This window comes from Phaseolus vulgaris, chromosome 5, assembly GCF_051622355.1.
Source record: "Phaseolus vulgaris cultivar YP4 chromosome 5, ASM5162235v1, whole genome shotgun sequence".
Classification (NCBI taxonomy): domain Eukaryota; kingdom Viridiplantae; phylum Streptophyta; class Magnoliopsida; order Fabales; family Fabaceae; genus Phaseolus; species Phaseolus vulgaris.
Window position 1 is genome coordinate 24,067,434 of NC_143502.1, and position 72,089 is coordinate 24,139,522.

Below are 72,089 nucleotides of genomic sequence, written 5' to 3' on the forward strand. Positions count from 1 at the left end.
TAGAGACTCATCTATCAAATATATACAATAAATGCATGCAACTACCACAAAAAAACTAGTTTCAATTCTTTTCATGCTAATTTCTTGAAAACCAATGTCTATCACTACTGTAGAGAGTCATCTATGAAATATATCAATAAATTCATGCAACTACCAATAAAAAACTAGTTTCAACTCTTTTCTTCCTAATTACTTGAAAACCAATGTTTATCACTACTAGTGAGACTCATCTATCAAATTTATACAATAAATTCATGCAGCTACATAAAAAAAAACTAGTTTCGAGTCTTTTCATGGTAATTTCTTGTAAATCAATGTCTATCACTATTATAAACTATCTAAAGACACATGTGTCAAATATATACAATATATTCATGCAACTACCACAGAAAAACTAGTTTCAAGTCTTTTCTTCATGCTAATTTCTTGAAAACCAATATCTATTACTACTGTAGAGACTCATCTATCAAATATATACAATAAAGGCATGCAACTACCACAAAAAAACTAGTTTCAATTCTTTTCATGCTAATTTCTTGAAAACCAATGTCTATCACTACTGTAGAGAGTCATCTATGAAATATATCAATAAATTCATGCAACTACCACTAAAAAACTAGTTTCAACTCTTTTCTTCCTAATTACTTGAAAACTAATGTTTATCACATCACTACTAGTGAGACTCATCTATCAAATTTATACAACAAATTCATGCAGCTACATAAAAAAAAATTAGTTTCGAGTCTTTTCATGGTAATTTCTTGTAAATCAATGTCTATCACTATTATAAACTATCTAAAGACACATGTGTCAAATATATACAATATATTCATGCAACTACCACAGAAAAACTAGTTTCAAGTCTTTTCTTCATGCTAATTTCTTGAAAACCAATATCTATCACTACTGTAGAGACTCATCTATCAAATATATACAATAAATGCATGCAACTACCACAAAAAAACTAGTTTCAATTCTTTTCATGCTAATTTCTTGAAAACCAATGTCTATCACTACTGTAGAGAGTCATCTATGAAATATATCAATAAATTCATGCAACTACCAATAAAAAACTAGTTTCAACTCTTTTCTTCCTAATTACTTGAAAACCAATGTTTATCACTACTAGTGAGACTCATCTATCAAATTTATACAATAAATTCATGCAGCTACATAAAAAAAAACTAGTTTCGAGTCTTTTCATGGTAATTTCTTGTAAATCAATGTCTATCACTATTATAAACTATCTAAAGACACATGTGTCAAATATATACAATATATTCATGCAACTACCACAGAAAAACTAGTTTCAAGTCTTTTCTTCATGCTAATTTCTTGAAAACCAATATCTATCACTACTGTAGAGACTCATCTATCAAATATATACAATAAATGCATGCAACTACCACAAAAAAACTAGTTTCAATTCTTTTCATGCTAATTTCTTGAAAACCAATGTCTATCACTACTGTAGAGACTAATCTATCAAATATATACAATAAATGCATGCAACTACCAATAAAAAACTAGTTTCAACTCTTTTCTTCCTAATTACTTGAAAACCAATGTTTATCACATCACTACTAGTGAGACTCATCTATCAAATTTATACAACAAATTCATGCAGCTACATAAAAAAAAATTAGTTTCGAGTCTTTTCATGGTAATTTCTTGTAAATCAATGTCTATCACTATTATAAACTATCTAAAGACACATGTGTCAAATATATACAATATATTCATGCAACTACCACAGAAAAACTAGTTTCAAGTCTTTTCTTCATGCTAATTTCTTGAAAACCAATATCTATCACTACTGTAGAGACTCATCTATCAAATATATACAATAAATGCATGCAACTACCACAAAAAAACTAGTTTCAATTCTCCTCATGCTAATTTCTTGAAAACCAATGTCTATCACTACTGTAGAGAGTCATCTATTAAATATATCAATAAATTCATGCAACTACCAATAAAAAACTAGTTTCAACTCTTTTCTTCCTAATTACTTGAAAACCAATGTTTATCACATCACTACTAGTGAGACTCATCTATCAAATTTATACAACAAATTCATGCAGCTACATAAAAAAAAACTAGTTTCGAGTCTTTTCATGGTAATTTCTTGTAAATCAATGTCTATCACTATTATAAACTATCTAAAGACACATGTGTCAAATATATACAATATATTAATGCAACTACCACAGAAAAACTAGTTTCAAGTCTTTTCTTCATGCTAATTTCTTGAAAACCAATATCTATCACTACTGTAGAGACTCATCTATCAAATATATACAATAAATGCATGCAACTACCACAGAAAAACTAGTTTCAATTCTTTTCATGCTAATTTCTTGAAAACCAATGTCTATCACTACTGTAGAGAGTCATCTATGAAATATATCAATAAATTCATGCAACTACCAATAAAAAACTAGTTTCAACCCTTTTCTTCCTAATTACTTGAAAACCAATGTTTATCACTACTAGTGAGACTCATGTATCAAATTTATACAATAAATTCATGCACCTACATAAAAATAAACTAGTTTCGAGTCTTTTCATGGTAATTTCTTGTAAATCAATGTCTATCACTATTATAAACTATCTAAAGACACATGTGTCAAATATATACAATATATTCATGCAACTACCACAGAAAAACTAGTTTCAAGTCTTTTCTTCATGCTAATTTCTTGAAAACCAATATCTATCACTACTGTAGAGACTCATCTATCAACTATACAATAAATGCATGCAACTACCACAAAAAAACTAGTTTCAATTCTTTTCATGCTAATTTCTTGAAAACCAATGTCTATCACTATTGTAGAGAGTCATCTATGAAATATATCAATAAATTCATGCAACTACCAATAAAAAACTAGTTTCAACTCTTTTCTTCCTAATTACTTGAAAACCAATGTTTATCACATCACTACTAGTGAGACTCATCTATCAAATTTATACAACAAATTCATGCAGCTACATAAAAAAAAACTAGTTTCGAGTCTTTTCATGGTAATTTCTTGTAAATCAATGTCTATCACTATTATAAACTATCTAAAGACACATGTGTCAAATATATACAATATATTCATGCAACTACCACAGAAAAACTAGTTTCAAGTCTTTTCATCATGCTAATTTCTTGAAAACCAATATCTATCACTACTGTAGAGACTCATCTATCAAATATATACAATAAATGCATGCAACTACCACAAAAAAACTAGTTTCAATTCTTTTCATGCTAATTTCTTGAAAACCAATGTCTATCACTACTGTAGAGAGTCATCTATGAAATATATCAATAAATTCATGCAACTACCAATAAAAAACTAGTTTCAACTCTTTTCTTCCTAATTACTTGAAAACCAATGTTTATCACTACTAGTGAGACTCATCTATCAAATTTATACAATAAATTCATGCAGCTACATAAAAAAAAAACTAGTTTCGAGTCTTTTCATGGTAATTTCTTGTAAATCAATGTCTATCACTATTATAAACTATCTAAAGACACATGTGTCAAATATATACAATATATTCATGCAACTACCACAGAAAAACTAGTTTCAAGTCTTTTCTTCATGCTAATTTCTTGAAAACCAATATCTATCACTACTGTAGAGACTCATCTATCAAATATATACAATAAATGCATGCAACTACCACAAAAAAACTAGTTTCAATTCTTTTCATGCTAATTTCTTGAAAACCAATGTCTATCACTACTGTAGAGAGTCATCTATGAAATATATCAATAAATTCATGCAACTACCAATAAAAAACTAGTTTCAACTCTTTTCTTCCTAATTACTTGAAAACCAATGTTTATCACTACTAGTGAGACTCATCTATCAAATTTATACAATAAATTCATGCAGCTACATAAAAAAAAACTAGTTTCGAGTCTTTTCATGGTAATTTCTTGTAAATCAATGTCTATCACTATTATAAACTATCTAAAGACACATGTGTCAAATATATACAATATATTCATGCAACTACCACAGAAAAACTAGTTTCAAGTCTTTTCTTCATGCTAATTTCTTGAAAACCAATATCTATCACTACTGTAGAGACTCATCTATCAACTATATACAATAAATGCATGCAACTACCACAAAAAAACTAGTGTCAATTCTTTTCATGCTAATTTCTTGAAAACAAATGTCTATCACTACTGTAGAGAGTCATCTATGAAATATATCAATAAATTCATGCAACTACCAATAAAAAACTAGTTTCAACTCTTTTCTTCCTAATTACTTGAAAACCAATGTTTATCACATCACTACTAGTGAGACTCATCTATCAAATTTATACAACAAATTCATGCAGCTACATAAAAAAAAACTAGTTTCGAGTCTTTTCATGGTAATTTCTTGTAAATCAATGTCTATCACTATTATAAACTATCTAAAGACACATGTGTCAAATATATACAATATATTCATGCAACTACCACAGAAAAACTAGTTTCAAGTCTTTTCTTCATGCTAATTTCTTGAAAACCAATATCTAACACTACTGTAGAGACTCATCTATCAAATATATACAATAAATGCATGCAACTACCACAAAAAAACTAGTTTCAATTCTCTTCATGCTAATTTCTTGAAAACCAATGTCTATCACTACTGTAGAGAGTCATCTATTAAATATATCAATAAATTCATGCAACTACCAATAAAAAACTAGTTTCAACTCTTTTCTTCCTAATTACTTGAAAACCAATGTTTATCACATCACTACTAGTGAGACTCATCTATCAAATTTATACAACAAATTCATGCAGCTACATAAAAAAAAACTAGTTTCGAGTCTTTTCATGGTAATTTCTTGTAAATCAATGTCTATCACTATTATAAACTATCTAAAGACACATGTGTCAAATATATACAATATATTCATGCAACTACCACAGAAAAACTAGTTTCAAGTCTTTTCTTCATGCTAATTTCTTGAAAACCAATATCTATCACTACTGTAGAGACTCATCTATCAAATATATACAATAAATGCATGCAACTACCACAAAAAAACTAGTTTCAATTCTTTTCATGCTAATTTCTTGAAAACCAATGTCTATCACTACTGTAGAGAGTCATCTATGAAATATATCAATAAATTCATGCAACTACCAATAAAAAACTAGTTTCAACTCTTTTCTTCCTAATTACTTGAAAACCAATGTTTATCACTACTAGTGAGACTCATCTATCAAATTTATACAATAAATTCATGCAGCTACATAAAAAAAAACTAGTTTCGAGTCTTTTCATGGTAATTTCTTGTAAATCAATGTCTATCACTATTATAAACTATCTAAAGACACATGTGTCAAATATATACAATATATTCATGCAACTACCACAGAAAAACTAGTTTCAAGTCTTTTCTTCATGCTAATTTCTTGAAAACCAATATCTATCACTACTGTAGAGACTCATCTATCAAATATATACAATAAATGCATGCAACTACCACAAAAAAACTAGTTTCAATTCTTTTCATGCTAATTTCTTGAAAACCAATGTCTATCACTACTGTAGAGAGTCATCTACGAAATATATCAATAAATTCATGCAACTACCAATAAAAAACTAGTTTCAACTCTTTTCTTCCTAATTACTTGAAAACCAATGTTTATCACTACTAGTGAGACTCATCTATCAAATTTATACAATAAATTCATGCAGCTACATAAAAAAAAACTAGTTTCGAGTCTTTTCATGATAATTTCTTGTAAATCAATGTCTATCACTATTATAAACTATCTAAAGACACATGTGTCAAATATATACAATATATTCATGCAACTACCACAGAAAAACTAGTTTCAAGTCTTTTCTTCATGCTAATTTCTTGAAAACCAATATCTATCACTACTGTAGAGACTCATCTATCAACTATACAATAAATGCATGCAACTACCACAAAAAAACTAGTTTCAATTCTTTTCATGCTAATTTCTTGAAAACCAATGTCTATCACTACTGTAGAGAGTCATCTATGAAATATATCAATAAATTCATGCAACTACCAATAAAAAACTAGTTTCAACTCTTTTCTTCCTAATTACTTGAAAACCAATGTTTATCACATCACTACTAGTGAGACTCATCTATCAAATTTATACAACAAATTCATGCAGCTACATAAAAAAAAACTAGTTTCGAGTCTTTTCATGGTAAGTTCTTGTAAATCAATGTCTATCACTATTATAAACTATCTAAAGACACATGTGTCAAATATATACAATATATTCATGCAACTACCACAGAAAAACTAGTTTCAAGTCTTTTCTTCATGCTAATTTCTTGAAAACCAATATCTATCACTACTGTAGAGACTCATCTATCAAATATATACAATAAATGCATGCAACTACCACAAAAAAACTAGTTTCAATTCTTTTCATGCTAATTTCTTGAAAACCAATGTCTATCACTACTGTAGAGAGTCATCTATGAAATATATCAATAAATTCATGCAACTACCAATAAAAAACTAGTGTCAACTCTTTTCTTCCTAATTACTTGAAAACCAATGTTTATCACTACTAGTGAGACTCATCTATCAAATTTAAACAATAAATTCATGCAGCTACATAAAAAAAACTAGTTTCGAGTCTTTTGATGGTAATTTCTTGAAAACCAATGTCTATCACTACTGTAAAGAGTCATATATGAATTATATCAATAAATTCATGCAACTACCAATAAAAAACTAGTTTCAACTCTTTTCTTCCTAATTACTTGAAAACCAATGTTTATCACTACTAGTGAGACTCATCTATCAAATTTAAACAATAAATTCATGCAGCTACATAAAAAAAACTAGTTTCGAGTCTTTTCATGGTAATTTCTTGAAAACCAATGTCTATCACTATTGTAGAGAGTCATCTATGAAAAATATCAATAAATTCATGCAACTACCAATAAAAAACTAGTGTCAACTCTTTTCTTCCTAATTACTTGAAAACCAATGTTTATCACTACTAGTGAGACTCAACTATCAAATTTATACAATAAATTCATGCAGCTACATAAAAAAAAAACTAGTTTTGAGTCTTTTCATGGTAATTTCTTGTAAATCAATGTCTATCACTATTATAAACTATATAAAGACACATGTGTCAAATATATACAATATATTCATGCAACTACCACAGAAAAACTAGTTTCAAGTCTTTCCTTCATGCTAATTTCTTGAAAACCAATATCTATCACTACTGTAGAGACTCATCTATCAAATATATACAATAAATGCATGCAACTAGCACAAAAAAACTAGTTTCAATTCTTTTCATGCTAATTTCTTGAAAACCAATGTCTATCACTTCTGTAGAGAGTCATCTATGAAATATATCAATAAATTCATGCAACTACCAATAAAAAACTAGTTTCAACTCTTTTCTTCCTAATTACTTGAAAACCAATGTTTATCACTACTAGTGAGACTCATCTATCAAATTTATACAATAAATTCATGCAGCTATATAAAAAAAAACTAGTTTCGAGTCTTTTCATGGTAATTTCTTGTAAATCAATGTCTATCACTATTATAAACTATCTAAAGACACATGTGTCAAATATATACAATATATTCATGCAACTACCACAGAAAAACTAGTTTCAAGTCTTTTCGTCATGCTAATTTCTTGAAAACCAATATCTATCACTACTGTAGAGACTCATCTATCAAATATATACAATAAATGCATGCAACTACCACAAAAAAACTAGTTTCAATTCTTTTCATGCTAATTTCTTGAAAACCAATGTCTATCACTACTGTAGACAGTCATCTATGAAATATATCAATAAATTCATGCAACTACCAATAAAAAACTAGTTTCAACTCTTTTCTTCCTAATTACTTGAAAACCAATGTTTATCACATCACTACTAGTGAGACTCATCTATCAAATTTATACAACAAATTCATGCAGCTACATAAAAAAAAACTAGTTTCGAGTCTTTTCATGGTAATTTCTTGTAAATCAATGTCTATCACTATTATAAACTATCTAAAGACACATGTGTCAAATATATACAATATATTCATGCAACTACCACAGAAAAACTAGTTTCAAGTCTTTTCTTCATGCTAATTTCTTGAAAACCAATATCTATCACTACTGTAGAGACTCATCTATCAACTATATACAATAAATGCATGCAACTACCAGAAATAAACTAGTTTCAATTCTTTTCATGCTAATTTCTTGAAAACCAATGTCTATCACTACTGTAGAGAGTCATCTATGAAATATATCAATAAATTCATGCAACTACCAATAAAAAACTAGTTTCAACTCTTTTCTTCCTAATTACTTGAAAACCAATGTTTATCACATCACTACTAGTGAGACTCATCTATCAAATTTATACAACAAATTCATGCAGCTACATAAAAAAAAATTAGTTTCGAGTCTTTTCATGGTAATTTCTTGTAAATCAATGTCTATCACTATTATAAACTATTTAAAGACACACGTGTCAAATATATACAATATATTCATGCAACTACCACAGAAAAACTAGTTTCAAGTCTTTTCTTCATGCTAATTTCTTGAAAACCAATATCTATCACTACTGTAGAGACTCATCTATCAAATATATACAATAAATGCATGCAACTACCACAAAAAAACTAGTTTCAATTCTTTTCATGCTAATTTCTTGAAAACCAATGTCTATCACTACTGTAGAGAGTCATCTATGAAATATATCAATAAATTCATGCAACTACCAATAAAAAACTAGTTTCAACTCTTTTCTTCCTAATTACTTGAAAACCAATGTTTATCACATCACTACTAGTGAGACTCATCTATCAAATTTATACAACAAATTCATGCAGCTACATAAAAAAAAACTAGTTTCGAGTCTTTTCATGGTAATTTCTTGTAAATCAATGTCTATCACTATTATAAACTATCTAAAGACACATGTGTCAAATATATACAATATATTCATGCAACTACCACAGAAAAACTAGTTTCAAGTCTTTTCTTCATGCTAATTTCTTGAAAACCAATATCTAACACTACTGTAGAGACTCATCTATCAAATATATACAATAAATGCATGCAACTACCACAAAAAAACTAGTTTCAATTCTCTTCATGCTAATTTCTTGAAAACCAATGTCTATCACTACTGTAGAGAGTCATCTATTAAATATATCAATAAATTCATGCAACTACCAATAAAAAACTAGTTTCAACTCTTTTCTTCCTAATTACTTGAAAACCAATGTTTATCACATCACTACTAGTGAGACTCATCTATCAAATTTATACAACAAATTCATGCAGCTACATAAAAAAAAACTAGTTTCGAGTCTTTTCATGGTAATTTCTTGTAAATCAATGTCTATCACTATTATAAACTATCTAAAGACACATGTGTCAAATATATACAATATATTCATGCAACTACCACAGAAAAACTAGTTTCAAGTCTTTTCTTCATGCTAATTTCTTGAAAACCAATATCTATCACTACTGTAGAGACTCATCTATCAACTATATACAATAAATGCATGCAACTACCACAAAAAAACTAGTTTCAATTCTTTTCATGCTAATTTCTTGAAAACCAATGTCTATCACTACTGTAGAGAGTCATCTATGAAATATATCAATAAATTCATGCAACTACCAATAAAAAACTAGTTTCAACTCTTTTCTTCCTAATTACTTGAAAACCAATGTTTATCACATCACTACTAGTGAGACTCATCTATCAAATTTATACAACAAATTCATGCAGCTACATAAAAAAAAACTAGTTTCGAGTCTTTTCATGGTAAGTTCTTGTAAATCAATGTCTATCACTATTATAAACTATCTAAAGACACATGTGTCAAATATATACAATATATTCATGCAACTACCACAGAAAAACTAGTTTCAAGTCTTTTCTTCATGCTAATTTCTTGAAAACCAATATCTATCACTACTGTAGAGACTCATCTATCAAATATATACAATAAATGCATGCAACTACCACAAAAAAACTAGTTTCAATTCTTTTCATGCTAATTTCTTGAAAACCAATGTCTATCACTACTGTAGACAGTCATCTATGAAATATATCAATAAATTCATGCAACTACCAATAAAAAACTAGTTTCAACTCTTTTCTTCCTAATTACTTGAAAACCAATGTTTATCACATCACTACTAGTGAGACTCATCTATCAAATTTATACAACAAATTCATGCAGCTACATAAAAAAAAACTAGTTTCGAGTCTTTTCATGGTAATTTCTTGTAAATCAATGTCTATCACTATTATAAACTATCTAAAGACACATGTGTCAAATATATACAATATATTCATGCAACTACCACAGAAAAACTAGTTTCAAGTCTTTTCTTCATGCTAATTTCTTGAAAACCAATATCTAACACTACTGTAGAGACTCATCTATCAAATATATACAATAAATGCATGCAACTACCACAAAAAAACTAGTTTCAATTCTCTTCATGCTAATTTCTTGAAAACCAATGTCTATCACTACTGTAGAGAGTCATCTATTAAATATATCAATAAATTCATGCAACTACCAATAAAAAACTAGTTTCAACTCTTTTCTTCCTAATTACTTGAAAACCAATGTTTATCACATCACTACTAGTGAGACTCATCTATCAAATTTATACAACAAATTCATGCAGCTACATAAAAAAAAAACTAGTTTCGAGTCTTTTCATGGTAATTTCTTGTAAATCAATGTCTATCACTATTATAAACTATCTAAAGACACATGTGTCAAATATATACAATATATTCATGCAACTACCACAGAAAAACTAGTTTCAAGTCTTTTCTTCATGCTAATTTCTTGAAAACCAATATCTATCACTACTGTAGAGACTCATCTATCAAATATATACAATAAATGCATGCAACTACCACAAAAAAACTAGTTTCAATTCTTTTCATGCTAATTTCTTGAAAACCAATGTCTATCACTACTGTAGAGAGTCATCTATGAAATATATCAATAAATTCATGCAACTACCAATAAAAAACTAGTTTCAACTCTTTTCTTCCTAATTACTTGAAAACCAATGTTTATCACTACTAGTGAGACTCATCTATCAAATTTATACAATAAATTCATGCAGCTACATAAAAAAAAACTAGTTTCGAGTCTTTTCATGGTAATTTCTTGTAAATCAATGTCTATCACTATTATAAACTATCTAAAGACACATGTGTCAAATATATACAATATATTCATGCAACTACCACAGAAAAACTAGTTTCAAGTCTTTTCTTCATGCTAATTTCTTGAAAACCAATATCTATCACTACTGTAGAGACTCATCTATCAACTATATACAATAAATGCATGCAACTACCACAAAAAAACTAGTGTCAATTCTTTTCATGCTAATTTCTTGAAAACAAATGTCTATCACTACTGTAGAGAGTCATCTATGAAATATATCAATAAATTCATGCAACTACCAATAAAAAACTAGTTTCAACTCTTTTCTTCCTAATTACTTGAAAACCAATGTTTATCACATCACTACTAGTGAGACTCATCTATCAAATTTATACAACAAATTCATGCAGCTACATAAAAAAAAACTAGTTTCGAGTCTTTTCATGGTAATTTCTTGTAAATCAATGTCTATCACTATTATAAACTATCTAAAGACACATGTGTCAAATATATACAATATATTCATGCAACTACCACAGAAAAACTAGTTTCAAGTCTTTTCTTCATGCTAATTTCTTGAAAACCAATATCTAACACTACTGTAGAGACTCATCTATCAAATATATACAATAAATGCATGCAACTACCACAAAAAAACTAGTTTCAATTCTCTTCATGCTAATTTCTTGAAAACCAATGTCTATCACTACTGTAGAGAGTCATCTATTAAATATATCAATAAATTCATGCAACTACCAATAAAAAACTAGTTTCAACTCTTTTCTTCCTAATTACTTGAAAACCAATGTTTATCACATCACTACTAGTGAGACTCATCTATCAAATTTATACAACAAATTCATGCAGCTACATAAAAAAAAACTAGTTTCGAGTCTTTTCATGGTAATTTCTTGTAAATCAATGTCTATCACTATTATAAACTATCTAAAGACACATGTGTCAAATATATACAATATATTAATGCAACTACCACAGAAAAACTAGTTTCAAGTCTTTTCTTCATGCTAATTTCTTGAAAACCAATATCTATCACTACTGTAGAGACTCATCTATCAAATATATACAATAAATGCATGCAACTACCACAGAAAAACTAGTTTCAATTCTTTTCATGCTAATTTCTTGAAAACCAATGTCTATCACTACTGTAGAGAGTCATCTATGAAATATATCAATAAATTCATGCAACTACCAATAAAAAACTAGTTTCAACCCTTTTCTTCCTAATTACTTGAAAACCAATGTTTATCACTACTAGTGAGACTCATCTATCAAATTTATACAATAAATTCAAGCACCTACATAAAAAGAAACTAGTTTCGAGTCTTTTCATGGTAATTTCTTGTAAATCAATGTCTATCACTATTATAAACTATCTAAAGACACATGTGTCAAATATATACAATATATTCATGCAACTACCACAGAAAAACTAGTTTCAAGTCTTTTCTTCATGCTAATTTCTTGAAAACCAATATCTATCACTACTGTAGAGACTCATCTATCAACTATACAATAAATGCATGCAACTACCACAAAAAAACTAGTTTCAATTCTTTTCATGCTAATTTCTTGAAAACCAATGTCTATCACTATTGTAGAGAGTCATCTATGAAATATATCAATAAATTCATGCAACTACCAATAAAAAACTAGTTTCAACTCTTTTCTTCCTAATTACTTGAAAACCAATGTTTATCACATCACTACTAGTGAGACTCATCTATCAAATTTATACAACAAATTCATGCAGCTACATAAAAAAAAACTAGTTTCGAGTCTTTTCATGGTAATTTCTTGTAAATCAATGTCTATCACTATTATAAACTATCTAAAGACACATGTGTCAAATATATACAATATATTCATGCAACTACCACAGAAAAACTAGTTTCAAGTCTTTTCTTCATGCTAATTTCTTGAAAACCAATATCTATCACTACTGTAGAGACTCATCTATCAAATATATACAATAAATGCATGCAACTACCACAAAAAAACTAGTTTCAATTCTTTTCATGCTAATTTCTTGAAAACCAATGTCTATCACTACTGTAGAGAGTCATCTATGAAATATATCAATAAATTCATGCAACTACCAATAAAAAACTAGTTTCAACTCTTTTCTTCCTAATTACTTGAAAACCAATGTTTATCACTACTAGTGAGACTCATCTATCAAATTTATACAATAAATTCATGCAGCTACATAAAAAAAAACTAGTTTCGAGTCTTTTCATTATAATTTCTTGTAAATCAATGTCTATCACTATTATAAACTATCTAAAGACACATGTGTCAAATATATACAATATATTCATGCAACTACCACAGAAAAACTAGTTTCAAGTCTTTTCTTCATGCTAATTTCTTGAAAACCAATATCTATCACTACTGTAGAGACTCATCTATCAACTATACAATAAATGCATGCAACTACCACAAAAAAACTAGTTTCAATTCTTTTCATGCTAATTTCTTGAAAACCAATGTCTATCACTACTGTAGAGAGTCATCTATGAAATATATCAATAAATTCATGCAACTACCAATAAAAAACTAGTTTCAACTCTTTTCTTCCTAATTACTTGAAAACCAATGTTTATCACATCACTACTAGTGAGACTCATCTATCAAATTTATACAACAAATTCATGCAGCTACATAAAAAAAAACTAGTTTCGAGTCTTTTCATGGTAAGTTCTTGTAAATCAATGTCTATCACTATTATAAACTATCTAAAGACACATGTGTCAAATATATACAATATATTCATGCAACTACCACAGAAAAACTAGTTTCAAGTCTTTTCTTCATGCTAATTTCTTGAAAACCAATATCTATCACTACTGTAGAGACTCATCTATCAAATATATACAATAAATGCATGCAACTACCACAAAAAAACTAGTTTCAATTCTTTTCATGCTAATTTCTTGAAAACCAATGTCTATCACTACTGTAGAGAGTCATCTATGAAATATATCAATAAATTCATGCAACTACCAATAAAAAACTAGTTTCAACTCTTTTCTTCCTAATTACTTGAAAACCAATGTTTATCACATCACTACTAGTGAGACTCATCTATCAAATTTATACAACAAATTCATGCAGCTACATAAAAAAAAACTAGTTTCGAGTCTTTTCATGGTAATTTCTTGTAAATCAATGTCTATCACTATTATAAACTATCTAAAGACACATGTGTCAAATATATACAATATATTCATGCAACTACCACAGAAAAACTAGTTTCAAGTCTTTTCTTCATGCTAATTTCTTGAAAACCAATATCTATCACTACTGTAGAGACTCATCTATCAACTATATACAATAAATGCATGCAACTACCAGAAATAAACTAGTTTCAATTCTTTTCATGCTAATTTCTTGAAAACCAATGTCTATCACTACTGTAGAGAGTCATCTATGAAATATATCAATAAATTCATGCAACTACCAATAAAAAACTAGTTTCAACTCTTTTCTTCCTAATTACTTGAAAACCAATGTTTATCACATCACTACTAGTGAGACTCATCTATCAAATTTATACAACAAATTCATGCAGCTACATAAAAAAAAATTAGTTTCGAGTCTTTTCATGGTAATTTCTTGTAAATCAATGTCTATCACTATTATAAACTATCTAAAGACACACGTGTCAAATATATACAATATATTCATGCAACTACCACAGAAAAAATAGTTTCAAGTCTTTTCTTCATGCTAATTTCTTGAAAACCAATATCTATCACTACTGTAGAGACTCATCTATCAAATATATACAATAAATGCATGCAACTACCACAAAAAAACTAGTTTCAATTCTTTTCATGCTAATTTCTTGAAAACCAATGTCTATCACTACTGTAGAGAGTCATCTATGAAATATATCAATAAATTCATGCAACTACCAATAAAAAACTAGTTTCAACTCTTTTCTTCCTAATTACTTGAAAACCAATGTTTATCACATCACTACTAGTGAGACTCATCTATCAAATTTATACAACAAATTCATGCAGCTACATAAAAAAAAAACTAGTTTCGAGTCTTTTCATGGTAATTTCTTGTAAATCAATGTCTATCACTATTATAAACTATCTAAAGACACATGTGTCAAATATATACAATATATTCATGCAACTACCACAGAAAAACTAGTTTCAAGTCTTTTCTTCATGCTAATTTCTTGAAAACCAATATCTATCACTACTGTAGAGACTCATCTATCAAATATATACAATAAATGCATGCAACTACCACAAAAAAACTAGTTTCAATTCTTTTCATGCTAATTTCTTGAAAACCAATGTCTATCACTACTGTAGAGAGTCATCTATGAAATATATCAATAAATTCATGCAACTACCAATAAAAAACTAGTTTCAACTCTTTTCTTCCTAATTACTTGAAAACCAATGTTTATCACTACTAGTGAGACTCATCTATCAAATTTATACAATAAATTCATGCAGCTACATAAAAAAAAACTAGTTTCGAGTCTTTTCATGATAATTTCTTGTAAATCAATGTCTATCACTATTATAAACTATCTAAAGACACATGTGTCAAATATATACAATATATTCATGCAACTACCACAGAAAAACTAGTTTCAAGTCTTTTCTTCATGCTAATTTCTTGAAAACCAATATCTATCACTACTGTAGAGACTCATCTATCAACTATACAATAAATGCATGCAACTACCACAAAAAAACTAGTTTCAATTCTTTTCATGCTAATTTCTTGAAAACCAATGTCTATCACTACTGTAGAGAGTCATCTATGAAATATATCAATAAATTCATGCAACTACCAATAAAAAACTAGTTTCAACTCTTTTCTTCCTAATTACTTGAAAACCAATGTTTATCACATCACTACTAGTGAGACTCATCTATCAAATTTATACAACAAATTCATGCAGCTACATAAAAAAAAACTAGTTTCGAGTCTTTTCATGGTAAGTTCTTGTAAATCAATGTCTATCACTATTATAAACTATCTAAAGACACATGTGTCAAATATATACAATATATTCATGCAACTACCACAGAAAAACTAGTTTCAAGTCTTTTCTTCATGCTAATTTCTTGAAAACCAATATCTATCACTACTGTAGAGACTCATCTATCAAATATATACAATAAATGCATGCAACTACCACAAAAAAACTAGTTTCAATTCTTTTCATGCTAATTTCTTGAAAACCAATGTCTATCACTACTGTAGACAGTCATCTATGAAATATATCAATAAATTCATGCAACTACCAATAAAAAACTAGTTTCAACTCTTTTCTTCCTAATTACTTGAAAACCAATGTTTATCACATCACTACTAGTGAGACTCATCTATCAAATTTATACAACAAATTCATGCAGCTACATAAAAAAAAACTAGTTTCGAGTCTTTTCATGGTAATTTCTTGTAAATCAATGTCTATCACTATTATAAACTATCTAAAGACACATGTGTCAAATATATACAATATATTCATGCAACTACCACAGAAAAACTAGTTTCAAGTCTTTTCTTCATGCTAATTTCTTGAAAACCAATATCTATCACTACTGTAGAGACTCATCTATCAACTATATACAATAAATGCATGCAACTACCAGAAATAAACTAGTTTCAATTCTTTTCATGCTAATTTCTTGAAAACCAATGTCTATCACTACTGTAGAGAGTCATCTATGAAATATATCAATAAATTCATGCAACTACCAATAAAAAACTAGTTTCAACTCTTTTCTTCCTAATTACTTGAAAACCAATGTTTATCACATCACTACTAGTGAGACTCATCTATCAAATTTATACAACAAATTCATGCAGCTACATAAAAAAAAATTAGTTTCGAGTCTTTTCATGGTAATTTCTTGTAAATCAATGTCTATCACTATTATAAACTATCTAAAGACACACGTGTCAAATATATACAATATATTCATGCAACTACCACAGAAAAACTAGTTTCAAGTCTTTTCTTCATGCTAATTTCTTGAAAACCAATATCTATCACTACTGTAGAGACTCATCTATCAAATATATACAATAAATGCATGCAACTACCACAAAAAAACTAGTTTCAATTCTTTTCATGCTAATTTCTTGAAAACCAATGTCTATCACTACTGTAGAGAGTCATCTATGAAATATATCAATAAATTCATGCAACTACCAATAAAAAACTAGTTTCAACTCTTTTCTTCCTAATTACTTGAAAACCAATGTTTATCACATCACTACTAGTGAGACTCATCTATCAAATTTATACAACAAATTCATGCAGCTACATAAAAAAAAAACTAGTTTCGAGTCTTTTCATGGTAATTTCTTGTAAATCAATGTCTATCACTATTATAAACTATCTAAAGACACATGTGTCAAATATATACAATATATTCATGCAACTACCACAGAAAAACTAGTTTCAAGTCTTTTCTTCATGCTAATTTCTTGAAAACCAATATCTATCACTACTGTAGAGACTCATCTATCAAATATATACAATAAATGCATGCAACTACCACAAAAAAACTAGTTTCAATTCTTTTCATGCTAATTTCTTGAAAACCAATGTCTATCACTACTGTAGAGAGTCATCTATGAAATATATCAATAAATTCATGCAACTACCAATAAAAAACTAGTTTCAACTCTTTTCTTCCTAATTACTTGAAAACCAATGTTTATCACTACTAGTGAGACTCATCTATCAAATTTATACAATAAATTCATGCAGCTACATAAAAAAAAACTAGTTTCGAGTCTTTTCATGATAATTTCTTGTAAATCAATGTCTATCACTATTATAAACTATCTAAAGACACATGTGTCAAATATATACAATATATTCATGCAACTACCACAGAAAAACTAGTTTCAAGTCTTTTCTTCATGCTAATTTCTTGAAAACCAATATCTATCACTACTGTAGAGACTCATCTATCAACTATACAATAAATGCATGCAACTACCACAAAAAAACTAGTTTCAATTCTTTTCATGCTAATTTCTTGAAAACCAATGTCTATCACTACTGTAGAGAGTCATCTATGAAATATATCAATAAATTCATGCAACTACCAATAAAAAACTAGTTTCAACTCTTTTCTTCCTAATTACTTGAAAACCAATGTTTATCACATCACTACTAGTGAGACTCATCTATCAAATTTATACAACAAATTCATGCAGCTACATAAAAAAAAAGTAGTTTCGAGTCTTTTCATGTTAAGTTCTTGTAAATCAATGTCTATCACTATTATAAACTATCTAAAGACACATGTGTCAAATATATACAATATATTCATGCAACTACCACAGAAAAACTAGTTTCAAGTCTTTTCTTCATGCTAATTTCTTGAAAACCAATATCTATCACTACTGTAGAGACTCATCTATCAAATATATACAATAAATGCATGCAACTACCACAAAAAAACTAGTTTCAATTCTTTTCATGCTAATTTCTTGAAAACCAATGTCTATCACTACTGTAGACAGTCATCTATGAAATATATCAATAAATTCATGCAACTACCAATAAAAAACTAGTTTCAACTCTTTTCTTCCTAATTACTTGAAAACCAATGTTTATCACATCACTACTAGTGAGACTCATCTATCAAATTTATACAACAAATTCATGCAGCTACATAAAAAAAAACTAGTTTCGAGTCTTTTCATGGTAATTTCTTGTAAATCAATGTCTATCACTATTATAAACTATCTAAAGACACATGTGTCAAATATATACAATATATTCATGCAACTACCACAGAAAAACTAGTTTCAAGTCTTTTCTTCATGCTAATTTCTTGAAAACCAATATCTATCACTACAGTAGAGACTCATCTATCAACTATATACAATAAATGCATGCAACTACCAGAAATAAACTAGTTTCAATTCTTTTCATGCTAATTTCTTGAAAACCAATGTCTATCACTACTGTAGAGAGTCATCTATGAAATATATCAATAAATTCATGCAACTACCAATAAAAAACTAGTTTCAACTCTTTTCTTCCTAATTACTTGAAAACCAATGTTTATCACATCACTACTAGTGAGACTCATCTATCAAATTTATACAACAAATTCATGCAGCTACATAAAAAAAAATTAGTTTCGAGTCTTTTCATGGTAATTTCTTGTAAATCAATGTCTATCACTATTATAAACTATCTAAAGACACACGTGTCAAATATATACAATATATTCATGCAACTACCACAGAAAAACTAGTTTCAAGTCTTTTCTTCATGCTAATTTCTTGAAAACCAATATCTATCACTACTGTAGAGACTCATCTATCAAATATATACAATAAATGCATGCAACTACCACAAAAAAACTAGTTTCAATTCTTTTCATGCTAATTTCTTGAAAACCAATGTCTATCACTACTGTAGAGAGTCATCTATGAAATATATCAATAAATTCATGCAACTACCAATAAAAAACTAGTTTCAACTCTTTTCTTCCTAATTACTTGAAAACCAATGTTTATCACATCACTACTAGTGAGACTCATCTATCAAATTTATACAACAAATTCATGCAGCTACATAAAAAAAAAACTAGTTTCGAGTCTTTTCATGGTAATTTCTTGTAAATCAATGTCTATCACTATTATAAACTATCTAAAGACACATGTGTCAAATATATACAATATATTCATGCAACTACCACAGAAAAACTAGTTTCAAGTCTTTTCTTCATGCTAATTTCTTGAAAACCAATATCTATCACTACTGTAGAGACTCATCTATCAAATATATACAATAAATGCATGCAACTACCACAAAAAAACTAGTTTCAATTCTTTTCATGCTAATTTCTTGAAAACCAATGTCTATCACTACTGTAGACAGTCATCTATGAAATATATCAATAAATTCATGCAACTACCAATAAAAAACTAGTTTCAACTCTTTTCTTCCTAATTACTTGAAAACCAATGTTTATCACATCACTACTAGTGAGACTCATCTATCAAATTTATACAACAAATTCATGCAGCTACATAAAAAAAAACTAGTTTCGAGTCTTTTCATGGTAATTTCTTGTAAATCAATGTCTATCACTATTATAAACTATCTAAAGACACATGTGTCAAATATATACAATATATTCATGCAACTACCACAGAAAAACTAGTTTCAAGTCTTTTCTTCATGCTAATTTCTTGAAAACCAATATCTATCACTACAGTAGAGACTCATCTATCAACTATATACAATAAATGCATGCAACTACCAGAAATAAACTAGTTTCAATTCTTTTCATGCTAATTTCTTGAAAACCAATGTCTATCACTACTGTAGAGAGTCATCTATGAAATATATCAATAAATTCATGCAACTACCAATAAAAAACTAGTTTCAACTCTTTTCTTCCTAATTACTTGAAAACCAATGTTTATCACATCACTACTAGTGAGACTCATCTATCAAATTTATACAACAAATTCATGCAGCTACATAAAAAAAAAACTAGTTTCGAGTCTTTTCATGGTAATTTCTTGTAAATCAATGTCTATCACTATTATAAACTATCTAAAGACACATGTGTCAAATATATACAATATATTCATGCAACTACCACAGAAAAACTAGTTTCAAGTCTTTTCTTCATGCTAATTTCTTGAAAACCAATATCTATCACTACAGTAGAGACTCATCTATCAACTATATACAATAAATGCATGCAACTACCAGAAATAAACTAGTTTCAATTCTTTTCATGCTAATTTCTTGAAAACCAATGTCTATCACTACTGTAGAGAGTCATCTATGAAATATATCAATAAATTCATGCAACTACCAATAAAAAACTAGTTTCAACTCTTTTCTTCCTAATTACTTGAAAACCAATGTTTATCACATCACTACTAGTGAGACTCATCTATCAAATTTATACAACAAATTCATGCAGCTACATAAAAAAAAAACTAGTTTCGAGTCTTTTCATGGTAATTTCTTGTAAATCAATGTCTATCACTATTATAAACTATCTAAAGACACATGTGTCAAATATATACAATATATTCATGCAACTACCACAGAAAAACTAGTTTCAAGTCTTTTCTTCATGCTAATTTCTTGAAAACCAATATCTATCACTACTGTAGAGACTCATCTATCAAATATATACAATAAATGCATGCAACTACCACAAAAAAACTAGTTTCAATTCTTTTCATGCTAATTTCTTGAAAACCAATGTCTATCACTACTGTAGACAGTCATCTATGAAATATATCAATAAATTCATGCAACTACCAATAAAAAACTAGTTTCAACTCTTTTCTTCCTAATTACTTGAAAACCAATGTTTATCACATCACTACTAGTGAGACTCATCTATCAAATTTATACAACAAATTCATGCAGCTACATAAAAAAAAACTAGTTTCGAGTCTTTTCATGGTAATTTCTTGTAAATCAATGTCTATCACTATTATAAACTATCTAAAGACACATGTGTCAAATATATACAATATATTCATGCAACTACCACAGAAAAACTAGTTTCAAGTCTTTTCTTCATGCTAATTTCTTGAAAACCAATATCTATCACTACAGTAGAGACTCATCTATCAACTATATACAATAAATGCATGCAACTACCAGAAATAAACTAGTTTCAATTCTTTTCATGCTAATTTCTTGAAAACCAATGTCTATCACTACTGTAGAGAGTCATCTATGAAATATATCAATAAATTCATGCAACTACCAATAAAAAACTAGTTTCAACTCTTTTCTTCCTAATTACTTGAAAACCAATGTTTATCACATCACTACTAGTGAGACTCATCTATCAAATTTATACAACAAATTCATGCAGCTACATAAAAAAAAAACTAGTTTCGAGTCTTTTCATGGTAATTTCTTGTAAATCAATGTCTATCACTATTATAAACTATCTAAAGACACATGTGTCAAATATATACAATATATTCATGCAACTACCACAGAAAAACTAGTTTCAAGTCTTTTCTTCATGCTAATTTCTTGAAAACCAATATCTATCACTACAGTAGAGACTCATCTATCAACTATATACAATAAATGCATGCAACTACCAGAAATAAACTAGTTTCAATTCTTTTCATGCTAATTTCTTGAAAACCAATGTCTATCACTACTGTAGAGAGTCATCTATGAAATATATCAATAAATTCATGCAACTACCAATAAAAAACTAGTTTCAACTCTTTTCTTCCTAATTACTTGAAAACCAATGTTTATCACATCACTACTAGTGAGACTCATCTATCAAATTTATACAACAAATTCATGCAGCTACATAAAAAAAAAACTAGTTTCGAGTCTTTTCATGGTAATTTCTTGTAAATCAATGTCTATCACTATTATAAACTATCTAAAGACACATGTGTCAAATATATACAATATATTCATGCAACTACCACAGAAAAACTAGTTTCAAGTCTTTTCTTCATGCTAATTTCTTGAAAACCAATATCTATCACTACTGTAGAGACTCATCTATCAACTATATACAATAAATGCATGCAACTACCACAAAAAAACTAGTTTCAATTCTTTTCATGCTAATTTCTTGAAAACCAATGTCTATCACTACTGTAGAGAGTCATCTATGAAATATATCAATAAATTCATGCAACTACCAATAAAAAACTAGTTTCAACTCTTTTCTTCCTAATTACTTGAAAACCAATGTTTATCACATCACTACTAGTGAGACTCATCTATCAAATTTATACAACAAATTCATGCAGCTACATAAAAAAAAACTAGTTTCGAGTCTTTTCATGGTAATTTCTTGTAAATCAATGTCTATCACTATTATAAACTATCTAAAGACACATGTGTCAAATATATACAATATATTCATGCAACTACCACAGAAAAACTAGTTTCAAGTCTTTTCTTCATGCTAATTTCTTGAAAACCAATATCTAACACTACTGTAGAGACTCATCTATCAAATATATACAATAAATGCATGCAACTACCACAAAAAAACTAGTTTCAATTCTTTTCATGCTAATTTCTTGAAAACCAATGTCTATCACTACTGTAGAGAGTCATCTATGAAATATATCAATAAATTCATGCAACTACCAATAAAAAACTAGTTTCAACTCTTTTCTTCCTAATTACTTGAAAACCAATGTTTATCACTACTAGTGAGACTCATCTATCAAATTTATACAATAAATTCATGCAGCTACATAAAAAAAAACTAGTTTCGAGTCTTTTCATGGTAATTTCTTGTAAATCAATGTCTATCAATATTATAAACTATCTAAAGACACATGTGTCAAATATATACAATATATTCATGCAACTACCACAGAAAAACTAGTTTCAAGTCTTTTCTTCATGCTAATTTCTTGAAAACCAATATCTATCACTACTGTAGAGACTCATCTATCAAATATATACAATAAATGCATGCAACTACCACAAAAAAACTAGTTTCAATTCTTTTCATGCTAATTTCTTGAAAACCAATGTCTATCACTACTGTAGAGAATCATCTATGAAATATATCAATAAATTCATGCAACTACCAATAAAAAACTAGTTTCAACTCTTTTCTTCCTAATTACTTGAAAACCAATGTTTATCACATCACTACTAGTGAGACTCATCTATCTAATTTACACAACAAATTCATGCAGCTACATAAAAAAAAACCAGTTTCGAGTCTTTTCATGGTAATTTCTTGTAAATCAATGTCTATCACTATTATAAACAATCTAAAGACACATGTGTAAAATATATACAATATATTCATGCAACTACCACAGAAAAACTAGTTTCAAGTCTTTTCTTCATGCTAATTTGTTGAAAACCAATATCTATCACTACTGTAGAGACTCATCTATCAAATATATACAATAAATGCATGCAACTACCACAGAAAAACTAGTTTCAATTCTTTTCATGCTAATTTCTTGAAAACCAATGTCTATCACTACTGTAGAGAGTCATCTATGAAATATATCAATAAATTCATGCAACTACCAATAAAAAACTAGTTTCAACTCTTTTCTTCCTAATTACTTGAAAACCAATGTTTATCACTACTAGTGAGACTCATCTATCAAATTTATACAATAAATTCATGCAGCTACATAAAAAAAAACTAGTTTCGAGTCTTTTCATGGTAATTTCTTGTAAATCAATGTCTATCACTATTATAAACTATCTAAAGACACATGTGTCAAATATATACAATATATTCATGCAACTACCACAGAAAAACTAGTTTCAAGTCTTTTCTTCATGCTAATTTCTTGAAAACCAATATCTATCACTACTGTAGAGACTCATCTATCAAATATATACAATAAATGCATGCAACTACCACAGAAAAACTAGTTTCAATTCTTTTCATGCTAATTTCTTGAAAACCAATGTCTATCACTACTGTAGAGAGTCATCTATGAAATATATCAATAAATTCATGCAACTACCAATAAAAAACTAGTTTCAACTCTTTTCTTCCTAATTACTTGAAAACCAATGTTTATCACTACTAGTGAGACTCATCTATCAAATTTATACAATAAATTCATGCAGCTACATAAAAAAAAACTAGTTTCGAGTCTTTTCATGATAATTTCTTGTAAATCAATGTCTATCACTATTATAAACTATCTAAAGACACATGTGTCAAATATATACAATATATTCATGCAACTACCACAGAAAAACTAGTTTCAAGTCTTTTCTTCATGCTAATTTCTTGAAAACCAATATCTATCACTACTGTAGAGACTCATCTATCAACTATATACAATAAATGCATGCAACTACCACAAAAAAACTAGTTTCAATTCTTTTCATGCTAATTTCTTGAAAACCAATGTCTATCACTACTGTAGAGAGTCATCTATGAAATATATCAATAAATTCATGCAACTACCAATAAAAAACTAGTTTCAACTCTTTTCTTCCTAATTACTTGAAAACCAATGTTTATCACATCACTACTAGTGAGACTCATCTATCAAATTTATACAACAAATTCATGCAGCTACATAAAAAAAAAACTAGTTTCGAGTCTTTTCATGGTAATTTCTTGTAAATCAATGTCTATCACTATTATAAACTATCTAAAGACACATGTGTCAAATATATACAATATATTCATGCAACTACCACAGAAAAACTAGTTTCAAGTCTTTTCTTCATGCTAATATCTTGAAAACCAATATCTATCACTACTGTAGAGACTCATCTATCAAATATATACAATAAATGCATGCAACTACCACAGAAAAACTAGTTTCAATTCTTTTCATGCTAATTTCTTGAAAACCAATGTCTATCACTACTGTAGAGAGTCATCTATGAAATATATCAATAAATTCATGCAACTACCAATAAAAATCTAGTTTCAACTCTTTTCTTCCTAATTACTTGTAAACCAATGTGAATCACTACTAGTGAGACTCATCTATCAAATTTATACAATAAATTCATGCAGCTACATAAAAAAAAACTAGTTTCGAGTCTTTTCATGATAATTTCTTGTAAATCAATGTCTATCACTATTATAAACTATCTAAAGACACATGTGTCAAATATATACAATATATTCATGCAACTACCACAGAAAAACTAGTTTCAATTCTTTTCATGCTAATTTCTTGAAAACCAATGTCTATCACTACTGTAGACAGTCATCTATGAAATATATCAATAAATTCATGCAACTACCAATAAAAAACTAGTTTCAACTCTTTTCTTCCTAATTACTTGAAAACCAATGTTTATCACATCACTACTAGTGAGACTCATCTATCAAATTTATACAACAAATTCATGCAGCTACATAAAAAAAAACTAGTTTCGAGTCTTTTCATGGTAATTTCTTGTAAATCAATGTCTATCACTATTATAAACTATCTAAAGACACATGTGTCAAATATATACAATATATTCATGCAACTACCACAGAAAAACTAGTTTCAAGTCTTTTCTTCATGCTAATTTCTTGAAAACCAATATCTATCACTACTGTAGAGACTCATCTATCAAATATATACAATAAATGCATGCAACTACCACAAAAAAACTAGTTTCAATTCTTTTCATGCTAATTTCTTGAAAACCAATGTCTATCACTACTGTAGAGAGTCATCTATGAAATATATCAATAAATTCATGCAACTACCAATAAAAAACTAGTTTCAACTCTTTTCTTCCTAATTACTTGAAAACCAATTTTATCACATCACTACTAGTGAGACTCATCTATCAAATTTATACAACAAATTCATGCAGCTACATAAAAAAAAACTAGTTTCGAGTCTTTTCATGGTAATTTCTTGTAAATCAATGTCTATCACTATTATAAACTATCTAAAGACACATGTGTCAAATATATACAATATATTCATGCAACTACCACAGAAAAACTAGTTTCAAGTCTTTTCTTCATGCTAATTTCTTGAAAACCAATATCTATCACTACTGTAGAGACTCATCTATCAAATATATACAATAAATGCATGCAACTACCACAGAAAAACTAGTTTCAATTCTTTTCATGCTAATTTCTTGAAAACCAATGTCTATCACTACTGTAGAGAGTCATCTATGAAATATATCAATAAATTCATGCAACTACCAATGAAAAACTAGTTTCAACTCTTTTCTTCCTAATTACTTCAAAACCAATGTTTATCACTACTAGTGAGACTCATCTATCAAATTTATACAATAAATTCATGCAGCTACATAAAAAAAAACTAGTTTCGAGTCTTTTCATGATAATTTCTTGTAAATCAATGTCTATCACTATTATAAACTATCTAAAGACACATGTGTCAAATATATACAATATATTCATGCAACTACCACAGAAAAACTAGTTTCAAGTCTTTTCTTCATGCTAATTTTTTGAAAACCAATATCTATCACTACTGTAGAGACTCATCTATCAACTATATACAATAAATGCATGCAACTACCACAAATAAACTAGTTTCAATTCTTTTCATGCTAATTTCTTGAAAACCAATGTCTATCACTACTGTAGAGAGTCATCTATGAAATATATCAATAAATTCATGCAACTACCAATAAAAAACTAGTTTCAACTCTTTTCTTCCTAATTACTTGAAAACCAATGTTTATCACATCACTACTAGTGAGACTCATCTATCAAATTTATACAACAAATTCATGCAGCTACATACACTACACCATTTTTTACTTTAGGCAACGCTGACATATCAACGGGTAGAAAAGTGTTACCTAAAGTGAGTATAAGCAACACTTTTTTATTGTTGCCCACTTAGTAAGATTTATTTACCTTTATCTCAAAGTATTTAGAAAAAGTGTTGCCTATTTATTTTAAGCAACATTTTATAAAATGTGGACCAGATTGTGAGTACTTCAAAGAATGCTTTTAAAATTGTAGACATGTTAAATAGTATTTTAGGCAACATTTTTTAAAATGTGGTGTTTAACTAATATTTTAGATAACATTTTTAAAGTGATTAAATAACATATAGGCTTAGTTTTTAAATTGTGATAATTAAGTTTTTAAATTGTGATGATTAAATTGTGATTAATTAAGTTTTTAAATTGTGATAATTAAGTTTTTAAATTGTGATAATTAAGATTCAGCTTCGTCACGAACTTACCTTGTTATTGAGTTGGCATTGAGTGGTCGTCATTGAGCTGGCATTGAGTGAGTGAACCTTGTGCCATCACGAACGAAGACTCTAAGTCGAAGCCGAAACCTTGTGCCAACAGAAACCCTAAGCTGTTCGCTACGAAGCAGGAGTGGCATTGTGCGAGTAGTAATGTAAGCTGTTCGTTCTTCAAATTCAACGACAATGACGTTGTCGGAGGCAAAATGATGTGAAGAGAGAGGTTTAAGTTTTCTTCCTTCCATTTTCGCATCTGTTCGTTCTTCATTGTGCTCTGTTTTGCTTCTCTGTTGAATTTCTTGCATTTTAGGTTCTCTGTTGGATTTCCTGCATTTTAGGTTATCTGTTGGATATTTTCTGTATTGTTTGTTCTCTGTTGGATTTCCTGGCTTTTAGGTTCTCTGGTGGATTTCCTGCATTTAGGTTCTCTGTTGAATTTTCTGCATTTTCTGCATTTTAGGTTCTCTGTTGGATTTCCTAGTTTTAATTTTAGGTTCAGCACATTGCTTTCTTCTTTTACCATTTCTTGAATCTTTAGTTTGGCAATTTCACAATTTGACTAATAAAATCCTTGTTTCAAAATTCCATAAATTCCTATATTGTTACAGTTAAGTGAAGGATTCTTGGACTATAGTTAAGGAAAAGAACTTTTAGTTTATAACTTACTAAAGCATTTGTATCAAACTAAAAGGACACAGACAACCTAAGTGGCTTATAATATTGCAGAATAGTTTCCCAGTAACATCATTCAGTTTGGTTAAAGTCCAACTAGTAGCTCAGCTTCTCTGTTTTTAAAATGGAGACTAGTCAACTTGATTAGTGCATAAATCAACAAGAAAAGGAACAAGATGGATTTTAGGAAAATTACAAGAAACATGATGAGAAACAATAACCTCTGCACTCAAAATAATTCTTTGTTTTCTTTCTTTAGTATTTCATGGACTCAGATTTTAGGATTTATTTACTTTTTCGAGTGTATTTCTTTTTAATTATAATTGTAGCTTGGACTTGTTAATTGGACCTCAATTGAACACATTCAATCAAGGTGAATAGTATAAGCTAATCAATTGTGAATATTCAAATTTATCAGAATTTAATCAGTTGGTTGGTATTTGTTATTTTGCAATTGGTGCTGCAAAGGTATAAACTTAGTAGAAATGCATAAGAGGAAAATTTACATGCCCATTATATTCTGTGGACTTAGTAGAAATTTCCTTTTTTCCCAATCAATTGTTTAAAGATTAATCTATACTTACTATTGTATCTGCTTTTCATACCAAAACAATTATGGATGATGTGCATCAAGTATTGTGTTTTTTAAAGGCAAAGAGACAATAAGATCACTAAAATTGATAATCATACAGTGTTGTAGCTAAGTTGTAATTTCTTAGTAGCAGAGAAACTGTATCAACTTTCTTGTTATTAAAAATGAGAGAGAATGAAAAAACAAGAGCACTGTATGAGCATGCCCATAAATAAGGTAGTAGTCATTTTGCAGCTTATGAAAAATCCATCTATTCCTAGCACTTTTGTCTGTTGAATGTTATCATATTGTAATGTGAAAACTCAGATACCCAATAATTTTGAATTTTGAATTCCTTAACAAGTAGACATATATATTAAGTATTATAATAGTTTTTTATAAGAGAATTAAGAACCATAATTAAGTATTATGATAGTTTTTTTTTTATAATTTTGATTAGGAAAATTTATTGTATCTAATTATTGAAATTATCAACGTAAATGACAACACATATATTAGTTCCAACATAAATGACAGATTCTTGCATATATTAGTCTAATAATAGTTTTTTATATTGATTGATGAGCATTAGGAAGGCATTAATTTGGAATCAAATTTTTGAACACCCATCATAATCTCCAAATCAAAGACTAATGTAACTAGCTCAATTCACATTCTACTATGCTAATTTCAACCTTTCATTTTGCATATAATATCTTATACTCTTCTATAATCTCTCCCATCCCATTAATAATTTATTGTTTATTATGTGATTGTTGTTCCATATATTCTGTCTAATAAATTCCTATTCATCCCATTTTATTTTTTATAGATTATAATTTTTAAGTTTAGTAAGTCTACTCTTATCTTCAACAATCGTAGCTATTGTTATTTTATTTTTACTTCAATAGATTATAATTTTTAAGTCTAGTAAGATTACTTTTAATTTTTACTTCAATAATTATATATATGTATATTTTTAATCCCATAAACTACGTACTAAAATATTGTACTACTCCTAAAAGGATAAAATTTATTTTAATGTTATTTTAATAAAAATAAATTTTATTTATAGTTTACACGTTTGAAAGGCAGAACCACTTCCCTTTATAAAAGGAAGATAGAGGGAAGAAGAATACCCTCCAGGTTTATCTTTTATTTTCTATATTTAATATGCCCTTTTTATTCTGATGGATTTTATTTTCTATATTTAATATCCCTTTTTATTTCTTCCCTTTTAGGTGAATTTGGCTGATGAACTGAAGTTGTATGAAGATTTATTTGATAGCACCGAAGTTTCAAACCTTATTTCATAGGTGAATGATATAAGAATTTCTGGAAAAAAGTGACACTTACAAGGTAAATTACTTGATTGTTACTATTTCCTTGTTTCCTTTTTTAATAGGACTTTATTGATAGCAAATAGTTGTGACAATTTGCACAACAGGTCCTTTGTCCATATTCTTGAAGTTGGAAGTTTCAGTAAGAAAATGTGATTGACTTGTATATATTTTGTCTTTGGCTCATTTAAATAGTTGAATAGTCTATTGTTATCAATATTCTAGCTCAAAGTGTCTGGTTGGACTTAACAATATTTAAGTTTAAGTTATTGTATTTTAATATTTTTTAGTTAGTATCATTTTAATTAGGATTCAAAATGTGAGATGATTGGAAATCACTTTTACGTTACGAAATAGACATATATATATATATATATATATATATATAAAGTATTAAAATAGTTTTTATATAAGAGAATTAAGAATTATAATTTTAAATTGCAGATTTATCTCCTATGTGTCCTATGTGTCAGCTGCATATTTTGTAATTACAATCCCAATTTATAAAATATTTCTTGCATATAATTTGTGTACATAATTAATAGTTAATTCTTAGGCAACTAATTAGAAGAAGAATTTCTTGCATATAATTTGTTTATATTTTACATTAAAGGTGATGGAGAAAGAGTGGGCAAAATTTCCAAGGTTTAGCAGAGAATATATAGATGGTCTTGAGTCATTTTTAGATTTTGCTTACACTAGAGGAAGACCTCAAGGACGTGAGATTTTATGTCCATGCGCTGATTGTAGAAACTGTGTTTGGGCAAGAAGACATGTGGTTTATGATCATTTAATAGCCACAGGCTTTCTAAAAGGATATAAGGTTTGGATTCACCATGGAGAAGAAATATCTTCGACTACAAAAAGTGATGATGACATGATAGATAATGAAGATTCACAAGATGATATTTATGGCTTATTGTATAACACACATAGAAATGTGGTAGAAGCAAAAGGAGGCAAAGAGGGTCCTAATGATGAAGCTAGAAAGTTCTACCATTTGATTAATGATGCAAATCAAGAACTCTACCCTGGGAGTAAAAACTTCTCCACTTTATCTTTCATCATTCGACTGTATTTATTGAAATGTCTTCATGGTTGGAGCAATTCTTCATTCACTGATCTCCTACAATTACTAAAAGAGGTTATGCCTAGTTTGAATATTCCTGATTCTTTTAACAAAACAAAGACTATGATTGGTGATCTAGGCCTTGATTATAAAAAGATTCATGCGTGTCCGAAAGATTGTATGTTATTTTGGCAAGAGAATGAGGGTCTAGATGTTTGTAGTATATGTAAATCTTCACGATGGAAGGAATTTCCAAATGCCAATTCTGAGGTTGAACAACCAAAATATGAGCATAAAGTTCCTGCCAAAGTATTGCGACACTTTCCATTGATTCCTAGACTTCAAAGACTATTTATGTGTTCAAAGACTGCTGAGTCCATGAGATGGCATGAAGAAGAACGATCGAAGGATGGGAAAATGAGACACCCCGCTGATGGTGAAGCTTGGAAGAAATTTGATAGTCTTCATGAAGATTTTTCTACTGATTCGCGCAATGTAAGACTTGGTCTGGCTAGTGATGGCTTTAATCCATTTAGGACCATGAGCATATCACATAGCACGTGGCCTGTGATGATGGTGGTGTACAACTTTCCACCTTGGTTGTGCATTACTTACTACCAGTGGCAATAAGAAGCATTATGCCTGATACCGTGGCTGATCCTCTAATTCGATTTGGGTCATTCTTTCACTCTATATGTCAAAAGGTTATACAAGTGCAAGATATGGATTACTTGGAAGCAGAAGTAGTACAAATACTTTGTCAATTAGAGATGATTTTTCCACCTAGTTTTTTTGCTATTAGCATCATATAGTACCAATTTTGATATTTTTGGGGATGGATAGGAGAGATTGGTTCACATGCATTAGGCAACACTACAGGTGTATTTCTTATTTCAAGGATATACTAAAAGAAATTTCAAATCCATAGTTCTTGGTATGGAATTTCATTCCCTTTATTATGTTATCTGTCAATTTTTCCTTTTTTTTATACACTTTCAAGGATCAATTGAGATTAATTGTCAAGTTGTGTTGATTTGATAACAGATGAACAAAACTATTGTTATTATTTTCTTGTTCTAAGATTTGGCAAACTTACAGTATCAGTTAGCTTTTGACTTCAGGTGCTCACTTACTCTGCTATCCCAAGGCATTTAACATGATAACTGGACCATTACATTGGGAGTTATTACAGAGGGCAAGGTAATGGATACAACAAAGTGAAACATTTAGCAACCTGGAACACTTGTTTTAGTTGTGTTTCAGTTAAAATTTATAACCCTACCTAGTCTTGTAAGTTTCCCTTAATTTGTTCGTGTCCCCTAATATATTTTTATCTGTAAACATGACAATATTTTAAATTAATACCTTTTGATTTTTATTCATTTTTAGTCGTTGAAAATTATAAAACCACATGCCTTTTTGTCTCAAGTGAGGAATTAAAGACACACTCTTTTTTGTTAAATTTAGGACTAATCATTAATTAAATTTAACTAGGGACTAAATTGAAAAACGTCAACTTTCAAATATAGAAAACACACTGAAGCCAATAACGTGTTACTGTCTATAAACAAACTCAATAAACTTGAAACTTAACTGGGGTTTTTAACTAATTATTACATCCACTAAATTGGAGGATAGTTTTCTGAACCATATTTATAATTAATAATAGGCATTTGTAGACAAATATAATATTGTTTGTAGAAAACAAGAAACTGCTGATCATAATTAAAGTTAGAATATATATTTGGGTTACCTTTTTCTGTGTTCTACTCTTTTTTTTCTTTTCATTTTTTTCTTTTGATTCGTATCTTTGGCATGGAAAACCATTTTTTATTTTAACTTTTATTTTAGTATGATTGTGTACATTGGAGATATAAGATGATTATTTTTTCTTAATTAAAGCAAAGATGGAGCATAAGCAGTAGTCACACCAATTCAATAGTGGATTTCCACTTGTACTATTTTTTTTTACATTTTTTTATTCCCTTCTTCATTGTTTCACTTCCTTTGACCACTGAGTTATTTTTAATTTGAAGCAAATGCTTCTTGTAATTTCTTGGGCATATTTTAGAAAAAGGCCTTTGGTCAGTAGTTTAATAAGTTTAATGTAGTGATTATTTTGTTTTTTTGTCTACTTGATATTTTTTTCTTGTTTCTTTATTCAGGATGAAGTTGAAGATCATACGGAGAAGAGAATTCACAAAATGTAGAAATAAATCAAACACTTTTGTTTGATATAAGTTGTAATTTCTTTTAATTTTAAAAGTGTACTAGACGACGTTAAATCATATTTTTTAATGTTTTCATCTATCTAATTATGTTTTCAGATATACATTATATGTTAGTTGCATATTTAATTATATTTCTAAATATTATAAATTTTATTTGTTATCAATTGTCTTCAATAGATTAATTAATTTATTTTGTAAAAATTAAATAAATAGTTTGACTTATTATATTTTTACTTTAAAATAATAAATACATTAGTGACTTAATGCATTCACAGTTTATTCAGAAATATTTTAAATAATTTTACCATAATTATTTAAACGCAATTGTTCCATTCAAATAAATATTCATTCAAATAAATATTGTTTAAACAAAATTGCAACATTTAAAAAAGTGTTGTCTAAACATTATCAAGAAAAACGTTGCCTAAATATTCTCTCCAAAAAACATATAGTACATTTAAATAAGTGTTGTCTTTACGAATGACAACATTTTACAAAACGTTGCCTAAACAATAGACAACATTGAAAATGTGTTGCCTAAACATTAGGAGAAAAAACGTTGCCTAAAAGTTATCCCAAAAAACGTTGCCTATTCTACCAATATAAGGCAACGGCTGCAAAAAAGTGTTGCCTAAACCTAAGCCCACGGCTGCATATTCCACGATTGGAAAAGCGTTGTCAAAGCGTTGCCTAAAGTTAAGACAACGCTTTTCCTACTTTAGGCAACGCTTTTTAGGTGTTGTCTAAGGTAAAAAATGGTGTAGTGATAAAAAAAAACTAGTTTCGAGTCTTTTCATGGTAATTTCTTGTAAATCAATGTCTATCACTATTATAAACTATCTAAAGACACATGTGTCAAATATATACAATATATTCATGCAACTACCACAGAAAAACTAGTTTCAAGTCTTTTCTTCATGCTAATTTCTTGAAAACCAATATCTATCACTACTGTAGAGACTCATCTATCAAATATATACAATAAATGCATGCAACTACCACAAAAAAACTAGTTTCAATTCTTTTCATGCTAATTTCTTGAAAACCAATGTCTATCACTACTGTAGAGAGTCATCTATGAAATATATCAATAAATTCATGCAACTACCAATAAAAAACTAGTTTCAACTCTTTTCTTCCTAATTACTTGAAAACCAATGTTTATCACATCACTACTAGTGAGACTCATCTATCAAATTTATACAACAAATTCATGCAGCTACATAAAAAAAAAACTAGTTTCGAGTCTTTTCATGGTAATTTCTTGTAAATCAATGTCTATCACTATTATAAACTATCTAAAGACACATGTGTCAAATATATACAATATATTCATGCAACTACCACAGAAAAACTAGTTTCAAGTCTTTTCTTCATGCTAATTTCTTGAAAACCAATATCTATCACTACTGTAGAGACTCATCTATCAAATATATACAATAAATGCATGCAACTTCCACAGAAAAACTAGTTTCAATTCTTTTCATGCTAATTTCTTGAAAACCAATGTCTATCACTACTGTAGAGATTCATCTATGAAATATATCAATAAATTCATGCAACTACCAATAAAAAACTAGTTTCAACTCTTTTCTTCCAAATTACTTGAAAACCAATGTTTATCACATCACTACTAGTGAGACTCATCTATCAAATTTATACAACAAATTCATGCAGCTACATAAAAAAAAACTAGTTTCGAGTCTTTTCATGGTAATTTCTTGTAAATCAATGTCTATCACTATTATAAACTATCTAAAGACACATGTGTCAAATATATACAATATATTCATGCAACTACCACAGAAAAACTAGTTTCAAGTCTTTTCTTCATGCTAATTTGTTGAAAACCAATATCTATCACTACTGTAGAGACTCATCTATCAAATATATACAATAAATGCATGCAACTACCACAAAAAAACTAGTTTCAATTCTTTTCATGCTAATTTCTTGAAAACCAATGTCTATCACTACTGTAGAGAGTCATCTATGAAATATATCAATAAATTCATGCAACTACCAATAAAAAACTAGTTTCAACTCTTTTCTTACTAATTACTTGAAAACCAATGTTTATCACATCACTACTAGTGAGACTCATCTATCAAATTTATACAACAAATTCATGCCGCTACATAAAAAAAAACTAGTTTCGAGTCTTTTCATGGTAATTTCTTGTAAATCAATGTCTATCACTATTATAAACTATCTAAAGACACATGTGTCAAATATATACAATATATTCATGCAACTACCACAGAAAAACTAGTTTCAAGTCTTTTCTTCATGCTAATTTCTTGAAAACCAATATCTATCACTACTGTAGAGACTCATCTATCAAATATATACAATAAATGCATGCAACTACCACTAAAAAACTAGTTTCAATTCTTTTCATGCTAATTTCTTGAAAACCAATGTCTATCACTACTGTAGAGAGTCATCTATGAAATATATCAATAAATTCATGCAACTACCAATAAAAAACTAGTTTCAACTCTTTTCTTCCTAATTACTTGAAAACCAATGTTTATCACTACTAGTGAGACTCGTCTATCAAATTTATACAATAAATTCATGCAGCTACATTAAAAAAAAACTAGTTTCCAGTCTTTTCATGGTAATTTCTTGTAAATCAATGTCTATCACTATTATAAACTATCTAAAGACACTTGTGTCAAATATATACAATATATTCATGCAACTACCACAGAAAAACTAGTTTCAAGTCTTTTCTTCATGCTAATTTCTTGAAAACCAATATCTAACACTACTGTAGAGACTCATCTATCAAATATATACAATAAATGCATGCAACTACCACAAAAAAACTAGTTTCAATTCTTTTCATGCTAATTTCTTGAAAACCAATGTCTATCACTACTGTAGAGAGTCATCTATGAAATATATCAATAAATTCATGCAACTACCAATAAAAAACTAGTTTCAACTCTTTTCTTCCTAATTACTTGAAAACCAATGTTTATCACATCACTACTAGTGAGACTCATCTATCAAATTTATACAACAAATTCATGCAGCTACATAAAAAAAAAACTAGTTTCGAGTCTTTTCATGGTAATTTCTTGTAAATCAATGTCTATCACTATTATAAACTATCTAAAGACACATGTGTCAAATATATACAATATATTCATGCAACTACCACAGAAAAACTAGTTTCAAGTCTTTTCTTCATGCTAATTTCTTGAAAACCAATATCTATCACTACTGTAGAGACTCATCTATCAACTATATACAATAAATGCATGCAACTACCACAAAAAAACTAGTTTCAATTCTTTTCATGCTAATTTCTTGAAAACCAATGTCTATCACTACTGTAGAGAGTCATCTATGAAATATATCAATAAATTCATGCAACTACCAATAAAAAACTAGTTTCAACTCTTTTCTTCCTAATTACTTGAAAACCAATGTTTATCACATCACTACTAGTGAGACTCATCTATCAAATTTATACAACAAATTCATGCAGCTACATAAAAAAAATTAGTTTCGAGTCTTTTCATGGTAATTTCTTGTAAATCAATGTCTATCACTATTATAAACTATCTAAAGACACATGTGTCAAATATATACAATATATTCATGCAACTACCACAGAAAAACTAGTTTCAAGTCTTTTCTTCATGCTAATTTCTTGAAAACCAATATCTAACACTACTGTAGAGACTCATCTATCAAATATATACAATAAATGCATGCAACTACCACAAAAAAACTAGTTTCAATTCTTTTCATGCTAATTTCTTGAAAACCAAAGTCTATCACTACTGTAGAGAGTCATCTATGAAATATATCAATAAATTCATGCAACTACCAATAAAAAACTAGTTTCAACTCTTTTCTTCCTAATTACTTGAAAACCAATGTTTATCACATCACTACTAGTGAGACTCATCTATCAAATTTATACAATAAATTCATGCAGCTACATAAAAAAAAACTAGTTTCGAGTCTTTTCATGGTAATTTCTTGTAAATCAATGTCTATCACTATTATAAACTATCTAAAGACACATGTGTCAAATATATACAATATATTCATGCAACTACCACAGAAAAACTAGTTTCAAGTCTTTTCTTCATGCTAATTTCTTGAAAACCAATATCTATCACTACTGTAGAGACTCATCTATCAAATATATACAATAAATGCATGCAACTACCACAAAAAAACTAGTTTCAATTCTTTTCATGCTAATTTCTTGAAAACCAATGTCTATCACTACTATAGAGATTCATCTATGAAATATATCAATAAATTCATGCAACTACCAATAAAAAACTAGTTTCAACTCTTTTCTTCCAAATTACTTGAAAACCAATGTTTATCACATCACTACTAGTGAGACTCATCTATCAAATTTATACAACAAATTCATGCAGCTACATAAAAAAAAACTAGTTTCGAGTCTTTTCATGGTAATTTCTTGTAAATCAATGTCTATCACTATTATAAACTATCTAAAGACACATGTGTCAAATATATACAATATATTCATGCAACTACCACAGAAAAACTAGTTTCAAGTCTTTTCTTCATGCTAATTTCTTGAAAACCAATATCTATCACTACTGTAGAGACTCATCTATCAAATATATACAATAAATGCATGCAACTACCACAAAAAAACTAGTTTCAATTCTTTTCATGCTAATTTCTTGAAAACCAATGTCTATCACTACTGTAGAGAGTCATCTATGAAATATATCAATAAATTCATGCAACTACCAATAAAAAACTAGTTTCAACTCTTTTCTTCCTAATTACTTGAAAACCAATGTTTATCACTACTAGTGAGACTCGTCTATCAAATTTATACAATAAATTCATGCAGCTACATAAAAAAAAAACTAGTTTCCAGTCTTTTCATGGTAATTTCTTGTAAATCAATGTCTATCACTATTATAAACTATCTAAAGACATTTGTGTCAAATATATACAATATATTCATGCAACTACCACAGAAAAACTAGTTTCAAGTCTTTTCTTCATGCTAATTTCTTGAAAACCAATATCTATCACTACTGTAGAGACTCATCTATCAAATATATACAATAAATGCATGCAACTACCACAAAAAAACTAGTTTCAATTCTTTTCATGCTAATTTCTTGAAAACCAATGTCTATCACTACTGTAGAGAGTCATCTATGAAATATATCAATAAATTCATGCAACTACCAATAAAAAACTAGTTTCAACTCTTTTCTTCCTAATTACTTGAAAACCAATGTTTATCACTACTAGTGAGACTCATCTATCAAATTTATACAATAAATTCATGCAGCTACATAAAAAAAAAAACTAGTTTCGAGTCTTTTCATGGTAATTTCTTGTAAATCAATGTCTATCACTATTATAAACTATCTAAAGACACATGTGTCAAATATATACAATATATTCATGCAACTACCACAGAAAAACTAGTTTCAAGTCTTTTCTTCATGCTAATTTCTTGAAAACCAATATCTATCACTACTGTAGAGACTCATCTATCAAATATATACAATAAATGCATGCAACTACCACAAAAAAACTAGTTTCAATTCTTTTCATGCTAATTTCTTGAAAACCAACAATGTCTATCACTACTGTAGAGAGTCATCTATGAAATATATCAATAAATTCATGCAACTACCAATAAAAAACTAGTTTCAACTCTTTTCTTCCTAATTACTTGAAAACCAATGTTTATCACTACTAGTGAGACTCATCTATCAAATTTATACAACAAATTCATGCAGCTACATAAAAAAAAACTAGTTTCGAGTCTTTTCATGGTAATTTCTTGTAAATCAATGTCTATCACTATTATAAACTATCTAAAGACACATGTGTCAAATATATACAATATATTCATGCAACTACCACAGAAAAACTAGTTTCAAGTCTTTTCTTCATGCTAATTTTTTGAAAACCAATATCTATCACTACTGTAGAGACTCATCTATCAACTATATACAATAAATGCATGCAACTACCACAAAAAAACTAGTTTCAATTCTTTTCATGCTAATTTCTTGAAAACCAATGTCTATCACTACTGTAGAGAGTCATCTATGAAATATATCAATAAATTCATGCAACTACCAATAAAAAACTAGTTTCAACTCTTTTCTTCCTAATTACTTGAAAACCAATGTTTATCACTACTAGTGAGACTCATCTATCAAATTTATACAATAAATTCATGCAGCTACATAAAAAAAAACTAGTTTCGAGTCTTTTCATGGTAATTTCTTGTAAATCAATGTCTATCACTATTATAAACTATCTAAAGACACATGTGTCAAATATATACAATATATTCATGCAACTACCACAGGAAAACTAGTTTCAAGTCTTTTCTTCATGCTAATTTCTTGAAAACCAATATCTATCACTACTGTAGAGACTCATCTACCAAATATATACAATAAATGCATGCAACTACCACAAAAAAACTAGTTTCAATTCTTTTCATGCTAATTTCTTGAAAACCAATGTCTATCACTACTGTAGAGAGTCATCTATAAAATATATCAATAAATTCATGCAACTACCAATAAAAAACTAGTTTCAACTCTTTTCTTCCTAATTACTTGAAAACCAATGTTTATCACATCACTACTAGTGAGACTCATCTATCAAATTTATACAACAAATTCATGCAGCTACATAAAAAAAAAACTAGTTTCGAGTCTTTTCATGGTAATTTCTTGTAAATCAATGTCTATCACTATTATAAACTATCTAAAGACACATGTGTCAAATATATACAATATATTCATGCAACTACCACAGAAAAACTAGTTTCAAGTCTTTTCTTCATGCTAATTTGTTGAAAACCAATATCTATCACTACTGTAGAGACTCATCTATCAAATATATACAATAAATGCATGCAACTACCACAAAAAAACTAGTTTCAATTCTTTTCATGCTAATTTCTTGAAAACCAATGTCTATCACTACTGTAGAGATTCATCTATGAAATATATCAATAAATTCATGCAACTACCAATAAAAAACTAGTTTCAACTCTTTTCTTCCTAATTACTTGAAAACCAATGTTTATCACATCACTACTAGTGAGACTCATCTATCAAATTTATACAATAAATTCATGCAGCTACATAAAAAAAAACTAGTTTCGAGTCTTTTCATGGTAATTTCTTGTAAATCAATGTCTATCACTATTATAAACTATCTAAAGACACATGTGTCAAATATATACAATATATTCATGCAACTACCACAGAAAAACTAGTTTCAAGTCTTTTCTTCATGCTAATTTCTTGAAAACCAATATCTATCACTACTGTAGAGACTCATCTATCAAATATATACAATAAATGCATGCAACTACCACAAAAAAACTAGTTTCAATTCTTTTCATGCTAATTTCTTGAAAACCAATGTCTATCACTACTATAGAGATTCATCTATGAAATATATCAATAAATTCATGCAACTACCAATAAAAAACTAGTTTCAACTCTTTTCTTCCAAATTACTTGAAAACCAATGTTTATCACATCACTACTAGTGAGACTCATCTATCAAATTTATACAACAAATTCATGCAGCTACATAAAAAAAAACTAGTTTCGAGTCTTTTCATGGTAATTTCTTGTAAATCAATGTCTATCACTATTATAAACTATCTAAAGACACATGTGTCAAATATATACAATATATTCATGCAACTACCACAGAAAAACTAGTTTCAAGTCTTTTCTTCATGCTAATTTCTTGAAAACCAATATCTATCACTACTGTAGAGACTCATCTATCAAATATATACAATAAATGCATGCAACTACCACAAAAAAACTAGTTTCAATTCTTTTCATGCTAATTTCTTGAAAACCAATGTCTATCACTACTGTAGAGAGTCATCTATGAAATATATCAATAAATTCATGCAACTACCAATAAAAAACTAGTTTCAACTCTTTTCTTCCTAATTACTTGAAAACCAATGTTTATCACTACTAGTGAGACTCGTCTATCAAATTTATACAATAAATTCATGCAGCTACATAAAAAAAAAACTAGTTTCCAGTCTTTTCATGGTAATTTCTTGTAAATCAATGTCTATCACTATTATAAACTATCTAAAGACATTTGTGTCAAATATATACAATATATTCATGCAACTACCACAGAAAAACTAGTTTCAAGTCTTTTCTTCATGCTAATTTCTTGAAAACCAATATCTATCACTACTGTAGAGACTCATCTATCAAATATATACAATAAATGCATGCAACTACCACAAAAAAACTAGTTTCAATTCTTTTCATGCTAATTTCTTGAAAACCAATGTCTATCACTACTGTAGAGAGTCATCTATGAAATATATCAATAAATTCATGCAACTACCAATAAAAAACTAGTTTCAACTCTTTTCTTCCTAATTACTTGAAAACCAATGTTTATCACTACTAGTGAGACTCATCTATCAAATTTATACAATAAATTCATGCAGCTACATAAAAAAAAAAACTAGTTTCGAGTCTTTTCATGGTAATTTCTTGTAAATCAATGTCTATCACTATTATAAACTATCTAAAGACACATGTGTCAAATATATACAATATATTCATGCAACTACCACAGAAAAACTAGTTTCAAGTCTTTTCTTCATGCTAATTTCTTGAAAACCAATATCTATCACTACTGTAGAGACTCATCTATCAAATATATACAATAAATGCATGCAACTACCACAAAAAAACTAGTTTCAATTCTTTTCATGCTAATTTCTTGAAAACCAACAATGTCTATCACTACTGTAGAGAGTCATCTATGAAATATATCAATAAATTCATGCAACTACCAATAAAAAACTAGTTTCAACTCTTTTCTTCCTAATTACTTGAAAACCAATGTTTATCACTACTAGTGAGACTCATCTATCAAATTTATACAACAAATTCATGCAGCTACATAAAAAAAAACTAGTTTCGAGTCTTTTCATGGTAATTTCTTGTAAATCAATGTCTATCACTATTATAAACTATCTAAAGACACATGTGTCAAATATATACAATATATTCATGCAACTACCACAGAAAAACTAGTTTCAAGTCTTTTCTTCATGCTAATTTTTTGAAAACCAATATCTATCACTACTGTAGAGACTCATCTATCAACTATATACAATAAATGCATGCAACTACCACAAAAAAACTAGTTTCAATTCTTTTCATGCTAATTTCTTGAAAACCAATGTCTATCACTACTGTAGAGAGTCATCTATGAAATATATCAATAAATTCATGCAACTACCAATAAAAAACTAGTTTCAACTCTTTTCTTCCTAATTACTTGAAAACCAATGTTTATCACTACTAATGAGACTCATCTATCAAATTTATACAATAAATTCATGCAGCTACATAAAAAAAAACTAGTTTCGAGTCTTTTCATGGTAATTTCTTGTAAATCAATGTCTATCACTATTATAAACTATCTAAAGACACATGTGTCAAATATATACAATATATTCATGCAACTACCACAGGAAAACTAGTTTCAAGTCTTTTCTTCATGCTAATTTCTTGAAAACCAATATCTATCACTACTGTAGAGACTCATCTACCAAATATATACAATAAATGCATGCAACTACCACAAAAAAACTAGTTTCAATTCTTTTCATGCTAATTTCTTGAAAACCAATGTCTATCACTACTGTAGAGAGTCATCTATAAAATATATCAATAAATTCATGCAACTACCAATAAAAAACTAGTTTCAACTCTTTTCTTCCTAATTACTTGAAAACCAATGTTTATCACATCACTACTAGTGAGACTCATCTATCAAATTTATACAACAAATTCATGCAGCTACATAAAAAAAAAACTAGTTTCGAGTCTTTTCATGGTAATTTCTTGTAAATCAATGTCTATCACTATTATAAACTATCTAAAGACACATGTGTCAAATATATACAATATATTCATGCAACTACCACAGAAAAACTAGTTTCAAGTCTTTTCTTCATGCTAATTTGTTGAAAACCAATATCTATCACTACTGTAGAGACTCATCTATCAAATATATACAATAAATGCATGCAACTACCACAAAAAAACTAGTTTCAATTCTTTTCATGCTAATTTCTTGAAAACCAATGTCTATCACTACTGTAGAGAGTCATCTATGAAATATATCAATAAATTCATGCAACTACCAATAAAAAACTAGTTTCAACTCTTTTCTTCCTAATTACTTGAAAACCAATGTTTATCACTACTAGTGAGACTCATCTATCAAATTTATACAATAAATTCATGCAGCTACATAAAAAAAAACTAGTTTCGAGTCTTTTCATGGTAATTTCTTGTAAATCAATGTCTATCACTATTATAAACTATCTAAAGACACATGTGTCAAATATATACAATATATTCATGCAACTACCACAGAAAAACTAGTTTCAAGTCTTTTCTTCATGCTAATTTCTTGAAAACCAATATCTATCACTACTGTAGAGACTCATCTATCAAATATATACAATAAATGCATGCAACTACCACAAAAAAACTAGTTTCAATTCTTTTCATGCTAATTTCTTGAAAACCAATGTCTATCACTACTGTAGAGAGTCATCTATGAAATATATCAATAAATTCATGCAACTACCAATAAAAAATTAGTTTCAACTCTTTTCATCCTAATTACTTGAAAACCAATGTTTATCACATCACTACTAGTGAGACTCATCTATCAAATTTATACAACAAATTCATGCAGCTACATAAAAAAAAAACTTGTTTCGAGTCTTTTCATGGTAATTTCTTGTAAATCAATGTCTATCACTATTATAAACTATCTAAAGACATATGTGTCAAATATATACAATATATTCATGCAACTACCACAGAAAAACTAGTTTCAATTCTTTTCTTCATGCTAATTTCTTGAAAACCAATATCTATCACTACTGTAGAGACTCATCTATCAAATATATACAATAAATGCATGCAACTACCACAAAAAAACTAGTTTCAATTCTTTTCATGCTAATTTCTTGAAAACCAATGTCTATCACTACTGTAGAGAGTCATCTATGAAATATATCAATAAATTCATGCAACTACCAATAAAAAACCAGTTTCAACTCTTTTCTTACTAATTACTTGAAAACCAATGTTTATCACATCACTACTAGTGAGACTCATCTATCAAATTTATACAACAAATTCATGCCGCTACATAAAAAAAAACTAGTTTCGAGTCTTTTCATGGTAATTTCTTGTAAATCAATGTCTATCACTATTATAAACTATCTAAAGACACATGTGTCAAATATATACAATATATTCATGCAACTACCACAGAAAAACTAGTTTCAAGTCTTTTCTTCATGCTAATTTCTTGAAAACCAATATCTATCACTACTGTAGAGACTCATCTATCAAATATATACAATAAATGCATGCAACTACCACAGAAAAACTAGTTTCAATTCTTTTCATGCTAATTTCTTGAAAACCAATGTCTATCACTACTGTAGAGAGTCATCTATGAAATATATCAATAAATTCATGCAACTACCAATAAAAAACTAGTTTCAACTCTTTTCTTCCTAATTACTTGAAAACCAATGTTTATCACTACTAGTGAGACTCATCTATCAAATTTATACAATAAATTCATGCAGCTACATAAAAAAAAACTAGTTTCGAGTCTTTTCATGGTAATTTCTTGTAAATCAATGTCTATCACTATTATAAACTATCTAAAGACACATGTGTCAAATATATACAATATATTCATGCAACTACCACAGAAAAACTAGTTTCAAGTCTTTTCTTCATGCTAATTTCTTGAAAACCAATATCTATCACTACTGTAGAGACTCATCTATCAACTATATACAATAAATGCATGCAACTACCACAAAAAAACTAGTTTCAATTCTTTTCATGCTAATTTCTTGAAAACCAATGTCTATCACTACTGTAGAGAGTCATCTATGAAATATATCAATAAATTCATGCAACTACCAATAAAAAATTAGTTTCAACTCTTTTCTTCCTAATTACTTGAAAACCAATGTTTATCACATCACTACTAGTGAGACTCATCTATCAAATTTATACAACAAATTCATGCAGCTACATAAAAAAAAACTAGTTTCGAGTCTTTTCATGGTAATTTCTTGTAAATCAATGTCTATCACTATTATAAACTATCTAAAGACACATGTGTCAAATATATACAATATATTCATGCAACTACCACAGAAAAACTAGTTTCAAGTCTTTTCTTCATGCTAATTTCTTGAAAACCAATATCTATCACTACTGTAGAGACTCATCTATCAAATATATACAATAAATGCATGCAACTACCACAAAAAAACTAGTTTCAATTCTTTTCATGCTAATTTCTTGAAAACCAATGTCTATCACTACTGTAGAGAGTCATCTATGAAATATATCAATAAATTCATGCAACTACCAATAAAAAACTAGTTTCAACTTTTTTCTTCCTAATTACTTGAAAACCAATGTTTATCACATCACTACTAGTGAGACTCATCTATCAAATTTATACAACAAATTCATGCAGCTACATAAAAAAAAACTAGTTTCGAGTCTTTTCATGGTAATTTCTTGTAAATCAATGTCTATCACTATTATAAACTATCTAAAGACACATGTGTCAAATATATACAATATATTCATGCAACTACCACAGAAAAACTAGTTTCAAGTCTTTTCTTCATGCTAATTTGTTGAAAACCAATATCTATCACTACTGTAGAGACTCATCTATCAAATATATACAATAAATGCATGCAACTACCACAGAAAAACTAGTTTCAATTCTTTTCATGCTAATTTCTTGAAAACCAATGTCTATCACTACTGTAGAGAGTCATCTATGAAATATATCAATAAATTCATGCAACTACCAATAAAAAACTAGTTTCAACTCTTTTCTTCCTAATTACTTGAAAACCAATGTTTATCACTACTAGTGAGACTCATCTATCAAATTTATACAATAAATTCATGCAGCTACATAAAAAAAAACTAGTTTCGAGTCTTTTCATGGTAATTTCTTGTAAATCAATGTCTATCACTATTATAAACTATCTAAAGACACATGTGTCAAATATATACAATATATTCATGCAACTACCACAGAAAAACTAGTTTCAAGTCTTTTCTTCATGCTAATTTCTTGAAAACCAATATCTATCACTACTGTAGAGACTCATCTATCAACTATATACAATAAATGCATGCAACTACCACAAAAAAACTAGTTTCAATTCTTTTCATGCTAATTTCTTGAAAACCAATGTCTATCACTACTGTAGAGAGTCATCTATGAAATATATCAATAAATTCATGCAACTACCAATAAAAAATTAGTTTCAACTCTTTTCTTCCTAATTACTTGAAAACCAATGTTTATCACATCACTACTAGTGAGACTCATCTATCAAATTTATACAACAAATTCATGCAGCTACATAAAAAAAAACTAGTTTCGAGTCTTTTCATGGTAATTTCTTGTAAATCAATGTCTATCACTATTATAAACTATCTAAAGACACATGTGTCAAATATATACAATATATTCATGCAACTACCACAGAAAAACTAGTTTCAAGTCTTTTCTTCATGCTAATTTCTTGAAAACCAATATCTATCACTACTGTAGAGACTCATCTATCAAATATATACAATAAATGCATGCAACTACCACAAAAAAACTAGTTTCAATTCTTTTCATGCTAATTTCTTGAAAACCAATGTCTATCACTACTGTAGAGAGTCATCTATGAAATATATCAATAAATTCATGCAACTACCAATAAAAAACTAGTTTCAACTTTTTTCTTCCTAATTACTTGAAAACCAATGTTTATCACATCACTACTAGTGAGACTCATCTATCAAATTTATACAACAAATTCATGCAGCTACATAAAAAAAAACTAGTTTCGAGTCTTTTCATGGTAATTTCTTGTAAATCAATGTCTATCACTATTATAAACTATCTAAAGACACATGTGTCAAATATATACAATATATTCATGCAACTACCACAGAAAAACTAGTTTCAAGTCTTTTCTTCATGCTAATTTGTTGAAAACCAATATCTATCACTACTGTAGAGACTCATCTATCAAATATATACAATAAATGCATGCAACTACCACAGAAAAACTAGTTTCAATTCTTTTCATGCTAATTTCTTGAAAACCAATGTCTATCACTACTGTAGAGAGTCATCTATGAAATATATCAATAAATTCATGCAACTACCAATAAAAAACTAGTTTCAACTCTTTTCTTCCTAATTACTTGAAAACCAATGTTTATCACTACTAGTGAGACTCATCTATCAAATTTATACAATAAATTCATGCAGCTACATAAAAAAAAACTAGTTTCGAGTCTTTTCATGGTAATTTCTTGTAAATCAATGTCTATCACTATTATAAACTATCTAAAGACACATGTGTCAAATATATACAATATATTCATGCAACTACCACAGAAAAACTAGTTTCAAGTCTTTTCTTCATGCTAATTTCTTGAAAACCAATATCTATCACTACTGTAGAGACTCATCTATCAACTATATACAATAAATGCATGCAACTACCACAAAAAAACTAGTTTCAATTCTTTTCATGCTAATTTCTTGAAAACCAATGTCTATCACTACTGTAGAGAGTCATCTATGAAATATATCAATAAATTCATGCAACTACCAATAAAAAATTAGTTTCAACTCTTTTCTTCCTAATTACTTGAAAACCAATGTTTATCACATCACTACTAGTGAGACTCATCTATCAAATTTATACAACAAATTCATGCAGCTACATAAAAAAAAACTAGTTTCGAGTCTTTTCATGGTAATTTCTTGTAAATCAATGTCTATCACTATTATAAACTATCTAAAGACACATGTGTCAAATATATACAATATATTCATGCAACTACCACAGAAAAACTAGTTTCAAGTCTTTTCTTCATGCTAATTTCTTGAAAACCAATATCTATCACTACTGTAGAGACTCATCTATCAAATATATACAATAAATGCATGCAACTACCACAAAAAAACTAGTTTCAATTCTTTTCATGCTAATTTCTTGAAAACCAATGTCTATCACTACTGTAGAGAGTCATCTATGAAATATATCAATAAATTCATGCAACTACCAATAAAAAATTAGTTTCAACTCTTTTCTTCCTAATTACTTGAAAACTAATGTTTATCACATCACTACTAGTGAGACTCATCTATCAAATTTATACAACAAATTCATGCAGCTACATAAAAAAAAACTAGTTTCGAGTCTTTTCATGGTAATTTCTTGTAAATCAATGTCTATCACTATTATAAACTATCTAAAGACACATGTGTCAAATATATACAATATATTCATGCAACTACCACAGAAAAACTAGTTTCAAGTCTTTTCTTCATGCTAATTTGTTGAAAACCAATATCTATCACTACTGTAGAGACTCATCTATCAAATATATACAATAAATGCATGCAACTACCACAGAAAAACTAGTTTCAATTCTTTTCATGCTAATTTCTTGAAAACCAATGTCTATCACTACTGTAGAGAGTCATCTATGAAATATATCAATAAATTCATGCAACTACCAATAAAAAACTAGTTTCAACTCTTTTCTTCCTAATTACTTGAAAACCAATGTTTATCACTACTAGTGAGACTCATCTATCAAATTTATACAATAAATTCATGCAGCTACATAAAAAAAAACTAGTTTCGAGTCTTTTCATGGTAATTTCTTGTAAATCAATGTCTATCACTATTATAAACTATCTAAAGACACATGTGTCAAATATATACAATATATTCATGCAACTACCACAGAAAAACTAGTTTCAAGTCTTTTCTTCATGCTAATTTCTTGAAAACCAATATCTATCACTACTGTAGAGACTCATCTATCAACTATATACAATAAATGCATGCAACTACCACAAAAAAACTAGTTTCAATTCTTTTCATGCTAATTTCTTGAAAACCAATGTCTATCACTACTGTAGAGAGTCATCTATGAAATATATCAATAAATTCATGCAACTACCAATAAAAAATTAGTTTCAACTCTTTTCTTCCTAATTACTTGAAAACCAATGTTTATCACATCACTACTAGTGAGACTCATCTATCAAATTTATACAACAAATTCATGCAGCTACATAAAAAAAAACTAGTTTCGAGTCTTTTCATGGTAATTTCTTGTAAATCAATGTCTATCACTATTATAAACTATCTAAAGACACATGTGTCAAATATATACAATATATTCATGCAACTACCACAGAAAAACTAGTTTCAAGTCTTTTCTTCATGCTAATTTCTTGAAAACCAATATCTATCACTACTGTAGAGACTCATCTATCAAATATATACAATAAATGCATGCAACTACCACAAAAAAACTAGTTTCAATTCTTTTCATGCTAATTTCTTGAAAACCAATGTCTATCACTACTGTAGAGAGTCATTTATGAAATATATCAATAAATTCATGCAACTACCAATAAAAAATCAGTTTCAACTCTTTTCTTCCTAATTACTTGAAAACCAATGTTTATCACATCACTACTAGTGAGACTCATCTATCAAATTTATACAACAAATTCATGCAGCTACATAAAAAAAAACTAGTTTCGAGTCTTTTCATGGTAATTTCTTGTAAATCAATGTCTATCACTATTATAAACTATCTAAAGACACATGTGTCAAATATATACAATATATTCATGCAACTACCACAGAAAAACTAGTTTCAAGTCTTTTCTTCATGCTAATTTGTTGAAAACCAATATCTATCACTACTGTAGAGACTCATCTATCAAATATATACAATAAATGCATGCAACTACCACAGAAAAACTAGTTTCAATTCTTTTCATGCTAATTTCTTGAAAACCAATGTCTATCACTACTGTAGAGAGTCATCTATGAAATATATCAATAAATTCATGCAACTACCAATAAAAAACTAGTTTCAACTCTTTTCTTCCTAATTACTTGAAAACCAATGTTTATCACTACTAGTGAGACTCATCTATCAAATTTATACAATAAATTCATGCAGCTACATAAAAAAAAACTAGTTTCGAGTCTTTTCATGGTAATTTCTTGTAAATCAATGTCTATCACTATTATAAACTATCTAAAGACACATGTGTCAAATATATACAATATATTCATGCAACTACCACAGAAAAACTAGTTTCAAGTCTTTTCTTCATGCTAATTTCTTGAAAACCAATATCTATCACTACTGTAGAGACTCATCTATCAACTATATACAATAAATGCATGCAACTACCACAAAAAAACTAGTTTCAATTCTTTTCATGCTAATTTCTTGAAAACCAATGTCTATCACTACTGTAGAGAGTCATCTATGAAATATATCAATAAATTCATGCAACTACCAATAAAAAATTAGTTTCAACTCTTTTCTTCCTAATTACTTGAAAACCAATGTTTATCACATCACTACTAGTGAGACTCATCTATCAAATTTATACAACAAATTCATGCAGCTACATAAAAAAAAACTAGTTTCGAGTCTTTTCATGGTAATTTCTTGTAAATCAATGTCTATCACTATTATAAACTATCTAAAGACACATGTGTCAAATATATACAATATATTCATGCAACTACCACAGAAAAACTAGTTTCAAGTCTTTTCTTCATGCTAATTTCTTGAAAACCAATATCTATCACTACTGTAGAGACTCATCTATCAAATATATACAATAAATGCATGCAACTACCACAAAAAAACTAGTTTCAATTCTTTTCATGCTAATTTCTTGAAAACCAATGTCTATCACTACTGTAGAGAGTCATCTATGAAATATATCAATAAATTCATGCAACTACCAATAAAAAACTAGTTTCAACTTTTTTCTTCCTAATTACTTGAAAACCAATGTTTATCACATCACTACTAGTGAGACTCATCTATCAAATTTATACAACAAATTCATGCAGCTACATAAAAAAAAACTAGTTTCGAGTCTTTTCATGGTAATTTCTTGTAAATCAATGTCTATCACTATTATAAACTATCTAAAGACACATGTGTCAAATATATACAATATATTCATGCAACTACCACAGAAAAACTAGTTTCAAGTCTTTTCTTCATGCTAATTTGTTGAAAACCAATATCTATCACTACTGTAGAGACTCATCTATCAAATATATACAATAAATGCATGCAACTACCACAGAAAAACTAGTTTCAATTCTTTTCATGCTAATTTCTTGAAAACCAATGTCTATCACTACTGTAGAGAGTCATCTATGAAATATATCAATAAATTCATGCAACTACCAATAAAAAACTAGTTTCAACTCTTTTCTTCCTAATTACTTGAAAACCAATGTTTATCACTACTAGTGAGACTCATCTATCAAATTTATACAATAAATTCATGCAGCTACATAAAAAAAAACTAGTTTCGAGTCTTTTCATGGTAATTTCTTGTAAATCAATGTCTATCACTATTATAAACTATCTAAAGACACATGTGTCAAATATATACAATATATTCATGCAACTACCACAGAAAAACTAGTTTCAAGTCTTTTCTTCATGCTAATTTCTTGAAAACCAATATCTATCACTACTGTAGAGACTCATCTATCAACTATATACAATAAATGCATGCAACTACCACAAAAAAACTAGTTTCAATTCTTTTCATGCTAATTTCTTGAAAACCAATGTCTATCACTACTGTAGAGAGTCATCTATGAAATATATCAATAAATTCATGCAACTACCAATAAAAAATTAGTTTCAACTCTTTTCTTCCTAATTACTTGAAAACCAATGTTTATCACATCACTACTAGTGAGACTCATCTATCAAATTTATACAACAAATTCATGCAGCTACATAAAAAAAAACTAGTTTCGAGTCTTTTCATGGTAATTTCTTGTAAATCAATGTCTATCACTATTATAAACTATCTAAAGACACATGTGTCAAATATATACAATATATTCATGCAACTACCACAGAAAAACTAGTTTCAAGTCTTTTCTTCATGCTAATTTCTTGAAAACCAATATCTATCACTACTGTAGAGACTCATCTATCAAATATATACAATAAATGCATGCAACTACCACAAAAAAACTAGTTTCAATTCTTTTCATGCTAATTTCTTGAAAACCAATGTCTATCACTACTGTAGAGAGTCATCTATGAAATATATCAATAAATTCATGCAACTACCAATAAAAAATTAGTTTCAACTCTTTTCTTCCTAATTACTTGAAAACTAATGTTTATCACATCACTACTAGTGAGACTCATCTATCAAATTTATACAACAAATTCATGCAGCTACATAAAAAAAAACTAGTTTCGAGTCTTTTCATGGTAATTTCTTGTAAATCAATGTCTATCACTATTATAAACTATCTAAAGACACATGTGTCAAATATATACAATATATTCATGCAACTACCACAGAAAAACTAGTTTCAAGTCTTTTCTTCATGCTAATTTCTTGAAAACCAATATCTATCACTACTGTAGAGACTCATCTATCAAATATATACAATAAATGCATGCAACTACCACAAAAAAACTAGTTTCAATTCTTTTCATGCTAATTTCTTGAAAACCAATGTCTATCACTACTGTAGAGAGTCATCTATGAAATATATCAATAAATTCATGCAACTACCAATAAAAAACTAGTTTCAACTTTTTTCTTCCTAATTACTTGAAAACCAATGTTTATCACATCACTACTAGTGAGACTCATCTATCAAATTTATACAACAAATTCATGCAGCTACATAAAAAAAAACTAGTTTCGAGTCTTTTCATGGTAATTTCTTGTAAATCAATGTCTATCACTATTATAAACTATCTAAAGACACATGTGTCAAATATATACAATATATTCATGCAACTACCACAGAAAGACTAGTTTCAAGTCTTTTCTTCATGCTAATTTCTTGAAAACCAATATCTATCACTACTGTAGAGACTCATCTATCAAATATATACAATAAATGCATGCAACTACCACAAAAAAACTAGTTTCAATTCTTTTCATGCTAATTTCTTGAAAACCAATTCTATCACTACTGTAGAGAGTCATCTATGAAATATATCAATAAATTCATGCAACTACCAATAAAAAACTAGTTTCAACTCTTTTCTTCCAAATTACTTGAAAACCAATGTTTATCACTACTAGTGAGACTCATCTATCAAATTTATACAATAAATTCATGCAGCTACATAAAAAAAAACTAGTTTCGAGTCTTTTCATGGTAATTTCTTGTAAATCAATGTCTATCACTATTATAAACTATCTAAAGACACATGTGTCAAATATATACAATATATTCATGCAACTACCACAGAAAAACTAGTTTCAAGTCTTTTCTTCATGCTAATTTCTTGAAAACCAATATCTATCACTACTGTAGAGACTCATCTATCAAATATATACAATAAATGCATGCAACTACCACAAAAAAACTAGTTTCAATTCTTTTCATGCTAATTTCTTGAAAACCAATGTCTATCACTACTGTAGAGAGTCATCTATGAAATATATCAATAAATTCATGCAACTACCAATAAAAAACTAGTTTCAACTCTTTTCTTCCTAATTACTTGAAAACCAATGTTTATCACTACTAGTGAGACTCATCTATCAAATTTATACAACAAATTCATGCAGCTACGTAAAAAAAAACTAGTTTCGAGTCTTTTCATGGTAATTTCTTGTAAATCAATGTCTATCACTATTATAAACTATCTAAAGACACATGTGTCAAATATATACAATATATTCATGCAACTACCACAGAAAAACTAGTTTCAAGTCTTTTCTTCATGCTAATTTCTTGAAAACCAATATCTATCACTACTGTAGAGACTCATCTATCAAATATATACAATAAATGCATGCAACTACCACAAAAAAACTAGTTTCAATTCTTTTCATGCTAATTTCTTGAAAACCAATGTCTATCACTACTGTAGAGAGTCATCTATGAAATATATCAATAAATTCATGCAACTACCAATAAAAAACCAGTTTCAACTCTTTTCTTCCTAATTACTTGAAAACCAATGTTTATCACATCACTACTAGTGAGACTCATCTATCAAATTTATACAACAAATTCATGCAGCTACATAAAAAAAAACTAGTTTCGAGTCTTTTCATGGTAATTTCTTGTAAATCAATGTCTATCACTATTATAAACTATCTAAAGACACATGTGTCAAATATATACAATATATTCATGCAACTACCACAGAAAAACTAGTTTCAAGTCTTTTCTTCATGCTAATTTGTTGAAAACCAATATCTATCACTACTGTAGAGACTCATCTATCAAATATATACAATAAATGCATGCAACTACCACAAAAAAACTAGTTTCAATTCTTTTCATGCTAATTTCTTGAAAACCAATGTCTATCACTACTGTAGAGACTCATCTATCAAATATATACAATAAATGCATGCAACTACCACAAAAAAACTAGTTTCAATTCTTTTCATGCTAATTTCTTGAAAACCAATGTCTATCACTACTGTAGAGAGTCATCTATGAAATATATCAATAAATTCATGCAACTACCAATAAAAAACTAGTTTCAACTTTTTTCTTCCTAATTACTTGAAAACCAATGTTTATCACATCACTACTAGTGAGACTCATCTATCAAATTTATACAACAAATTCATGCAGCTACATAAAAAAAAACTAGTTTCGAGTCTTTTCATGGTAATTTCTTGTAAATCAATGTCTATCACTATTATAAACTATCTAAAGACACATGTGTCAAATATATACAATATATTCATGCAACTACCACAGAAAGACTAGTTTCAAGTCTTTTCTTCATGCTAATTTCTTGAAAACCAATATCTATCACTACTGTAGAGACTCATCTATCAAATATATACAATAAATGCATGCAACTACCACAAAAAAACTAGTTTCAATTCTTTTCATGCTAATTTCTTGAAAACCAATGTCTATCACTACTGTAGAGAGTCATCTATGAAATATATCAATAAATTCATGCAACTACCAATAAAAAACTAGTTTCAACTCTTTTCTTCCTAATTACTTGAAAACCAATGTTTATCACTACTAGTGAGACTCATCTATCAAATTTATACAATAAATTCATGCAGCTACATAAAAAAAAACTAGTTTCGAGTCTTTTCATGGTAATTTCTTGTAAATCAATGTCTATCACTATTATAAACTATCTAAAGACACATGTGTCAAATATATACAATATATTCATGCAACTACCACAGAAAAACTAGTTTCAAGTCTTTTCTTCATGCTAATTTCTTGAAAACCAATATCTATCACTACTGTAGAGACTCATCTATCAAATATATACAATAAATGCATGCAACTACCACAAAAAAACTAGTTTCAATTCTTTTCATGCTAATTTCTTGAAAACCAATGTCTATCACTACTGTAGAGAGTCATCTATGAAATATATCAATAAATTCATGCAACTACCAATAAAAAACTAGTTTCAACTCTTTTCTTCCTAATTACTTGAAAACCAATGTTTATCACTACTAGTGAGACTCATCTATCAAATTTATACAACAAATTCATGCAGCTACGTAAAAAAAAACTAGTTTCGAGTCTTTTCATGGTAATTTCTTGTAAATCAATGTCTATCACTATTATAAAATATCTAAAGACACATGTGTCAAATATATACAATATATTCATGCAACTACCACAGAAAAACTAGTTTCAAGTCTTTTCTTCATGCTAATTTCTTGAAAACCAATATCTATCACTACTGTAGAGACTCATCTATCAAATATATACAATAAATGCATGCAACTACCACAAAAAAACTAGTTTCAATTCTTTTCATGCTAATTTCTTGAAAACCAATGTCTATCACTACTGTAGAGAGTCATCTATGAAATATATCAATAAATTCATGCAACTACCAATAAAAAACCAGTTTCAACTCTTTTCTTCCTAATTACTTGAAAACCAATGTTTATCACATCACTACTAGTGAGACTCATCTATCAAATTTATACAACAAATTCATGCAGCTACATAAAAAAAAACTAGTTTCGAGTCTTTTCATGGTAATTTCTTGTAAATCAATGTCTATCACTATTATAAACTATCTAAAGACACATGTGTCAAATATATACAATATATTCATGCAACTACCACAGAAAAACTAGTTTCAAGTCTTTTCTTCATGCTAATTTGTTGAAAACCAATATCTATCACTACTGTAGAGACTCATCTATCAAATATATACAATAAATGCATGCAACTACCACAAAAAAACTAGTTTCAATTCTTTTCATGCTAATTTCTTGAAAACCAATGTCTATCACTACTGTAGAGAGTCATCTATGAAATATATCAATAAATTCATGCAACTACCAATAAAAAACTAGTTTCAACTCTTTTCTTCCTAATTACTTGAAAACCAATGTTTATCACTACTAGTGAGACTCATCTATCAAATTTATACAATAAATTCATGCAGCTACATAAAAAAAAACTAGTTTCGAGTCTTTTCATGGTAATTTCTTGTAAATCAATGTCTATCACTATTATAAACTATCTAAAGACACATGTGTCAAATATATACAATATATTCATGCAACTACCACAGAAAAACTAGTTTCAAGTCTTTTCTTCATGCTAATTTCTTGAAAACCAATATCTATCACTACTGTAGAGACTCATCTATCAAATATATACAATAAATGCATGCAACTACCACAAAAAAACTAGTTTCAATTCTTTTCATGCTAATTTCTTGAAAACCAATGTCTATCACTACTGTAGAGACTCATCTATCAAATATATACAATAAATGCATGCAACTACCACAAAAAAACTAGTTTCAATTCTTTTCATGCTAATTTCTTGAAAACCAATGTCTATCACTACTGTAGAGAGTCATCTATGAAATATATCAATAAATTCATGCAACTACCAATAAAAAACTAGTTTCAACTCTTTTCTTCCTAATTACTTGAAAACCAATGTTTATCACTACTAGTGAGACTCATCTATCAAATTTATACAATAAATTCATGCAGCTACATAAAAAAAAACTAGTTTCGAGTCTTTTCATGGTAATTTCTTGTAAATCAATGTCTATCACTATTATAAACTATCTAAAGACACATGTGTCAAATATATACAATATATTCATGCAACTACCACAGAAAAACTAGTTTCAAGTCTTTTCTTCATGCTAATTTCTTGAAAACCAATATCTATCACTACTGTAGAGACTCATCTATCAACTATATACAATAAATGCATGCAACTACCACAAAAAAACTAGTTTCAATTCTTTTCATGCTAATTTCTTGAAAACCAATGTCTATCACTACTGTAGAGAGTCATCTATGAAATATATCAATAAATTCATGCAACTACCAATAAAAAATTAGTTTCAACTCTTTTCTTCCTAATTACTTGAAAACCAATGTTTATCACATCACTACTAGTGAGACTCATCTATCAAATTTATACAACAAATTCATGCAGCTACATAAAAAAAAACTAGTTTCGAGTCTTTTCATGGTAATTTCTTGTAAATCAATGTCTATCACTATTATAAACTATCTAAAGACACATGTGTCAAATATATACAATATATTCATGCAACTACCACAGAAAAACTAGTTTCAAGTCTTTTCTTCATGCTAATTTCTTGAAAACCAATATCTATCACTACTGTAGAGACTCATCTATCAAATATATACAATAAATGCATGCAACTACCACAAAAAAACTAGTTTCAATTCTTTTCATGCTAATTTCTTGAAAACCAATGTCTATCACTACTGTAGAGAGTCATCTATGAAATATATCAATAAATTCATGCAACTACCAATAAAAAATTAGTTTCAACTCTTTTCTTCCTAATTACTTGAAAACTAATGTTTATCACATCACTACTAGTGAGACTCATCTATCAAATTTATACAACAAATTCATGCAGCTACATAAAAAAAAACTAGTTTCGAGTCTTTTCATGGTAATTTCTTGTAAATCAATGTCTATCACTATTATAAACTATCTAAAGACACATGTGTCAAATATATACAATATATTCATGCAACTACCACAGAAAAACTAGTTTCAAGTCTTTTCTTCATGCTAATTTCTTGAAAACCAATATCTATCACTACTGTAGAGACTCATCTATCAAATATATACAATAAATGCATGCAACTACCACAAAAAAACTAGTTTCAATTCTTTTCATGCTAATTTCTTGAAAACCAATGTCTATCACTACTGTAGAGAGTCATCTATGAAATATATCAATAAATTCATGCAACTACCAATAAAAAACTAGTTTCAACTTTTTTCTTCCTAATTACTTGAAAACCAATGTTTATCACATCACTACTAGTGAGACTCATCTATCAAATTTATACAACAAATTCATGCAGCTACATAAAAAAAAACTAGTTTCGAGTCTTTTCATGCTAATTTCTTGAAAACCAATGTCTATCACTACTGTAGAGACTCATCTATCAAATATATACAATAAATGCATGCAACTACCACAAAAAAACTAGTTTCAATTCTTTTCATGCTAATTTCTTGAAAACCAATGTCTATCACTACTGTAGAGAGTCATCTATGAAATATATCAATAAATTCATGCAACTACCAATAAAAAACTAGTTTCAACTCTTTTCTTCCTAATTACTTGAAAACCAATGTTTATCACTACTAGTGAGACTCATCTATCAAATTTATACAACAAATTCATGCAGCTACGTAAAAAAAAACTAGTTTCGAGTCTTTTCATGGTAATTTCTTGTAAATCAATGTCTATCACTATTATAAACTATCTAAAGACACATGTGTCAAATATATACAATATATTCATGCAACTACCACAGAAAAACTAGTTTCAAGTCTTTTCTTCATGCTAATTTCTTGAAAACCAATATCTATCACTACTGTAGAGACTCATCTATCAAATATATACAATAAATGCATGCAACTACCACAAAAAAACTAGTTTCAATTCTTTTCATGCTAATTTCTTGAAAACCAATGTCTATCACTACTGTAGGGAGTCATCTATGAAATATATCAATAAATTCATGCAACTACCAATAAAAAACCAGTTTCAACTCTTTTCTTCCTAATTACTTGAAAACCAATGTTTATCACATCAATACTAGTGAGACTCATCTATCAAATTTATACAACAAATTCATGCAGCTACATAAAAAAAAACTAGTTTCGAGTCTTTTCATGGTAATTTCTTGTAAATCAATGTCTATCACTATTATAAACTATCTAAAGACACATGTGTCAAATATATACAATATATTCATGCAACTACCACAAAAAAACTAGTTTCAAGTCTTTTCTTCATGCTAATTTCTTGAAAACCAATATCTATCACTACTGTAGAGACTCATCTATCAAATATATACAATAAATGCATGCAACTACCACAAAAAAACTAGTTTCAATTCTTTTCATGCTAATTTCTTGAAAACCAATGTCTATCACTACTGTAGAGAGTCATCTATGAAATATATCAATAAATTCATGCAACTACCAATAAAAAACTAGTTTCAACTCTTTTCTTCCTAATTACTTGAAAACCAATGTTTATCACTACTAGTGAGACTCATCTATCAAATTTATACAACAAATTCATGCAGCTACGTAAAAAAAAACTAGTTTCGAGTCTTTTCATGGTAATTTCTTGTAAATCAATGTCTATCACTATTATAAACTATCTAAAGACACATGTGTCAAATATATACAATATATTCATGCAACTACCACAGAAAAACTAGTTTCAAGTCTTTTCTTCATGCTAATTTCTTGAAAACCAATATCTATCACTACTGTAGAGACTCATCTATCAAATATATACAATAAATGCATGCAACTACCACAAAAAAACTAGTTTCAATTCTTTTCATGCTAATTTCTTGAAAACCAATGTCTATCACTACTGTAGAGAGTCATCTATGAAATATATCAATAAATTCATGCAACTACCAATAAAAAACCAGTTTCAACTCTTTTCTTCCTAATTACTTGAAAACCAATGTTTATCACATCACTACTAGTGAGACTCATCTATCAAATTTATACAACAAATTCATGCAGCTACATAAAAAAAAACTAGTTTCGAGTCTTTTCATGGTAATTTCTTGTAAATCAATGTCTATCACTATTATAAACTATCTAAAGACACATGTGTCAAATATATACAATATATTCATGCAACTACCACAGAAAAACTAGTTTCAAGTCTTTTCTTCATGCTAATTTGTTGAAAACCAATATCTATCACTACTGTAGAGACTCATCTATCAAATATATACAATAAATGCATGCAACTACCACAAAAAAACTAGTTTCAATTCTTTTCATGCTAATTTCTTGAAAACCAATGTCTATCACTACTGTAGAGACTCATCTATCAAATATATACAATAAATGCATGCAACTACCACAAAAAAACTAGTTTCAATTCTTTTCATGCTAATTTCTTGAAAACCAATGTCTATCACTACTGTAGAGAGTCATCTATGAAATATATCAATAAATTCATGCAACTACCAATAAAAAACTAGTTTCAACTTTTTTCTTCCTAATTACTTGAAAACCAATGTTTATCACATCACTACTAGTGAGACTCATCTATCAAATTTATACAACAAATTCATGCAGCTACATAAAAAAAAACTAGTTTCGAGTCTTTTCATGGTAATTTCTTGTAAATCAATGTCTATCACTATTATAAACTATCTAAAGACACATGTGTCAAATATATACAATATATTCATGCAACTACCACAGAAAGACTAGTTTCAAGTCTTTTCTTCATGCTAATTTCTTGAAAACCAATATCTATCACTACTGTAGAGACTCATCTATCAAATATATACAATAAATGCATGCAACTACCACAAAAAAACTAGTTTCAATTCTTTTCATGCTAATTTCTTGAAAACCAATGTCTATCACTACTGTAGAGAGTCATCTATGAAATATATCAATAAATTCATGCAACTACCAATAAAAAACTAGTTTCAACTCTTTTCTTCCTAATTACTTGAAAACCAATGTTTATCACTACTAGTGAGACTCATCTATCAAATTTATACAATAAATTCATGCAGCTACATAAAAAAAAACTAGTTTCGAGTCTTTTCATGGTAATTTCTTGTAAATCAATGTCTATCACTATTATAAACTATCTAAAGACACATGTGTCAAATATATACAATATATTCATGCAACTACCACAGAAAAACTAGTTTCAAGTCTTTTCTTCATGCTAATTTCTTGAAAACCAATATCTATCACTACTGTAGAGACTCATCTATCAAATATATACAATAAATGCATGCAACTACCACAAAAAAACTAGTTTCAATTCTTTTCATGCTAATTTCTTGAAAACCAATGTCTATCACTACTGTAGAGAGTCATCTATGAAATATATCAATAAATTCATGCAACTACCAATAAAAAACTAGTTTCAACTCTTTTCTTCCTAATTACTTGAAAACCAATGTTTATCACTACTAGTGAGACTCATCTATCAAATTTATACAACAAATTCATGCAGCTACGTAAAAAAAAACTAGTTTCGAGTCTTTTCATGGTAATTTCTTGTAAATCAATGTCTATCACTATTATAAAATATCTAAAGACACATGTGTCAAATATATACAATATATTCATGCAACTACCACAGAAAAACTAGTTTCAAGTCTTTTCTTCATGCTAATTTCTTGAAAACCAATATCTATCACTACTGTAGAGACTCATCTATCAAATATATACAATAAATGCATGCAACTACCACAAAAAAACTAGTTTCAATTCTTTTCATGCTAATTTCTTGAAAACCAATGTCTATCACTACTGTAGAGAGTCATCTATGAAATATATCAATAAATTCATGCAACTACCAATAAAAAACCAGTTTCAACTCTTTTCTTCCTAATTACTTGAAAACCAATGTTTATCACATCACTACTAGTGAGACTCATCTATCAAATTTATACAACAAATTCATGCAGCTACATAAAAAAAAACTAGTTTCGAGTCTTTTCATGGTAATTTCTTGTAAATCAATGTCTATCACTATTATAAACTATCTAAAGACACATGTGTCAAATATATACAATATATTCATGCAACTACCACAGAAAAACTAGTTTCAAGTCTTTTCTTCATGCTAATTTGTTGAAAACCAATATCTATCACTACTGTAGAGACTCATCTATCAAATATATACAATAAATGCATGCAACTACCACAAAAAAACTAGTTTCAATTCTTTTCATGCTAATTTCTTGAAAACCAATGTCTATCACTACTGTAGAGAGTCATCTATGAAATATATCAATAAATTCATGCAACTACCAATAAAAAACTAGTTTCAACTCTTTTCTTCCTAATTACTTGAAAACCAATGTTTATCACTACTAGTGAGACTCATCTATCAAATTTATACAATAAATTCATGCAGCTACATAAAAAAAAACTAGTTTCGAGTCTTTTCATGGTAATTTCTTGTAAATCAATGTCTATCACTATTATAAACTATCTAAAGACACATGTGTCAAATATATACAATATATTCATGCAACTACCACAGAAAAACTAGTTTCAAGTCTTTTCTTCATGCTAATTTCTTGAAAACCAATATCTATCACTACTGTAGAGACTCATCTATCAAATATATACAATAAATGCATGCAACTACCACAAAAAAACTAGTTTCAATTCTTTTCATGCTAATTTCTTGAAAACCAATGTCTATCACTACTGTAGAGACTCATCTATCAAATATATACAATAAATGCATGCAACTACCACAAAAAAACTAGTTTCAATTCTTTTCATGCTAATTTCTTGAAAACCAATGTCTATCACTACTGTAGAGAGTCATCTATGAAATATATCAATAAATTCATGCAACTACCAATAAAAAACTAGTTTCAACTCTTTTCTTCCTAATTACTTGAAAACCAATGTTTATCACTACTAGTGAGACTCATCTATCAAATTTATACAATAAATTCATGCAGCTACATAAAAAAAAACTAGTTTCGAGTCTTTTCATGGTAATTTCTTGTAAATCAATGTCTATCACTATTATAAACTATCTAAAGACACATGTGTCAAATATATACAATATATTCATGCAACTACCACAGAAAAACTAGTTTCAAGTCTTTTCTTCATGCTAATTTCTTGAAAACCAATATCTATCACTACTGTAGAGACTCATCTATCAACTATATACAATAAATGCATGCAACTACCACAAAAAAACTAGTTTCAATTCTTTTCATGCTAATTTCTTGAAAACCAATGTCTATCACTACTGTAGAGAGTCATCTATGAAATATATCAATAAATTCATGCAACTACCAATAAAAAATTAGTTTCAACTCTTTTCTTCCTAATTACTTGAAAACCAATGTTTATCACATCACTACTAGTGAGACTCATCTATCAAATTTATACAACAAATTCATGCAGCTACATAAAAAAAAACTAGTTTCGAGTCTTTTCATGGTAATTTCTTGTAAATCAATGTCTATCACTATTATAAACTATCTAAAGACACATGTGTCAAATATATACAATATATTCATGCAACTACCACAGAAAAACTAGTTTCAAGTCTTTTCTTCATGCTAATTTCTTGAAAACCAATATCTATCACTACTGTAGAGACTCATCTATCAAATATATACAATAAATGCATGCAACTACCACAAAAAAACTAGTTTCAATTCTTTTCATGCTAATTTCTTGAAAACCAATGTCTATCACTACTGTAGAGAGTCATCTATGAAATATATCAATAAATTCATGCAACTACCAATAAAAAATTAGTTTCAACTCTTTTCTTCCTAATTACTTGAAAACTAATGTTTATCACATCACTACTAGTGAGACTCATCTATCAAATTTATACAACAAATTCATGCAGCTACATAAAAAAAAACTAGTTTCGAGTCTTTTCATGGTAATTTCTTGTAAATCAATGTCTATCACTATTATAAACTATCTAAAGACACATGTGTCAAATATATACAATATATTCATGCAACTACCACAGAAAAACTAGTTTCAAGTCTTTTCTTCATGCTAATTTCTTGAAAACCAATATCTATCACTACTGTAGAGACTCATCTATCAAATATATACAATAAATGCATGCAACTACCACAAAAAAACTAGTTTCAATTCTTTTCATGCTAATTTCTTGAAAACCAATGTCTATCACTACTGTAGAGAGTCATCTATGAAATATATCAATAAATTCATGCAACTACCAATAAAAAACTAGTTTCAACTTTTTTCTTCCTAATTACTTGAAAACCAATGTTTATCACATCACTACTAGTGAGACTCATCTATCAAATTTATACAACAAATTCATGCAGCTACATAAAAAAAAACTAGTTTCGAGTCTTTTCATGGTAATTTCTTGTAAATCAATGTCTATCACTATTATAAACTATCTAAAGACACATGTGTCAAATATATACAATATATTCATGCAACTACCACAGAAAGACTAGTTTCAAGTCTTTTCTTCATGCTAATTTCTTGAAAACCAATATCTATCACTACTGTAGAGACTCATCTATCAAATATATACAATAAATGCATGCAACTACCACAAAAAAACTAGTTTCAATTCTTTTCATGCTAATTTCTTGAAAACCAATGTCTATCACTACTGTAGAGAGTCATCTATGAAATATATCAATAAATTCATGCAACTACCAATAAAAAACTAGTTTCAACTTTTTTCTTCCTAATTACTTGAAAACCAATGTTTATCACATCACTACTAGTGAGACTCATCTATCAAATTTATACAACAAATTCATGCAGCTACATAAAAAAAAACTAGTTTCGAGTCTTTTCATGGTAATTTCTTGTAAATCAATGTCTATCACTATTATAAACTATCTAAAGACACATGTGTCAAATATATACAATATATTCATGCAACTACCACAGAAAGACTAGTTTCAAGTCTTTTCTTCATGCTAATTTCTTGAAAACCAATATCTATCACTACTGTAGAGACTCATCTATCAAATATATACAATAAATGCATGCAACTACCACAAAAAAACTAGTTTCAATTCTTTTCATGCTAATTTCTTGAAAACCAATGTCTATCACTACTGTAGAGAGTCATCTATGAAATATATCAATAAATTCATGCAACTACCAATAAAAAACTAGTTTCAACTCTTTTCTTCCAAATTACTTGAAAACCAATGTTTATCACTACTAGTGAGACTCATCTATCAAATTTATACAATAAATTCATGCAGCTACATAAAAAAAAACTAGTTTCGAGTCTTTTCATGGTAATTTCTTGTAAATCAATGTCTATCACTATTATAAACTATCTAAAGACACATGTGTCAAATATATACAATATATTCATGCAACTACCACAGAAAAACTAGTTTCAAGTCTTTTCTTCATGCTAATTTCTTGAAAACCAATATCTATCACTACTGTAGAGACTCATCTATCAAATATATACAATAAATGCATGCAACTACCACAAAAAAACTAGTTTCAATTCTTTTCATGCTAATTTCTTGAAAACCAATGTCTATCACTACTGTAGAGAGTCATCTATGAAATATATCAATAAATTCATGCAACTACCAATAAAAAACTAGTTTCAACTCTTTTCTTCCAAATTACTTGAAAACCAATGTTTATCACTACTAGTGAGACTCATCTATCAAATTTATACAATAAATTCATGCAGCTACATAAAAAAAAACTAGTTTCGAGTCTTTTCATGGTAATTTCTTGTAAATCAATGTCTATCACTATTATAAACTATCTAAAGACACATGTGTCAAATATATACAATATATTCATGCAACTACCACAGAAAAACTAGTTTCAAGTCTTTTCTTCATGCTAATTTCTTGAAAACCAATATCTATCACTACTGTAGAGACTCATCTATCAAATATATACAATAAATGCATGCAACTACCACAAAAAAACTAGTTTCAATTCTTTTCATGCTAATTTCTTGAAAACCAATGTCTATCACTACTGTAGGGAGTCATCTATGAAATATATCAATAAATTCATGCAACTACCAATAAAAAACCAGTTTCAACTCTTTTCTTCCTAATTACTTGAAAACCAATGTTTATCACATCAATACTAGTGAGACTCATCTATCAAATTTATACAACAAATTCATGCAGCTACATAAAAAAAAACTAGTTTCGAGTCTTTTCATGGTAATTTCTTGTAAATCAATGTCTATCACTATTATAAACTATCTAAAGACACATGTGTCAAATATATACAATATATTCATGCAACTACCACAAAAAAACTAGTTTCAAGTCTTTTCTTCATGCTAATTTCTTGAAAACCAATATCTATCACTACTGTAGAGACTCATCTATCAAATATATACAATAAATGCATGCAACTACCACAAAAAAACTAGTTTCAATTCTTTTCATGCTAATTTCTTGAAAACCAATGTCTATCACTACTGTAGAGAGTCATCTATGAAATATATCAATAAATTCATGCAACTACCAATAAAAAACTAGTTTCAACTCTTTTCTTCCTAATTACTTGAAAACCAATGTTTATCACTACTAGTGAGACTCATCTATCAAATTTATACAACAAATTCATGCAGCTACGTAAAAAAAAACTAGTTTCGAGTCTTTTCATGGTAATTTCTTGTAAATCAATGTCTATCACTATTATAAACTATCTAAAGACACATGTGTCAAATATATACAATATATTCATGCAACTACCACAGAAAAACTAGTTTCAAGTCTTTTCTTCATGCTAATTTGTTGAAAACCAATATCTATCACTACTGTAGAGACTCATCTATCAAATATATACAATAAATGCATGCAACTACCACAAAAAAACTAGTTTCAATTCTTTTCATGCTAATTTCTTGAAAACCAATGTCTATCACTACTGTAGAGAGTCATCTATGAAATATATCAATAAATTCATGCAACTACCAATAAAAAACTAGTTTCAACTCTTTTCTTCCTAATTACTTGAAAACCAATGTTTATCACTACTAGTGAGACTCATCTATCAAATTTATACAATAAATTCATGCAGCTACATAAAAAAAAACTAGTTTCGAGTCTTTTCATGGTAATTTCTTGTAAATCAATGTCTATCACTATTATAAACTATCTAAAGACACATGTGTCAAATATATACAATATATTCATGCAACTACCACAGAAAAACTAGTTTCAAGTCTTTTCTTCATGCTAATTTCTTGAAAACCAATATCTATCACTACTGTAGAGACTCATCTATCAACTATATACAATAAATGCATGCAACTACCACAAAAAAACTAGTTTCAATTCTTTTCATGCTAATTTCTTGAAAACCAATGTCTATCACTACTGTAGAGAGTCATCTATGAAATATATCAATAAATTCATGCAACTACCAATAAAAAATTAGTTTCAACTCTTTTCTTCCTAATTACTTGAAAACCAATGTTTATCACATCACTACTAGTGAGACTCATCTATCAAATTTATACAACAAATTCATGCAGCTACATAAAAAAAAACTAGTTTCGAGTCTTTTCATGGTAATTTCTTGTAAATCAATGTCTATCACTATTATAAACTATCTAAAGACACATGTGTCAAATATATACAATATATTCATGCAACTACCACAGAAAAACTAGTTTCAAGTCTTTTCTTCATGCTAATTTCTTGAAAACCAATATCTATCACTACTGTAGAGACTCATCTATCAAATATATACAATAAATGCATGCAACTACCACAAAAAAACTAGTTTCAATTCTTTTCATGCTAATTTCTTGAAAACCAATGTCTATCACTACTGTAGAGAGTCATCTATGAAATATATCAATAAATTCATGCAACTACCAATAAAAAATTAGTTTCAACTCTTTTCTTCCTAATTACTTGAAAACTAATGTTTATCACATCACTACTAGTGAGACTCATCTATCAAATTTATACAACAAATTCATGCAGCTACATAAAAAAAAACTAGTTTCGAGTCTTTTCATGGTAATTTCTTGTAAATCAATGTCTATCACTATTATAAACTATCTAAAGACACATGTGTCAAATATATACAATATATTCATGCAACTACCACAGAAAAACTAGTTTCAAGTCTTTTCTTCATGCTAATTTCTTGAAAACCAATATCTATCACTACTGTAGAGACTCATCTATCAAATATATACAATAAATGCATGCAACTACCACAAAAAAACTAGTTTCAATTCTTTTCATGCTAATTTCTTGAAAACCAATGTCTATCACTACTGTAGAGAGTCATCTATGAAATATATCAATAAATTCATGCAACTACCAATAAAAAACTAGTTTCAACTTTTTTCTTCCTAATTACTTGAAAACCAATGTTTATCACATCACTACTAGTGAGACTCATCTATCAAATTTATACAACAAATTCATGCAGCTACATAAAAAAAAACTAGTTTCGAGTCTTTTCATGGTAATTTCTTGTAAAGCAATGTCTATCACTATTATAAACTATCTAAAGACACATGTGTCAAATATATACAATATATTCATGCAACTACCACAGAAAGACTAGTTTCAAGTCTTTTCTTCATGCTAATTTCTTGAAAACCAATATCTATCACTACTGTAGAGACTCATCTATCAAATATATACAATAAATGCATGCAACTACCACAAAAAAACTAGTTTCAATTCTTTTCATGCTAATTTCTTGAAAACCAATGTCTATCACTACTGTAGAGAGTCATCTATGAAATATATCAATAAATTCATGCAACTACCAATAAAAAACTAGTTTCAACTCTTTTCTTCCAAATTACTTGAAAACCAATGTTTATCACTACTAGTGAGACTCATCTATCAAATTTATACAATAAATTCATGCAGCTACATAAAAAAAAACTAGTTTCGAGTCTTTTCATGGTAATTTCTTGTAAATCAATGTCTATCACTATTATAAACTATCTAAAGACACATGTGTCAAATATATACAATATATTCATGCAACTACCACAGAAAAACTAGTTTCAAGTCTTTTCTTCATGCTAATTTCTTGAAAACCAATATCTATCACTACTGTAGAGACTCATCTATCAAATATATACAATAAATGCATGCAACTACCACAAAAAAACTAGTTTCAATTCTTTTCATGCTAATTTCTTGAAAACCAATGTCTATCACTACTGTAGAGAGTCATCTATGAAATATATCAATAAATTCATGCAACTACCAATAAAAAACTAGTTTCAACTCTTTTCTTCCTAATTACTTGAAAACCAATGTTTATCACTACTAGTGAGACTCATCTATCAAATTTATACAACAAATTCATGCAGCTACGTAAAAAAAAACTAGTTTCGAGTCTTTTCATGGTAATTTCTTGTAAATCAATGTCTATCACTATTATAAACTATCTAAAGACACATGTGTCAAATATATACAATATATTCATGCAACTACCACAGAAAAACTAGTTTCAAGTCTTTTCTTCATGCTAATTTCTTGAAAACCAATATCTATCACTACTGTAGAGACTCATCTATCAAATATATACAATAAATGCATGCAACTACCACAAAAAAACTAGTTTCAATTCTTTTCATGCTAATTTCTTGAAAACCAATGTCTATCACTACTGTAGGGAGTCATCTATGAAATATATCAATAAATTCATGCAACTACCAATAAAAAACCAGTTTCAACTCTTTTCTTCCTAATTACTTGAAAACCAATGTTTATCACATCAATACTAGTGAGACTCATCTATCAAATTTATACAACAAATTCATGCAGCTACATAAAAAAAAACTAGTTTCGAGTCTTTTCATGGTAATTTCTTGTAAATCAATGTCTATCACTATTATAAACTATCTAAAGACACATGTGTCAAATATATACAATATATTCATGCAACTACCACAAAAAAACTAGTTTCAAGTCTTTTCTTCATGCTAATTTCTTGAAAACCAATATCTATCACTACTGTAGAGACTCATCTATCAAATATATACAATAAATGCATGCAACTACCACAAAAAAACTAGTTTCAATTCTTTTCATGGTAATTTCTTGTAAATCAATGTCTATCACTATTATAAACTATCTAAAGACACATGTGTCAAATATATACAATATATTCATGCAACTACCACAGAAAAACTAGTTTCAAGTCTTTTCTTCATGCTAATTTGTTGAAAACCAATATCTATCACTACTGTAGAGACTCATCTATCAAATATATACAATAAATGCATGCAACTACCACAAAAAAACTAGTTTCAATTCTTTTCATGCTAATTTCTTGAAAACCAATGTCTATCACTACTGTAGAGACTCATCTATCAAATATATACAATAAATGCATGCAACTACCACAAAAAACCTAGTTTCAATTCTTTTCATGCTAATTTCTTGAAAACCAATGTCTATCACTACTGTAGAGAGTCATCTATGAAATATATCAATAAATTCATGCAACTACCAATAAAAAACTAGTTTCAACTTTTTTCTTCCTAATTACTTGAAAACCAATGTTTATCACATCACTACTAGTGAGACTCATCTATCAAATTTATACAACAAATTCATGCAGCTACATAAAAAAAAACTAGTTTCGAGTCTTTTCATGGTAATTTCTTGTAAATCAATGTCTATCACTATTATAAACTATCTAAAGACACATGTGTCAAATATATACAATATATTCATGCAACTACCACAGAAAGACTAGTTTCAAGTCTTTTCTTCATGCTAATTTCTTGAAAACCAATATCTATCACTACTGTAGAGACTCATCTATCAAATATATACAATAAATGCATGCAACTACCACAAAAAAACTAGTTTCAATTCTTTTCATGCTAATTTCTTGAAAACCAATGTCTATCACTACTGTAGAGAGTCATCTATGAAATATATCAATAAATTCATGCAACTACCAATAAAAAATTAGTTTCAACTCTTTTCTTCCTAATTACTTGAAAACCAATGTTTATCACTACTAGTGAGACTCATCTATCAAATTTATACAACAAATTCATGCAGCT

At 28.3% G+C, this 72,089-nt stretch overlaps 1 protein-coding gene and 1 long non-coding RNA gene across 2 annotated transcripts; both read left to right on the forward strand.

Annotated features, from left to right (window-relative positions):
- The first annotated feature begins 30,263 nt into the window (after positions 1-30,263).
- Positions 30,264-30,675, forward strand: LOC150027531 (uncharacterized). Its single transcript, XR_016520786.1, has 2 exons — positions 30,264-30,313; positions 30,409-30,675. It is a non-coding gene; the product is annotated as an uncharacterized LOC150027531 (long non-coding RNA).
- A 448-nt stretch (positions 30,676-31,123) lies between these two features.
- Positions 31,124-32,206, forward strand: LOC150027532 (uncharacterized). The gene has a single exon (XM_090302897.1). The coding sequence runs from the start codon at positions 31,124-31,126 to the stop codon at positions 32,204-32,206; it is 1,083 nt and encodes a 360-aa protein (XP_090159023.1).
- Positions 32,207-72,089: the final 39,883 nt, after the last annotated feature.

Coding starts and splice junctions, on each gene's coding strand:
- LOC150027532 (XM_090302897.1), top strand. CDS start 31,124: ATGGAGAAAGAGTGGGCAAAATTTCCAAGGTTTAGCAGAGAATATATA.